Genomic DNA, 69,068 nt, shown 5'->3' on the forward strand with positions numbered 1-69,068 from the left:
TGGATCTGTGTGGTATCCTGAAGGGTTAGGTTGGTTCTCAAACTTCACTTTGAACTTGGGGATCCACTAGTGTCCCAGGGGCTGCTGTAGGTAGTGCAGGGGTGTTCTTGAGTGGCTATGGGGGGGCTCCCTGCAGGACCTCCAGGCAGCCCCGGCAGTTCCTCTTCTGTCTGGTTTATAGGCTGGCTCCAGTAATGTGCTGTCCTTGGAAGAGAGGGTTTGCGTTTGAGAGGGTTTGCTTGACGTTGACCAGAGACGGGTGTCCAGTGTCAGTTTACACACCGCCACGAATGGGGGGTTCACTACTCTGCTCCCAGTGGTTCCGTGATCAAATCATTGTGTCATCAGGAAGGACTTCTGATCAGAATGAGGTTGGACTCTTCCGCCTCCCCTGGAGGCCCGCATCCCACCCCAAAGCCCTCGTGTTCAGTACAGCTCCCCCCCACCTGCTCCCTGCCATGCAGGGACGCCCGCTCCCGGCACACAAGCCCAGCAGGAGTTGGGCTCCTGGCCTCCAAGTGGGAGCCCGGGGTTCCCAGGGCGTGGGGGTGGGGTGGAGGATGGAAGGGTGCTCAGCGTTGAGAGCTGGGGGTGGCAGCAGGCACGCTGGGGTGGGAGGGAGGGAGGGAGGGAGGAAGACAGCCATGATGGAAAAACTCAAAGGAGCTTCATTTCAATAAATAATGCTTTTCTTCTTCCTCAGTGAAAGTTTGCACATTAGAAAAGTGAGTAAGGATGGACTTTGGGCTTTCTGGGAGGAGAGACAAGATGGCTGTTCCACCCTGGACTGCGGCCGTGTCCACCTTCCCAGGGAGAAAGCCTGGGTCGGGGACATCTCGTCTTGAGGAGGCCCCGCTGCTGTGGTTCCTGTCCCTCCTGCCCACCCAGCTCTGGGTACCTGGTCTATTCCACGTGGGCGGTTGTCACCCTAGCAGGGGTGGATAAGAGTGGGGGGCGGGGAGGAACCACAGAGCAGTCACACAGATACCAAAGGGTTCAGTTCACAGCCTTGCTGGCTGCTTCCCTTCCGGGCCCTCTGCACAGTGTTCTCGTGAGAATGAGGTTACCGGCTGGCCCGGGCCACAGGCTCCCAACAGACACAAGAATAATATTGAACAACAAGTCACTAGATAAAACTCCAGCCTTTCCAGGGGTCTCCCGGGTAGGGGAGGCGTCCTCACTGGGGCAGCCCACTCTTCATGCCCAGCTGTTTCTTGAGCTCCGGCAGCTGGGCCAGGCTGATGTTGCTGCCCCCACAAACGATGACCACGAGGGAGGACAGTGGCGTACAGAGCTTCCCCTCTGCTTGCAGCTTCTGAACCACGTTGCTGTAGATGGCAGCCAGGGCTGCCCCGCAGGCGGGCTCCACCAGAATCTTCTCGTCATCTGCCAGAGGAGGGGGATGGTGAGGGTAGAGCCAGAGGTCCGCAGGGTGCAGGGGAACGGGTGGGCCACTGGTAAAGCATGAGCCAATCAGCTCTCAGCCCTGGGCACAGACCCTGGCCCTGGACCAACCCCACTCCGTCATCATTACCCTACATTGAACTTCCAAGGTCTGAGCCAGGGCTGAGTTTCATCATCAGTGCTAACACTGATAAAATGATTGTAATTTCCTGAACGCCATGTTGAGGATTCTGAGGAATCATCTGAGCAAGAGTGCCAGGGTTGATTAGCCAAACTAACCGTGAGTATAGAATTAAGTGGCAGCTTAGGGGTGTGTGTGTGTGTGTGTGTGTGTGTGTGTGTGTGTGTGTGTGTGTGTGTGTGTGTGTGTGTGTGTGTGTGTGTGTTTGTCATCCTTGTCCCAGGATGAACCCAGTAAGAGTCCAACTTAGTTACGGACCCACCTCTGAATCCAACACTGAGGCCCATAGTTTCCTTTTTTACCCTGGCTACCAGGAAACTCAGAACCAACATTTTAAATACTCTGTTATTTTTCCTTGCTGTTATCAGACTGACTTCTTCATTTGTCCCGTTGGTCTTTCTATTTTTACCACTGCATTGCATTAACTTCCATTAATGGGAAATTCCAGGGAGGGACGGGAGACGGAACTGTGAATGGGATCCCTTGGCACGCCAAGTGGACAGCCATTTAGGTCATGAATCAGCAGATTGGGTCTTGAAAGGACTTGGCACATACCCACAAACTTCTCGACAGCGGCCACAGCCTCCTGGTCCGAGACAACTTCAGAGAAAACGGGGTGTTCCTGAAACACCTTCATAGCCTGTGCTGTCACAGTGGTCGCACCCAGGGCTTTGGCAACACTGGGAGAGGCAAGGATGGAGAAGGGGGGAAGAGATAGGAGAGAGGAGGGAGGCAGACCACGTGACTACCTTCTGGCCAATGAGAGGTAAATGGAAGTATCGTGTCTTTAAAGGGAGGGGGCATAGCTTCTTCCCTGACTTCTTCCTGCTACCTGGAGTATGGGTGTGATAGCTGGCACTTAAGCAGCTATTTTGGGCCATAAGCCCACAGGATAAGGATCATGGAGAACAAACTCAAGGATCCTGGGCCCCTGGCTTCATGGAGTTGCCCCTGGACTGCCTACCTCCAGATTATTTTTTATATATGAGAAGAAATAAAGTTCAATTTTGTTTAAGCCATTGTTATTTTGGGCTCCTGTATAATGTGGCCAAACCTAATCCTAATCAAATACCATCTGTCAAAGGTTTGGGGCTGGGATAAGAACTCCTTGGGAGCAGGAGCTGTGTTTATTCACCACTGTCTCCCCAGGATCAGCCAGTGTCTTGCACATATCAGGGGCTCAGTAAATGGTTGGTAAATTAGTGAGGTGTGTAAAACCCTGCCACAGAGGAACCCAACAAATGATTAATATTAGACTTTTCATGCCAGGAAGTGTGATGCTCATGGTACAGAGTCACGCAGACTTGGCTTTGGTCCCAGCCGTACCACTCACTGGCTGTGTGACTCTGGGCAAGTGACCAAAGCCTCAGTTTCTTCACCTATAAAATGGGCCTGGCATCAGGATCTGAGTCACAGCCAGCACCACGGGGGGAGCTCCCCAACGCTCGCGGAACATAGTGGCAGCACCCCTGCCTACTTACCTGGTAATCTGGGGCAGCGTGACAAGCTTGCCGGCCTTGGTGGAAGCGTTGAAGCTGTTGGCGCCGATGGTCTCCATGGTGATGATGGGTACGTCCCCCCAGCCCACCTCCACCAGCCCCTGGGCCACTCCGCACAACAGGCCTCCACCCCCCACCGCCAGCACGATGGCCCCCGGCTTTGTGCTCATCGTCTCCTTCAGCTCCTTCACGATAGAAGAGTGGCCTTCCCTGGAGGAGGTGGCGGGGGCGGGGCAGGTCAGGGCCGGGCTTCCTGGAGACACCAGGCAGCCCTGAAGATGCCACTTACCCTCTGTATTTGCCCTCATCCCAGGCGGCTGATGGGCCTCGGGGCTGGTCACCTCGTCCCCGACTCCGCCCTGATTTCCAGCTGCCAGAATCTGCATCTCTACCTGAGGGCTTTCTCTGGCCACTGGAGCGCTACGACTGTGGCAGCTGGCGGTGCCAGGAGATGAACCCCCCGAGAGCAGCCCTCAACCAACTATGGGGATTAAGAATTACGGGAGTTGATGCACAGACGCCCCAGCATCATCTTCTGCAGGTGTGGTAACTCTGGTTCATGGTCCACACTGGCTTCCGGGGGTCTCCGAGGGATTAAGCTGCAGCTGCCCCACAGGTCACTGGCCCATCAGTGCTCATTATTGGCTTCCCTCCTCACTCCTCTAATGAGTCCCCTCCCTAGTCAACTGCTTTCCCTGAAATCTTTGTCTCGGGGTCTGATTCCGGGGGACCCAATCACACACACCTGTGTATCTGAGCCCAGGTGTTCGCTCACGGTCAAGGAGAACGGGCATGGGTGCACGTGTGTGTGGACACCAGCTGCCAGGCCTGTGTGCGTGCTTCTACAGGCTGATGTGCAAACACGTGTACACTGCTGTGTGTGCGTCACGGCAGGTGGCTACTCAGTGGTGTAGCGGGGTGGTCACCACCCACCCCGGGTGACCCTGGGCTCCACGTACCAGATGAGGGGGTCATCGAAGGGAGGGACGTAGATCCAGCCTGAGTTGTTTTTCGCCAGGGCCTCGGCCACCTTGACAGCCTCATCCAACGTCTGCAAGATCACAGAGGAGGCGGGAGGGGGGAGGGGCTGGGGGACCTGGCCCTGCTACCAGGTGCCCTCCGTGGCCCCTGCCCCTGGTTGGCACTGACCTCACCCACCACCTCGACCATGGCGCCCTCATTCTTGAGCCGCTGGATGGTGAGGGCAGGCGTGGTGCTGGGCACGACGATCGTGGCCGGAATGCCCAGCTTCCTGGCCGCGTAGGCAGCTGCCATGCCCGCGTTGCCTGCTGCCGGGGGTCGGGGGGTGGATAGTGTTAGTGGGGCTCCCTGACCTCCGGGCTCTGAACCCTCCCTGGGTGACCGCTGGCCTCCAGCTGGAATTCTAAACTGGGACTTCTGCAGACGTTTGCAACGGCTCATTGCTGGGGAAACCAGGGCCCAGAGAGGTGGAGCCCCTGGCCCCAGGACACACAGCAGAGGACAGGAGGAGGCATGCAGGCCACTTACCCGAGGAACAGACAAAATGTTCACAGCCTCGCTCAGCCCACTGTAGAGATAAAGAGGGAGGGGATCAGGGCATGCATCTTCCCTCCCCAAAGAGCCTGGCTCAGGGAAGGTGAGGGAGAGGCGGACCACTGATGGCTCTGGGATCAGTCCACAAGGGGACCCTCCGGACTGGCACCCCTTAACCAGAGGAGGCGTTAATGGTGGGTGCTCAGGCATTGCGGGGAGGTTGCAGGGCCCAGCCTGTAGCTCCTAGGATTTCACACGGCACTGGCCCTGGCCTGTCCAGAAAGAGGACCTGCCGCTCTCCCGGATGATGCGGAGCCCATGCTGTACCGTCTTGCAGAAGTGTCCGATGCCCCGCATCTTGAAGGAGCCGGAGGGCTGGGCACTGTCTATCTTGAGATAGACGGTGGTGCCAGCCACTTTGGACAGGGTCATGCTGTCACGGACGGGGGTCTTCACGTGCAGGGGTTCGCCTGACATCATTGCTGGGAGAAAGGAAGGAAACCCAGAGGGTCAGGGGAGCTGGTGGCAGCTGCTGCCATTCAGTAGGCAGTGTGGCTGGGAGGGACCCTGTCCCTAACTTCCCAGGAGGCCAAGGACAAGGCCCAGATTATAGCAACCTGGAGACCTGAGTTCCAATCTCAACTCGGCCACCTACTTGACATGGGACAAGGAATCTCCCTTCAGTCTCAGCTGCCTCATCTGTAAAATGGGCATAAGGGTCATCTACCCCCCCAACCTTGGCCACCCCAAGACACACATACGTTATGCTGGGAAGCTACGAACATCAGAAATAACATCCAGGGACTTCCCTGGCGGTCCAGGGGTAGGTACTCCTCGCTCTCACTGTCGAGGGCCTGGGTTCGATCCCTGGTCAGGGAACTAAGATCCCACAAGCTGCATGGCGTGGCGAAAAAGAAAAAAAATAAAATAACATCCAGACTTTGTAACTTTTGAAGAGCATGAGGTGGAAATAGATTTGCAGGTGCTGATTCAGAATGAGCCACAAGATGGCTAAGTGGCTGAAACAGGGGCGGGATATCAGGTCTAGTCTGTGCAGGGACACACGCACACACACACACTCCACATGCTCCCGTGTACGCAGAACATCTCAGGAAATGCACAAGAAACCAGCCGGGGTGGGGACCTCTGAGGAGAACTGGCACTCGGCATCCCCTTATGAACAATTTGAATGTTTTGCCATGTGCATATGTATTACTTAGTTAAATATGCATTTTTATTTTATTTTATTTTAAAATTTATTTATTTATTTATTTATGGCTGCGTTGGGTCCTCGTTGCTGCACGCGGGCTTTCTCTAGTTGCGGCAAGCCGGGGCTACTCTTCATGGTGGTGCGCGGGGCTTCTCATTGCAGTGGCTTCTCTTGTTGCAGAGCATGGGCTCTAGGGCGCGTGGGCTTCAGTAGTTGTGGCTCGCGGGCTCTAGAGAGCAGGCTCAGTAGTTGTGGCACACGGGCTTAGCTGCTCCGCGACATGTGGGATCTTCCCAGACGAGGGATCGAACCCGTGTCCCCTGCACTGGCAGGTGGATTCTTAACCACTGCGCCACCAGGGAAGTCCAAAATATGCGTTTTTTAAAAACTAAACTTCGGAAAGCCCTGTACCCAGTTAGGGGAAGCTTTTTATTTTTGTTATTTTTTATAATAATTATTATATTATTTAATAATCACTGCTAAAGTGATTACCATGTGCCAGGCACTGTCTTAAGTTTTACAGATATTAACTCACTTAATCCTTTTAACAGTCCTAGGAGGTGTCATTATTCTCCAGTTCTTCTGGTGAGGAAACGGGCTCTGACTCTGTTTTTCAGGTTGACCACATGTACCTCTTATGATGCGACGCTGACGCTTTTCTAGATGGGAGGTGGGGTAGGGTCTATGCTTCCTCTTCTTGAACTGGGTCGGGGGTGGGAGGGGTGCTGTGGCTGCAGTGGAAGTGACACTATGTGACCTCCAAGCAGTGAGGTGCTGGTGAATATTTAACTATGGCCTCTCCAAAGGAAAAGAAAGTCCTGATTTCTAGTGTGTGGCTCTAGCCCAGTGTGGCTCTCAAGGCTGGTCCATGTAAGGTGAGCCAGCTTCCATCTGGCTGGTAAGCTCCCTGTCCTAACCCAGACGCCGTGATGGGCGCACGCCCAGGCCACACGCGGAGGCCACAGGTAGGTGTCCCGCCTGACAGTTCCAGCTGAGATCCCAGCTGATGGCCAGACATAGGGTCTGACTTAGGGATGACTCTAGCCCCGCTTCCGTCATCACACTGCAGCCCCCACGTGAGACCCAAGTGGGAACTGCCTGGCTGAGTCCAGTCAAGCCCCAGAGACGTAGGGAGTAGGGGAGGCAGGATTTTTTCTTTTTTTCTTTCCTTTTTCTTTTCTTTTCTTTTCTTTTTTTTTTTTTTTGCGCGGCACGCGGGCCTCTCACTGCTGTGGCCTCTCCCGTTGCGGAGCACAGGCTCCAGACGCGCAGGTTCCGGACGCGCAGGCTCAGCAACCACGGTTCACGGGCCCAGCCGCTCCGCGGCATGTGGGATCCTTCCGGACTGGGGCACGAACCCGTGTCCTCTGCATCGGCAGGCGGACTCTCAACCACTGTGCCACCAGGGAAGCCCAGGATTTTTATTTTTTATTTTTGGCCATGCCGCGTGGCTTGTGGGATCTTAGTTCCCCAACCAGGGAATGAACCTGTGCCTTTGGCTGTGAAAGCGTGGAATCCTAACCACTGGACTGCCAGAGAATTCCCAAGTGGGGGAGACAGGATTTGAACCAGGCAGTCTAGGCCCAGAGCCAGGCTCTCTCCAGGACACATGGGTGTGGCTCAGGCTCCCCTGTCTGCACGGATTCTGGGTGACTGAGAAACTAAGGTGGCCCAGGTTCTGACCACACCCCCGCATACACATGCAGGCTTTCCATCCTGCTTCTCCTGCTGAGTCACAGGGGAAACTGATTCTCCCCAACTTGATCGGAGCCAGAATTGATCAGCGGGTGGTTGAACAGCCTATCTGCTCCTCCCCTCCCCACCCCCCCACCCCAGAAGGCCAGGCAAGGGTGGCTACCCCCTCCCACCCCCCCACTGCATTTCCAGTGACTCCACTGGTCCAGCCCCTGGACCTGGGTACTCCTGGCCCAGGCATCCCTGCTTCCAGAATGGTCCAGATATGCCTGGCTTGGAAGAAAAGTGGGGGATGGTGTTCCTGACCACCCCAGCAGCCTTAGCACCCCCCAAATATGGGCCTCCCACGTCTGTCTGAATTAACTGACATTCAGGGCCTGGGAGGGGGGGCCCAAACACACACCACCTCTCCCCTTGATCTGCCGAATTAAAAGTCAGAGACAGGAGGCACTGCGAAACAGGGACATCCCCACATCTGTTTGAATTAACTTCTAGCTCCTGGAGGTTATTCCTCAAACAATGGCACTCTTGTTCTGGCTGAATGGACCTTAAGGTCTTATGCAGGTCTTGTGCGGGTAGCCAAGTCCTGGCCTCAGGGAGCCCTCCTGGTTGGGGGGCGGGGAGGCACCCACCCCTTTCAGGTGGATTTGGAACACCCGCCCCCAACCTGTCTCCCATTGTGCCATCGGATGCCCTCAGGTGAGGGGGCAGGGTCCCTCCAGCACAGTGCCCTGTGGAAAGGGGGCATCTGTAAACTGCACTGGGCAGCCATTCCCACCTGCTAAGGAAGGTAAGACTTCAAAAAAGGAGGCTGAGCCAGGCGCGGAGGAGGGAGAGGGCGCAGGAAACTGCAGTCTGCCTACCTGTCACCCGGCAGTCAGAAGTTAGTCTCACGTGACTCACAGTAAGAGCTCAATAAAAATGAACTATTATTATACATGGACTGAACACTTTAAGTGCACTGTCTCATTTCACCCTCACAACAACCTTAAGAGGAAGGTTCTGTTATTATTACCCCCACTTTACAGATGAGGAAACTGAGGCACAGAGCTGGCAGTGAACCCAGACAGTCTGGCTTCAAAGCATGGGTTTTTAAGCTCAACTGACTCTACCTCCCCCTCGTCCCCTGGGAAAACCCAGGCTGGCCGCAGGCCCTCCAGTCGTAGGGATGGAGCTGAGGATGGATGGGGCCGCTTACCGGGCAAAGACGATGAGCTGGCGGCTGCACAAAGCGTGCGAGCAAGGGAGGGATAGATTGGAGATGGTCTAGATGGGTAGACGGCCCCGCGGACAGATGAAGTGCAGAACAGGTAGAGAGTGTCTTCAGCATTGGCCCGGGGCTAACGGGTCTGGGCTTTATACCCCCAGGCGCCTCCGGGCAGCCAATGGGGCCCCAGGAGAGGCCACACCCCCTCCAGGCCCCGCCCACTGGCCCAAGGCCTGGGGGCTTCCAAGAGGGGAACCGGCAGCTAGCTGCAGCCTCTCTGGCAGCTGCTTCTGTCTTTTTCCCAGTCCCGCTAGCCACCTCCCCTTCCCCACCCACAACCTCACTTGCAAATGAGGACAAATACCTACTTCCTTAGGGCTTTTAGGAGGCTGCTGGAGGAGGGTGTGCGATAATGCACTTAAAGTCGCTAGCGCGTGCTTGGCACTTAGTAGGCACCCAAGAAACAAACAGTGGACAAAGTGGATACTATTATTATCCCCGTCTTACAGAAAGGGAAACTGAGGGATGAGCTGGCACTTGAACGCAGCAGTCTGACTCCTGAAACTGCAAGCTAAACACAGTTTTTAAAATTGCCGTCCCCTGTCATCCTTTATGACCCCTTTGTCCTAAAGAGGCAGACAACCTTATGGGTAAGACCCAGGAGGGTCAGGGTTCAAATCCTGTCTCTGCTCTTTACTAGCTGCGTGGCCCTAGGCAAGTCACTTTGCCTCCTGGGGTCTCTGTTTGCTCATCTGTAAAATGGGGATGATAATGGTACCTCCCTCCTAGGATTAGATGACATGATACCGTATGTACGTATGGAATTGAGTGTGAGTGTTCAGTAAGTGCTGGCAGCCATCACCATCATCTTCATCATCACAGAAGTGGAAGGCCTTGCCTCCCTGCCCCACGCCAAGCCTCGGATCTGTCGCTGGCTGTCTGCAGGGGGCTGTATCCCCACAGGGGTGACGCGCGCGCGCACACACACACACACACACACACACACACACACACACACACACACAGAGTCAGCTTTCTCCCTGGCCCTTTCAACAAAGCTTTCTTGTCCAACTGGCCAGGACAAGAATATCGATGAGACAGAGGGCAGAGAGGGCACAAACAGACCACAAAGCCATCCCCCTCCATGCGACAAGCTGTCCCCTCTTGCTGGCCCCCTCTGACTTTCCACAGGCCATCCCGAGCCCCCCCTTCCTAGTGGGACATCCACAGGTGTGTGTTGGGTATCCAGGGTGGCGGAGCTGAAGGCACGTGGGCATCAGGAAGCTCACGCGTAGCCACAGCCTTCCGGTGTGCATCTGAGTGTATACAGCTGGCGCTCACTTTGCCCGAGTATCTGCTTGTGCCTGATTCCGTGTCAAGTGTTTCCTATGTGGGTTTTCACTTAACCCTCAAACAACTAGGTGAGTGGGCATTTTGAATCCCACGTCACAGGTAAGGAAACAGGCTCAGAGATGAAGGAAAACTGCTCAAGGTCACCCAGTAGGCAGGGATGAAATGAGTCGACTGAAATAAAACCGCACAAGGTGAGAGCTGTGAGTTTCAGTTTTGTTTTTATGTGTTTTTTTTGCAGTACGCGGGCCTCTCACCGCTGCGGCCTCTCCCGCTGCGGAGCGCAGGCTCAGCGGCCATGGCTCACGGGCCCAGCCGCTCCGTGGCATGTGGGATCCTCCCAGACCTGGGGGCACAAACCCGTGTCCCCTGCATCGGCAGGCGGACTCCCAACCACTGCGCCACCAGGAAAGCCCGAGTTTCAGTTTTATTTGGGAACTTACTGAGCACAGTAGCCCGGGGCGGTGGGGAGGCGGGGAGACATCCTCCCAGATGGCTCTAAGGAGCTGCTCCAAAGAGGTGGGTTGGGGGGAGGTCAGTACATATAAGATTTGGTGAAGGGGGTACGTGCAATACAGCAAACATCTCGGTACAACGTTGCTGCTAGTCACCAGGAGCAGACATCTCCGTTAATGATTTCAGTGCTTTTCTAGGTATGAGAAGATACAAGAAATTGGGTTCCTAAAAATGTTTCCTGAAAATATCCAACTGTCTGAAGGGGTGTTCTGCCAGTTTTCCCAGAGCACGGAGTGCGTCATTCCCGATCGCAGCCCCGAACTCCTTTTGGGCAGGGTGTTTTGAAGGTCAGAGATGGCAGTGGCTAGCGACTTCATTCTTGTAGAACCAGGTGACCAGTGACATTTTTTAGCTGTCAAATGCAAATTCAGGAATTCTGAGTCCTTCGCGGATACAAGGCTGATGGAGGGGTTGGAGGTGGGGGTCGGGGAGGGCATCTGGCCCAGCCTGGTCACAGTCAGAAGTCCCAGATTTAGGCTTTTGATGCTACCTCCACATGAGGAAGGCAGCTAGTTTAAGTGCTGGATTAAGCTCCATTCCAGTGGAGCCGGCACCCTGACTGGGTGCTGGGAAGCTGCAAGCGGTGGAAACAAGATGATTAACTCTTTCTTTTGACCTCTATGCATCGTTCCATTTATTTCAACAAGAATGAGTCACGGCTGTGATTTGAAAAACACCAAATTAAGAAAATCAATCATATAAGAACCAAAGAGAGAGAAAAAGACAAAATATATATTATTTTTTGATATCCTCTCTGGGCATTAAAAAAAAAGTAACTTCACTGGGACTTCCCGTGCTTCCAGTGCAAGGAGCATGGGTTCCATCCCCGGTCAGAGAACTAAGATTCTGCATACCATACTGCACAGTGCAGCCAAAAAAAAAAAAAAAAAAAAAAGTAACTTTATTGAGATTCACAAGGCATACAATTCACCCATCTACAGAATATCAGCTTTAGAACATTTTCATCATCCCACAAAGAAACCCCCTACCCAATAACAATCACTGCTCCTTTTCCCCCCTCCCTCCAGCCCCTGGCAACCGCCAATCTGCTTTCTGTCTTTATGGATTCTTCTATTCGGGGCATTTCATATAAATGGGATCATATACTATGTGGCCTTTTGTGTCTGGCTTCTTTCACTGAGTATTCTGTCTTCAAGCTTCAACCACATTGTAGCATGTGTCAGTGCTTCATTTTTATTGTTATTTATTATTTATTTACTTATTTATTTTAATTTTTTTTTAAATTCAGGACCCATTTTTCAGCTATGAGATCCACATTCTTTTTTTTTTTTTTTTTTTTTTTGCAGTACGCAGGCCTCTCACTGCTGCGGCCTCTCCCGTTGCGGAGCACAGGCTCCGGACGCGCAGGCTCAGCGGCCATGGCTCACGGGCCCAGCCGCTCCGCGGCATGTGGGATCCTCCCGGACCGGGGCACGAACCCGTGTCCCCTGCATCGGCAGGCGGACTCTCAACCACTGCGCCACCAGGGAAGCCCAAGATCCACGTTCTTAAAGCATTAATTCTTAAACCTCATCTAGATTTCTCCCCTTGGATGGGGGGAGATGACCCAAACACAGCGAAGAAAAGCTCGGGACTGTGGGCTCTGCTCGCCCCGGAAGACCTTGCAGCTTCCCTGACCACCCGGCGGGAGCCAGTATTAGGGCTCCGAGACGAGGGGCACCTGCTGGGCTGCTGCCACCGCCGCCGGCCCCCAACTCCTGTCCTCTTCACTAGGCTGGCTGTCACCTCTAGTTTCCCTGGAGTTTGGGGATTCCAGACGGTCTCCGCTCACATTTCTGTATCACGCCTGCTGCCTCAGCACTGTTGATCCACACCAAGGGGGAAAAGCACACAGAACTGCTTTTCAACACACCAACGTTCCCCACAAAAGTTAAGCCTGCAGGTTCTTTTTCATCAGAGGACATTCGCAAGGCCATGACTTTCCCCGGCTCTCCGCTGCCCTTGCCAGCAGACTGGACGTGCGTGGCCGCCCGTGCTGAGTCGGGCACACGCCCCTGGCTCCCCTCCAGCGCGCTCTCCTGGAGAACTGAGGGCGGTGCCCTGGCCTCATCAGCTCTATCCCGAAGCCAGTCCGAGAGTGACAAGAGCCACACCTGCAGGTCAATTCCACTGACCAGCCACACAGGACCGAGCTGGGCCCACGGACCTTGGTCTGGATTGTGTTGGCTGCTCGTTCTTGCCTAGGTTCACAGGCCAACAGCCGCTGTCATTCCCGTACTTTCCTGCTCATCCCTGCACCAGCGGCTCACCCCTACCTGCTGCCGTCACGCGCCTGGCAACCTCGCGTTCGGGAGCCAGCCGAGAACTGAGACCCCAGCAGGCCCCCGGTTCCCAGCAGGCAAACTCCCCACTAAACTACTGCTGCCTAGCCGTGCTCTCGAGGCTGCAGAGCCGGGAGAGTGCGGAGAGCATAGCGAGCCGCGGCGCCCCCGGACCCGGACCCGCGATGCTCCGCGGAGGCGCCGGATCCTCGCCGCACCCCGCCCCCCCCAACACAAGCGACCTCTGCGCCCGCCTGTGCCGCGGACCCGGGCGCACCTCCGACCACCGTGACCCAGGACGGAGGCGCGCGGCGCGGGGCTTGGCCGGCGGCGGGCGCTGGCGTGGGCGGGGACCTGGGTTCCGGTCCCACCGCCCGGAAAAGCTTCGTTCCTTTTTATGTCTTTATAATATTCCATTGTATGGATAGACCACATTTTTGTTATCCATTCAGCAGCTGATGGACATTTGCAGTCTGGGCATACCTTCATTTTTTAAAAATGTGAAAAAAAATGTACATGTGTGGGTATATGTGTGGTTCTGTGTCCCATCCCATGGATGGAAACCCGAGACCCTAACAGGGCAGGGGGCTCACCCATGGTCACCCTGGAGAGCAAATGGAGCAGAACCAGGGAGAGTGGCGATGTGGTGGGGACATTGTGACCTGTCAGCTGCTGGAGGGTCTTAGAGGGAGGCTGGCCGCTGTCATTGTACAATCCTCAGCGGGATCAGTTCATGCCCATGACTCTAGCATCCAAGGCGTGTCCGTTTCCAAATAGCAAGTGAGTCAGTTTCCTGACAGGACCAAGTTCAAATCCAGCTTTTGCCATGAACTTGCTTTAACTGATAGTAGTATCCACCCCTTAGATTTGTTGTGAGGATTTAATGACTTAATTGATGTAAAGTTGTTAAGGACAGTGCCCAGCATATAGCGGGCTCTTAATAGGTGACGGCTATTTCCTTTTTCTGGTACTCAAGAGGGCATTTTTTCATCCCTGGCTCTATGTAATAGGGAACCAGGGCTTTCCTTTCCCATCTAATCCTCCCTTGAAAGGTCTTGAGAAACAGGGGAGGAAACTGAAAGTCCCCTTCCCCCATTTCACAGATGGGAAAACTGAGGCCTGGATCTATCCAATGTAGGGAGGTGAGGGCAGAGCCGGTAGTCCCAGGAGGAGGGTGGGAGTCTGGCTGTGGAATCTCGGGCAAGTTGCCTCTCTCACCTCTGCCTGCTGGCTCTGTCGCGTCACACCCAGATCAGTGTTTCCTTGGTTGTGGGAAGCGGGGATGATGACGCCTGTCCTCACAACCCCGAAGAGGAACAGGCAGCTCTCGCTTCTGTTTGCTCTCCCTGGTAGGTGCAGCCAAGCCCCAGAATCTCCCGATTAGTTAAGGTCTCTGGCTCCGGAGTCTACAGACCTGGGCTGAAACTGACATCCATCTGTGTGACCTTGGGGTGGTCACCTAACGTCCCTAAGCCTCAGTTTCCTGCCCCAAGAAATGGGAATGATGATACCTCCTGGGTATTGCAAGACAGAGATAGGGGCAGCCCAGTGTCAGGCATGGGGTAAGGGCTGAAAGAATAGTAGCTGCTATTATGATTATCTTTGGTAGTGTTATTGCTGTCCAGGACTTTCCCACCCCTCTGGTCCCCTTTTCCTGAGTCCTCCCTCCAAGCCTGGCTCCTCATTCATGTTTATACCCCATCCAGTCTGGGTTGGAGCCTCTTTGAGGTTCTGCAGCCTGGCAGCCCCTGGAGACTCACCCCAGGGGACCAGGAGCAGCCTGAGGGCAGGTCTGTACTAACTTGTTCCCCGCTGGATTTCCCACTCTCCCCTCCATTCACTCAACATCCTATACTACACGGGACCGCACCCCCCACACCCCGACAGAGAATCATCTGGCCCCAAGTGTCAGGAGTGCTGAGGTTGAAAAATTCTGTGTAAGAGTAATATGGAATGAGACTATATCCTCCCTTGTTCTATCTTCTCTATTGCTATTCATATGACCAAGTGAATTAATTAACCTCATGTAGGTGAAATGTGCTTTATCTAAAAACCTGTTATTCTGGGAATCCCCTGGCAGTCCAGTGGTTTGGACTCTGTGCTTCGCCGGGGGCCCAGGTTCGATCCCTGGTCAGGGAACAAAACTGTGGTTCTATGTCCAAATGCTACTCGGTCAACCCCCAGAGAAGTCAAAAGATTTTTTTTTCTTGGTGCGATTAATACAATCCAATCATGCCTCTCTTGTTTTGGATTTAATGCATTTAACCTCTGTGGCCCTGGCTGTGCTACTGGACAGCTAGCCCTCTTTATTTTCCTTCACCTGGCTTCAATCCATCATTCAATTTGGCCAAGACCTTTTGGAACCCTCCTTGCGCCACTTGACGGTGCTGTCTGTGGTGATGCTGCCTGGCTTTGCTGTCATCTCCAATCGTGGCTAACAGCCTCTTGGTGGGCCCTGTGGCTAAACCTGTCCACAGTGGGGCTTCCCCCTCGGGGCTATCATCTCCCGTCAGTCAACGTGATCAATTTTATCCAAAGTTGACCAGAAAACCAAGATATTCGCAGCGGGTTTCAGTCTCAGAACACAAACCCCATGTGCAACAAATGAAGACTTTTTAATTTTCCTCTAACTCCGCTTAATCTTTATTTCAAGCCGATAAATAATTGGAGGCAATGAGGGGTTTTCCCTCCCCCCTCCCCACTAGGGGTGGCAGTGACATTCCAGGGCTGAGTCAACACAAGATGGGGTGGGGATGCTGCCTGGCCCTCACTGGTCTGACCCCCGCCCCGGCTTGCTGGGGGACCCTTCCTCATTCCCAGCCGCGTGAATCCTTGTCCTGTAGTCTGGGGGCCACGGGCAACCATTCCAGAGAAAGGTTGGAGGCTCAAGGTATCTTCACTCCCCTCCCTGTTTTGGCCACTGCCTTAAACTTGCTCTTATCTCCATTCCCTGAGGCAAAGTGCACGCCCCCTCTTCCAGCAGGAGGAGTGTGGAGTAGATGCCTATCAACTGTCAATCTGCAGGAAAGTTTAAGTCGTTAAACTTTGGTAGCTTGAAACTTATCCGCTGGGGGACTGACTGTTGATAGCATGGAAATCAACAAATGTTACAAATGAGGACTCCTTCCTTCTTTCCTTCCTTCCTTCTTTCTTTTCCTTTCTCTTTCTTTTTCTCTCTCTTTCTCCGTCTCTCTCTGATCTGTCTCTTTGTCTCTCACTGTCTCTCTGTGTTCGTCTCCGTCTCTCTGTTACTCTCTGTCTCTCACTGTCTGTCTCCTCCCCAGGGGAGGGAAGTGAGGGGGAGGGAGTGATAAGTTAATATTCTCAAAATATTATTCCTCCATGATACATGCCTCTGCTGTGCATTTCCCCTGATTATACAGAAAAATAACTATGGCAAAAGGGAAAAACTTGTCACTGCTGATCCCGGACTGGCGCCTGTTCATTGCCCCCTCTTTTATTTAATGGTTGTAGTCAATTTCTTTTCCAGCTTTTTCTGTCATCTGCTAGCTTCTCAACATCTGCATCCAAGGAGTGGGTCTGTTTCTCCCTCCATTTTAAAATAGGAATTTAGTCAGTTAAGCTCGCTTTGAATGAGAATGAAAAAAAAAAAACAAGCACCTCGTTATTTAAGCACCCTGTGAGGAGAATATTTCTGCAAAGCAAAGAACCCTCTTGTAAGAAATATTGTTATTATTTTCCGCTACTTTTGCAGGTTTGGGTATAGGGACTTAAAAAAAAACACTTTTTATTTTAGAATAGTTTTAGATTTACAGAAATGGAAATCCAAAATTATGTAGATAGTACAGAGTGTTCCTATATACCCCACACCCAGTTTCCCCTATTATTAATTTACATTAACACGGTACATTTGTCACAATTATTTTATTTTTTAAAAATTTATTTATTTATTTTTGGCTGTGCTGGGTCTCCGTTGCTGTGCGAGGGCTTTCTCCAGTTGCGGCGAGCGGGGCCCCCTCTTCATCGCGGTGCGCGGGCCTCTCACTATCACGGCCTCTCTTGCTGCGGAGCACAGGCTCCAGACGCGCAGGCTCAGCAGTTGTGGCTCACGGGCCCAGTTGCTCCGCGGCATGTGGGATCTTCCCAGACCAGGGCTCGAACCCGTATCTCCTGCATCGGCAGGCAGATTCTCAACCACTGCGCCACCAGGGAAGCCCTGTCACAATTATTGAACCACTGTCGGTACATTATTATTCACTGAAGTCCATGGTTTACTCAGAGTTCCTTAGTTTCTCCCTGACGTCATTTTTCGGTTCCAGGATCCCATCCAGGACGGCACGTTACATTGAGCCATCCTGTCTCCTTAGGTTCTTCCTGGCTGTGACAGTTTCTCAGACTTCCCTTGTTTTTGATGACCTTGACAGATGTGATCAGAACTGTCGTGGATTTTATGTTTTTTCTCATGAGTGGCAGGACGGGGGTTATAGGATTTGGGGAGGAAGGCCATGGAGGCGACGTCTCATCCCAACCCGTTAAGACCACGCCAGCTACGAACATGACTCATCACAGTGGACGCTGACCTTGATCACCCGGCCCAGGTGCTGGTTGTCAGGTGTCCCCACTGTAACGTTCCTCTTTCTTCCAGGTGTGGAGTTTTTTTGAGTTGCGTCCATCTGTATGGCGCACAGATCCCGTATTTACTCGGGGGACTTCCTGTCCCTGTTTTGTGATTGGCCTTCTGTCTGCAGGTCACTTGGATCTGTCTGTCTCATTGGGGGAATCATTACACAAAGCCGAAGGACTGACGAACACGCTTCCCCCTCCCCTGGTCACAATAATGCCTCTCATGTTGCGTCCACACTGCCTCCTAGACAGATTCTCTAGCGCATGCCGTCCAGTATGGTAGCCCCTGGCCACCTCTGGTTATTTACATTAAAGTAAAATTTTTATTGAAGTACAGTTGATTTACAATATTGTGTTAATTTCTGTTGTACAGCAAAGTGATTCAGTTATACATATATATACATTCTTTTTCATATTCTTTTCCATTATGGTTTATCACAGGATATTGAATATAGTTCCCTGTGCTATACAGTAGGACCTTATTGTTTATCCATCCTAAGGTTATTTACATTTAGATTAAACAAAATTAATAAAAAGTTACAATTCAGTTCCTCAGTTGCACCATCACAATTCAAGAGCTCGGTAGGCACGGGTGTTGAGTGGCTACCATATTGCACAGCGAAGATTACAGACCATTTTCATCGTCATGTTTCCATGATGGCCCCGGCCTCCTTGCCCCACTCCGCCCTCATCCCCACCTCTCCCATTTCCCCAGGACAAACGATGTTATCAGTATTGTTTTCCATGAACCTACAGGTATTGATGCAATCATAGACTGGTGTATCGGGAACTTTTGGTTATTGTTGTCTTTTTAAAAGCAACATTGGGGCTTCCCTGGTGGCGCAGTGGTTGGGAGTCCGCCTGCCGATGCAGGGGACGCGGGTTCGAGCCCTGGTCCGGGAGGATCCCACATGCTGCGGAGCGGCTGGGCCCCTGAGCCATGGCCGCTGAGCCTGTGCGTCCGGAGCCTGTGCTCCGCCACAGGAGAGGCCACAACAGGGAGAGGCCCGTGTACCGCAAAAAAAAAAAAAAAAAAGCAACATTGTTGTTTGTTTTTTAAAAAAGTCATTACACCCCTGTTTGAGGAAAGCATGCTAAGAAGTTGTTTGGAAAATCTGGGATTTTTGAAGAATGCACTAATCGTGCCATCTCTAGACTGCTGTTCTAATCTACGCATCCTGGACTTGAGCTGCAGCGTCTAGATTTCCAGTCTCCAGCTGCCCTTCAGACTGGCCTCCACTGCCAATTCCTTAATATCTACCCTGCTGCTACTGTCGGTCTTGAATTCAGTGCGTTTTATATACTGACCGGCTCCTCGGTCTCAGGTCTGAAGTCACAGGGAGCTTCTATCAGTAACCGAGGACCACTCAGTTCAGTCCTGGGTTTTTCCTCCAATCGCATGGCTTGTCCCTATACCTGTGCTACTAAATGTATAAAAGTATATGGAGTTGTACCACCTCCTCGATTCCCTAATTGTTTAATATATTGTGCAATATTTAATACGCTGCACCCTTAAAGCTGTCTATCCATTTATCTTTATTTCAAAAATCTGAACATAGGGCCAGAACTGTTCCCCTTTTTCCTCTGGGCCCCATTTTCCCCATCCACAATAAGGATGGCTTAGATGGCCCTGACAGATTCTTTCAGCTCAGATATCATGGCTGTGAATTTGTGAGTCTCTTGGGACAAGAACAGCCGTGTTGGATGTGGGATCTCTCAGTGATTGGTCCCGTGGGCTATTTGCTGGGCAAGTGACTTAACCTTTCTGGGCCTCAGCTTCTCCCTTAATAACTGACTCCTTTCCTTTTCAGGGTAAGAGGAGAGAGGGAGAGTTCCTCTGCACAGGGTTTCAAACTCAAAGAACTCCAGGAACCAGGCAGGAGCCTTCTGGGTGTGAGGGCTGCAATAGAGAAAGATGGCGACAGTGGCAAATAGAGCTATCTCCCACGGGATAGTTCTCCAGAGGACAGAGTGAATCAGCTCCAGCCAGCAAAAACGTGGTCCCCTAGTTTGAGACCTTCTCTGCTCTAGAATGATTTATCAGCTTGGCAAGGGTCTGAGATATTAGCTAAGATGTATTGAGTGTTAGAAGATCCAGGGCAGATCCCAGCTGGGCTACTCACTAGCTAGACTGGCTGCTTGACTGCATGAACTCCAGTTCTTTTACCTGTTAATGGAACTGAACCTCTGTGGCTTGGAAAGCGTGTGACGCAGAGTCCAGAGTTAAACCTGCAAATTCAGAGGGCCAATTAACTGTGTCCAAGACTCCAGGGGGCCATCCCTCCCCTTTACGCAGTTCCCTTGCCCTGGGAACAAGAAGGCCAGCTGGGGGTGAAGATGGTGAAATGAAGCTTAATGAATAATCGGGAGACCGGCCAGGGTGTTGGGCAGCCTGAGGTGTCAGGGACAGGGGCTGGTTAACAAATGTGGATCTGGGAGGGAATGGGTCAGTGACTTAGACCCCTCTCCAGCCTCATCTGCTCTCTGATGCAGCCACTCTGGCTTCCCCACTCCATCCTCTTCCAGGCCAGGAGCTCTGGGTCTAAGCCCTGGCTCTGCCCCTGCTGTGTGACCTCAGGAAAATGACTTAGCCTTTCTGAGACAAATCTGATTCCACAATGTGGAGTGCATTACAATACCTACCTCCCCCGGGGTGTTGTAAGCATCCTGTGATAGAACGATGTCATGTTCCCAAACTTCGGACATTCCTGTGCTGCCTTTGCAATTTTTGCCACACTGTTGTATCACATCTTTTATAATACTGATAAAGCAACACCAGCAACAAACACAGAATACTTCCTACTGTTCTAAAGAGTTTACATCTGTTAACTTTTTTTTTTTTTTTGGCCGCACTGTGCAACGTGGGGGATACTTCCCTGACCAGGGATCGAACCCGTGCTCCATGCATGGGGAGCGCAGTCTTAACCACTGCACCGCCAGGGAAGTCCCCATCTGTCACCTCTCTTGATCCTCACATCAACTCCACTAGGGAAGCAGTATTTTTTTTTTCTACCCAACAAATGGAAATTCAGTATTATAATCAAAACTTCCAAGTCTTCCTCTCATACTGCTTTAATGTAAGGAAAAACAGCTTTAAATTGAATTTCATTTTTGGACAGGAAAGTAGTATTTATTGGTGGGCGTGAGTAAGGAGAGGACAGCACCAAGGCTCTCAGGAATGCAGGACCCGCCATTTGTCCAGGGGGCCACGATTAGGGATGTATTCGACCCCACAGCCATCCGGGATGAGCCACTTTTCTGCCACCATGTTTTCAAATTCATCTGCTTAAACTTCGTAAATCCCCACGTCTTGGAGATGTGAATCTTCTGGAGGCCAGGGAACTTGAACTCAGCCTGTGTAGGACCTCAATCACATGCTCTTTGTGCTGCAGCTCGGTGCGGATGAACATTACGACTTGGCCAATGTGGACCCTGGCCACTATGCCCTGGGGCTTTCCAAAGGCACCGTGCATACCTGTCTGGAGCCTAGATTGGGGACTGCACGCCGGACACGAATGTCCACTGGAAAGGGCTGTCTCCAAGGTCCCTTAGGGCAACCCATACAGGCAACAGGCTGCATACACTACTGGGGAAGTAGTATCTTATCCCCATCTTATACTTGAGGAACCAACACACAGAGAGGTTAAGTGACTTACCCAAGCCACAGCCAGTAAGTGCAAAGCTGGTATCTGTACTAGAGGCTGGCTTCAGGGTCTGTGTTCTAATTGTTACCGCCTCTTCATGCCAGAAACTTACTGCTACTATTTAATATTTAAAAAAGAAAAAAACCTCCATTTTTAAACTTTAATACCTGCCTTAGATTCTTCCTAAGCAATAACATCCATAAAATTATGTGTATTATTTTATATGCACACACACACACACACACACACACACAGGATATAAATACCCAACTATTAAAAAACCTTTGGGAATCTCTCATCAACACAAAAGGGCTAGCATACAGTAGGCATGCAATAAATGCAGCCATCATGTTTCTTGTCCAAACCTGAATTGTATGCTAAGGCCCCACTCCTCCAGGAAGCCCTCCCTGATCACACCCCACCCTCAGCTGCCCTATGGGGACCTTCTGCTCTCTGTTCTCCTAGGGGGTGTTAGGGTTGTCGCTGGATTAGTGACTTCCTCTCCCCTCCAGGCTGAGGGCCACCTCAGGGCATGAACTGGGTTTTATCACCTCTGTGTCCCCAGTGCCCAGACCAGAACAGGACACTTGACAAGGACAGTGTTTGTTTAATGTGAAGATCGGGATGAAACTGCTAAAGTCCTCATCAAGGATCATGACCAAGCAGTTCCACTTGACCCCAAGTGGCCAGGAGTTAATCATCAAACCCGGGGAGGTCACACACAGGTCAAGAAGGGCACAGACCATCTGGGCTGCCGGGTGCTTCCTGGACCTCACCTCCCATTTGATATATAGGGAAACTGAGGCCCCCCCAAATTAATGTGACCAGCTCAGATTCACCCAGGGAGATGCTGACAGAGACAAGACATGAATGTGATCACGTCATTCCCCTGCTTAAAGCCTTCCATGGCTCCCTAGCGCCCCTGGGTGAGGTCCAGACTCTGGATTGGCACAGGCACCCTGTGGACCCTGGTCCTTGCCCAGCTCCTCAGCCCCAAACCCACCTGCTGTCTCATCCTTGCCTTTTCCGTTCGAGTCCTCCTGCACATGTCCGTTCCTGGAACACCCCATGTTTTTCAGTTTCAGACCTTTGCTTTCCCTGTTCCTGATTCCTGGCTCCTCTCAGTCTCCTCCTCCAGGAAGCCCTCCCAGCCCTCAAGGGCCAGGTGAGGTACCTGCTCTGGGCGCCCGCAGCCCTGCCCCACCTCTTCTTGCCAACATCTGACAGCATTGATCATAGCTGCTCTTCAGCGGTATCCTGGGTCTTCTTGAGGGCAGAAGACCTGCTGTCTTGTTTGAGGCTAAAGGTCCCAGGACTTGACGCATAGCTGGTGTCCAATAAATATTCTTTGAATGAAATGAATCAGTTGTCAGAGTCATTCATCTGAACAATAAATAATTGTTTGAGTCCCAATGTTGGGTATAAAATATCAGAGATGAGGAGGAGCTTCAGAAGAAAACATGCCGTTCTCACGTGACAGATAATAATTGTTCCTTTATCCTTGTTTTCTTGTCTCAGACCTAAGTTGACCTTGACAGTGGTCCAGGGGAAGTGGCTTGGCATTCGGCACAAGCACTGGACTTGGAAGTGTCTGTGTCACAGCAAAGGTGGTCCAGGGTGAGAGTTAAAGGGCGCCCCTCGCTGGCTGGGTGGCCTTGACTGAGTGAGTCCCCCTCTCTGGGCCTCAGTTTCTTCATCTGTGAAATGGGACCAGGTAATCACATGTCTCGGACAGCAAACCGGGAGGCAATGAAGGCTGATCTTGTCCCCTTTCTCCTCCAGTGGGGAGCTGTCCCTTTAACACATGAGGAGGGGCCAAGGCCACAGGAAGCTGCAGGAAGCTGGCAGAGCCAGTGCCCAGGCAGGCTGGTGGGCAGCAGGCTGGGGCTGAGCTGGTCTGGGGACTGTTGAGAAGGAAGGTAAGGGGGTCAGGGGCCCAAATAGGCCCTAGGACTCTGTGTACATTTGTGAATGTGAGTAGAGGCTAGTCTGGAAAGTTCTGGGGCCAAGTCGCTGCTGAGTGGACAGAAAATGGGAGGGTGAGACTGTCCAAAGTCCTCCCAGGAGCATGGGTTCAGCTTAGGGTGCCTGTGGCCCATCTGCCTTGGAGCAGAAGGCTAGGGGTCTGGGACCCTGAGGATCGGGGAGCACATCCTGATCCCGGGGGGGTGGGGCTGACATTCTGCCAGCCAAGGGGTGGCTGAGGTTTCCCAGCCCTGGCACCAGACATTTGACTGTTGAGCGTCACCCAGGTGGCCTCTGGGGAAAAGCGTGAGGGACAAGGGAGGTGGAAAAGGTAGTCAGTTGGTCTTTACCCCAATTCATAGATGTAGCAGGTGCCCTCCTGGGCGTCTGGGCTTGATAAGGCTGTTGGCAACTTGGGGTTCATTTATTTGACTGATGCCTGCTGTCCTCTTCCGGGCAGTAGGTATAACCAAGAGGGCTGGGGGAGCCTGGGGACTGAGGCAGGAGCATTTAGCTCCTAAGGACAACTGGCAGTTAAGTGCTAAATGCTCACACCTTTAATGATAATAATGATCATATAAAAGAGAAAGTAAAGCACGGTGGGTAAGAACACAGATGCCAAAGTGCACTGCCTGAGTTTGAATCCTGGCCATGACATTTCTAGCTGTGTGACCTTGGAAAAGTTACTTAACCTCTCTGGGCCTCAGTTTCATTGTCTATAAAGTGGAGTTAATAATTGAACCTATCTCAGGGTCGTTGTAACGATTATATGAGATAAAATATAAGGTGGTTAGTATAGTGCCTGGCTCAAAGTAAGTCCCATATAATTATTAGCTATTATTATATGTGAAGCAGAGTTGATGCCTTTACTTTATGGTCTCACGTAATCATCACAATGATCCCGTGATGCACAAGCTCTTCTCCCAGTTTGTTGTGTGGTTAGTTCCTTTTCATTTTTCAGGTCTCAGTTTTAATGGTCACCTCCTCCAAAAGGCCTTTCCTGACCTCCTGACCCAAAGTAGGTCCCCTGTTCTTCTCTTCAAGACTCTGTATATGCCTGTTTCCCTTTTAACAGTTCTCACCACTTCAGATTATTTTGTTTGTCTATACAGTTATTTGTTGAATGTCGATCCCTTTCTGAGATTATAAGTCACCTCCAGGAGTAGATGTCTGTCTGGTTCACCATGGTATCCCCAGTTCCTAGGTCAGGGCCTACACCCTGTAAGCATTCTAGAGTAACAATGAGCCTACCAGCACCGTTAGAAGACCCCAATAAGATAACGCCTCCAAAAGACTCAGTCAATTTCTGGTAATTGGATTCCACAAAGGATAGCTATTATTATTATTACTATTATTATTAATCTGCACCAAAACCTGTGAGTTGGGATGTTATTATTCCCATTTTACAGAAGGGGAGATAGGCCCACAGAGGTTGAGACACTTTTCTGGGTCACACAGCCAAGAAGTCATAGCTAGTTTCTAACTTTGGTCTCTCATTGACCCCAAAGCTCACATTCTTGGGCTCTGGGGCTTGAGGTGAGGTCCAGGGCTGGGTATGCAGGATTTGGGTGACCTGTGGGTTACCCTCCCCCAATGCCATGCCCTGCTTAAGAACTGTCCTGGATGGAACTGCCCAGCTCTTGACTAAGCAAGGGTGGACGAGAAGCTTGGGCTTGTGGTGGGCGGGGGAGGTTGCAGCGCTCCTCCTAGTGGCAAATAGTGGAACTGCAGCCCCACTATTGGGTGGCCCAATGCTTTTCTGCTCCAGAAAAAAAAAGGGGTGGGGGGTGGGGGGTGGGGGGTGGGGAGTGGGAGGGCAGATCGTTTGCTCCTTAAAAAAAAATCCTCCTATTTTTCTCCCTTCTAATTTCCTCCCTCTCTGCTTCTCGCCTTTACACACTGGTTCATTCACTCACTCAGTCATCCGCACTTTGGCTTAAAACTTCCCAGCGGGGCTTCCCTGGTGGCACAGTGGTTGAGAGTCCGCCTGCTGATGCAGGGGACATGGGTTCGTGCCCTGGTCCGGGAAGATCCCACATGCCGCAGAGCGGCTAGGCCGTGGGCCATGGTTGCTGAGCCTGCGTGTCCGGAGCCTGTGCTCCACAACGGGAGAGGCCACAACAGTGAGAGGCCCGCGTACTGCAAAAAAAAAAAAAAAACAAACAACAACAAAAAAACTTCCCAGAGGCTTCCCATTGCAAGTAGAATTAGAATAATATCCCAACTCTTCACCGTGGGCTGGAACGCCCTCCCCAACATCCCTGACCACCTCTCCTTGCCCGCCTCCTACTCTCACCTCCACCAGTTCCTTCTCTCAGCACCAGGAAGTCTCTAAGTTCATTTCCCTCAAGGCGGTGGTTCTACCTGCTGTTCCCTCTGCAGAATGCTTTTCCCTTGCTTCTCTTCTTGTCATTCATCTCAAAGTTCCCCCTTTGAGAACTTGCAGATCAAAAGAAAAGTAAATTACCTCTCAACCAACCAAAAATGCACAGCTCTGATCTGCCTCCCAATTCAAACTGTTAAAAACCATAAACCATCACCAACAGCAAGACGGGCAGTTTATTACATTTAACGAGACGATTGGAAATTTGAACACTTAGCAGATATTTGATGATATTAAGAAATCATTTAAATATTTTTAGACGTGATAATGGCATTGCGATTACATTTAAAAAAATAAACATCAGTGAGGTATAATTTCCATAAAATAAAATTAGCTTACTCAAGGTTAGAATTTGAAGAGTGTGGACAAATGTATACTGTTCTGAAACTGTGGCTACAATGTTTAAAAAGAGTTCTTTGCTTTTAGAGCTACATGCTGAAATGTTTACAGAAGAAATAATATGGGAGGAAATTTATAATAATAATAAAGGAGGAAAAAATAATAATACAGGAAGGAGGATTAGGCGCAGATATGGAGAAAGCAAGGCAGGCCATGTGTAGAGGATTGTTGAAACTAAGGGATGGCTACACGGGAGCTTCGCCAGACAGTTCCTGACACTTTTGCTGTGTTTAAATTTTCCATAATACAAGTTAAAAAAAAAAGTTTCTTTCCCGGGAGACGTCTTTGCTGACCACCCTTGCTAAAATAATACCCTCCCCTCTAGGTCACTCCTGTTTGAAATTCTGTGATTCTGTCTCCCCAACTAGACCGTGAGCTCCGGCAAAGCAGGGGCTGCCTCTGACGTGTCCCCTCCTGGGTCCCAGAACCTGAAACTGCCTGGCACATAGTGGGTGCTCAGTAATGTCTTTTGAATAACTGAATGAATAATGAATGATGAATGAATGAATTCTCCAGCTCTCATTCATTCATCACCACTATTGGCCACGTTCTCCATCCCCAGCGCCGTGAGCAGCCGCAGTTACAGAAGAAGAGGGCCCCTAGTCCAAACCTCCTTGTCCAGCTGGTGAAACTGAGGCCCAGAGAGGCGCAGACACTTCCCTGGAGCCTCACAGCTTGGCAGCCATATGGCACTAAGGGAGCCAAGCGGAGGAGCTTCTCCCTCTCCCCGTCCCCTCTTCTGGTCACAGGGACTCTTGGCTGGAGCTGCCTGAGCTAGGATGTTTGTGCCCTCCTGCAGGCCCTCTAGGTGGTTGCTGGGATGGAGGGCCCTCTGGCGGAGTGTACCAAGGGTGACCACTTCCACATCGTCACGCCTCTGCTGGAGAGCTGGGCACTGTCCCAGGCGGTGGGCATGCCTGTCTTCCTCGAGGATGAGAATGTGCAGCCGACTGGCTCCTTCAGGATCCATGGCACTGGACATTTCTGCCAGGAGGTGAGGGTGTGTGGGCAGGAGGGGAGAGTGAGGTTGTACAGAAGGAAGGGGACAGCTCTGGGCAGGACGAGGGGTGGGGAGTTGGAGTGGGAGGGTCTAACTCCATCCCACACAGGCCTCCATGACACCTGCTTGGGTCAGCCCCCACCCACATACCTTGTCTTCCCAGGTGGCCAAAAACGGATGCAGACACCTGGTATGCTCCTCAGGTGAGCCCACCCCTTCCTACTTCATGAGGGTCCTCAGGGCTGGGTTGGGGGAGGGGGAGCTGGCTGGAGCAGCAGTAGATGTCCAGGGCTTGGCCTCTTTAAAAAAAAAAAAAAAATTTATTTATTTGTTTTATTTTGGCTGCACGTGGGTTTTCTCTAGTTGCGGTGAGCGGGGTCTACTCTTTGTTGTGGTGCGCGGGCTTCTCATTGCGGTGGCTTCTCTTGTCGCAGAGCACGGGCTCTAGGCGCCCGGGCTTCTGTAGTTGTGGCACGTGGGCCTCAGTCGTTGCAGCATGTGGGCTCAGTAGTTGTGGCTCGCGGGCTCTAGAGCACAGTCTCAGTAGTTGTGGTGCACCGGCTTAGCTGCTCCACGGCATGTGGGATCTTCCCGTACCAGGGCTCGAACCCACGTCCCCTGCATTGGCAGGCGGATTCTTAACCACTGCGCCACCAGGGAAGTCCTTGGCCTCTTCTTAAAGGTCCAGTCTCATCAAGGTCATGGTCATACATGCTTTGTATGTCCTCTCCCAGCCCCCTTCCCATCATTCAAGCCTCCTGGTCGTAAGTGATAAAACCCCAATCATACGGGTTTAAGTTACAGGCTCCAAGAATTGAAGAATTCTTGGGATAATTGGCTTTCAGGCACAGCTGGACCCAGGGGCTCTCCTCTGTACCTCTCCTTTTCTTGGCTTGTCTTTCCTCTGTACTAACTTTACTCTCATATAGACCACATGGTAACAATATGGCCGTCAGGAGTTAGGCTTGCCTCCTACCATCCTACCAACCCTGGTGAAAAGGGAGTAGCCCTCCCCAACGGCCTCATCAATCCGTGAGTTGGTCTTTTTGGCCCAGCTTGTCCCATGTACTCATCCCTGAACCAATCATGGTTCAGGTGATTGCGTTCTCTGATTGGCTCCACCTAGATCACGTGTCCACCTCTGGGGCCAATGGTGGGGCATATAAGTGTTGGGAAGGAGTGACTCCCAAAGGGGAAGGGAGGGGCTGGGAGAACAGTGTGTCAACAGGCCAATGCAAATGCCCACAGCACCCTTTCTACTGCCTCCACAGGGGGTAATGCAGGCATCGCTGCTGCCTAGCTGCTCGCTCCGCTCCCCGCTCCCCCCCCCCCCCCCCCCCCCGCGCCTCTCTGCAGGTGGTGAGCAGGCTGCAGGGGGAGGGGGCCGAAGTTCAGCTGACTGGAAAGGTAAGGACCTCAAGAAGGGGAAACCAGCTGAAGGGGGCTGTTCCCCCTTTACTCCCACCTCACCCCCAAGAGATCCTGTTTCCTTTTCCTTTTTGTGAACTGTGCCTGGGACCCAGTCATCGCTGAGGATGGCTGAGCTGAGGGGTGAGTGAGACGCGCTGTATATTGAGGGCTGGGATCTGTCCGCTTGCCTCTCCCCCACCCCGAGAAGACTTTTCCTGTGTGAACCCAAGAGAAGCAGGAAGCTGGTGGTTACCAGGAGTGTATCTGTCTCCCTGCATCTTCACTAACACTTGGTACTATCCACTTTAAATTTTTGCCATTCAACGAGACAAAAAGTATAACGAAAGATGATGACAGCATCATCCCCCATTCTGAGGCCACCCCGAAATGAAAGGATATTCATCTGATAAGGATATCATTGGTTCACTTTGTTACCCAAGAAACAGAGACCCAAACATGTCATCCTTCTCCCCTCCTGGGAAGAAGAAGAAGAAAAAATCCATCCACCCATCCATCCATTCATCCATCCAACAGATATTCACTGAGCACAGACTATGTGCCTGCACTTATGTTAGGCAGTGCTAAGAATACAGAGATAATAAGATGTGGTCTCGTCTCCTACAAAGCTCCAAGTATCGTTGGGGAGACCCGCAGGTAACCAGATGATGCGAATAGAACACGATGGGTCCTGCCTGGATTGTAGAAAGCACGTGGCACGCATGTGTCCACTTGGAAGCCTCTGCCTTTGTCCCAGGAGGCTGCTGGGTCCACACCAGCTCTGGCCTCAGGAGACCCGCGGGGGTCTCCTCAGCCCACTGGCCCCTGGAGCCATCCAGGAGACCTCAGGCTCTGCTCCAACCTCCATAGCCGTCTGACTCCCGTCTTCTGAGGGCCTCGGTTTCTCTTTAGGTCCGGGACGAGGCCAATCTAAGGGCACAAGAGTTGGCCAAGAAGGACAGCTGGGGGGAACATCCACCCGTTCGACCACCCCCTGATATGGTAAGGCTGGTGCCCCTCTCCCCATGGAACTCAGCACTGAGAGACCCTCGTTGAGTCAGGGTCCCCCCGCTGGACAGAGGGGAAACTGAGGCCCAAAGAGGAGAAGAGGCTTGGAAGCCAGGCACGTGGAGGTCCAGAGCCCACCTCTGCCACTTGTGGTTTGTGTGATGCAAAGCATCTCACCACCCATGCCTCAGGTTCCACGTGTGTAAAATGGAAATGCTAATAATAAATCCCCTTGATCGAGTGTGTACTTTGGGACACATTTCATCCGTTTCGTCTTCCCCAAAGCCCTAGAGATGGTTTTTTTTTAATGCCCATTTTACAGGTGAGGAAACTGAGGCACAGAGGGGTCAAGCTACTTGCTGAAGATCACACAGCCAGCAAGTGGCGGAGACCTTGGGTCCCAGGCCCAGGCCTTGAGTTGGGCTGGTTCCAAGTGTTACTCTGGTCTCCTCTTAACCAGACACGAGAACGCTGCCTCTTTCCAGCGTTGTGGAATGGATGAAATGGATTGAGAATGTGCCTGGGAGGTTGATGAAAGGGGGAAAGAATGAGTGAATGAATAAACTGGGTGGATGAAAGCTGGGTGACCTAAGCGTGGCAGGGTCTGCCCTCCACGTGCCGTGGGTGGGGAGGAGGATGGCGACGCGGGGAGTTTGTGTGGATGTGAGCCTGTGGCACTGGGGCCTCCCTCAGCCCTGCTCCCTCATATCCCGCAGGGAAGGCCACGGGAGCCTGGTGCGGGAGCTGGACGCAGTGCTGGGGACCCCACCGGGTGCCCTGGTGCTGGCAGTGGGGGGGCAGGGGCCTCCTGGCCGGGGTGTCGGCCGCTCTGGCAGAGGTGGACAGGCACCGTGTGCCCATAATCGCCATGGAGACCCAAGGGGCACTGTTTCAGTGCGGCCATCAAGGCAGGCAGGCCGGTGACACTGCCGGACATCACCAGGTAGGCATAGGCTGCGGGCATTTGTGGGGCGCTAGGACCTCCCAGTCCCACTTAGTGGAAGTGACGCACTCAAGGGGGTCACCTTTTTGTTTTTAATTTTTAAAAGATTTTTTTTTTTTTTTTTTTTTTTTTTGCCACACCATGGCATGCGGGATCTTAGTTTCCTGACCAGGGATCGAACCCGTGTCCCCTGCAGTGGAAGCACAGAGTCTTAACCACTGGGACCCCAGGGAAGTCCCCTCAAGGGGGTCTCCTTAATCCTGCATGGCTGGCTGATCTATAGGACTTTTCATCCCCTGCTTAAACCCATCAGTGTGTCCCCCAAGCTCTCGGGCCCAAATCAGACTCCTCCCCGTTCCACTTCAGCCACTGGCCTGTCTTCCTGTCCCTTGAATGGGTCACGCTCTTTCCTCCCTCCAGGCCTTTGCACGGGCTGTGTCCCCTGCCCAGAAGTCCTAGGGTTCCCTCTTCTTCTTTTGGCTGTTTTCTCTCCCCTCAGAGAGATTCTCCCCACAACCCAGTCATCGGAGTTTCCCCTCCCAAGTTCTCCCTCATAGTGTCTACCTACAGTGGGTATGTATGTCCTTGTTCTTGTGTTTCCTTACGCACTGCTGTCTCCCCTCCCAGACTTGGTTCTCGATAACAGCAATAATAATAATCACAACCAACACTTCTGGAGAACTCACTATCTGTCAGGCTCTATTCTAAGCACTTGAAATGTTTTAACTCTTTCTCTGCGACAACGTCGTGAGCCAGCTATTGTTATTATTCCAGTTTTTCGGTTGAGGAAACTGAGGCTCAGGGAGGTGAAGTGACTTTTCCAAGGTCACACAGCTAGTTTAGAGCCAAGGTCTGAAACCAGGCAGCCTGGCACCAGAGTCCGTACTCTGGGCCACTTAGGGCTCAGAGCCAGTTCTTATGAGCTCAGCAAAGCCTCTCCCAGGCCTGAAACACTGCCCAGCTCAGGAAAATACCAGTAGGTAGGTGATCCCAAGCACGGAGGTAAAGAGCATGGACTCGAGCCACACTACCTGAATTTGAACCCACATTCTGCTATTGACTAGCTGTGTGTCCTTGAGCAAGTTACCCAACCTCTGTGAACTTCAGTTTCCTGACTTATAAAATGGAACTCATAAATTTCTAACTGCAAGGGAGAGCATAAGGATTAAAACAGAAAATCCAAGGACTTCCCTGGCGATCCAGTGGTTACGACTCTGCACTTCCACTGCAGGGGGCTCAGGTTCGATCCCTGGTCGGGGAGCTAAGATCCCACATGCTGCACGGCGCAGCCAATCTAACAAACAAACAAACAAAACCCCTGTCAGAAAATCCAAGCATCCAGCACCTTGTAAACATTCGATGAATATTAGCTATAGTATAGACATGGTAAATGGTTACTAATGAGTAAAATGATAAAAAGATCATTTTCTAGGCTTGGCTTTCTGGGGTCTGTGCAAGAACAGCACAGTCATGGCTGTAGAGTCAGAGGGGGTGATGTACATTCATCAGCTCTTCATGGGACACACAATTTTGGAGTGTTTCCTCTGAGCCAGGCGCTGCTCGAGACTCTTGAAATGCTGGGCCCCCGGCCCATTGCAGGATGGGAGGGGGGCCCGGGGCTGGGGAGGGCCGGGGCTGGGGAGGGCTGGGGCTGTGCGGGGAGGAGACTTGATTCCCCAGCTCTTCTCCGCACCCCTGCCCTCCCTGCCCCACCTGCCCGCTCCTGCAGTGTAGCCAAGTGCCTGGGTGCCAGGACGGTGGCCGCACAGGCCCTGGCATGTACGAAGGAGTTCAAGGTCTTCTCTGAGGTGGTGGAAGACGTTGAGGCCATGAGCGCTGTGCAGCGGTTCCTGGGTGAGTAAGCACCGCCCCCCACCCGGGCTCAGAAAGTGGCAAAGTCCCTGGATCCCCTGGAGAGAGTGTGCTCTCTCTTGTCTATATCCTCAGTGCCTATTGCGGGGCTGGGTATACAGTAATCATGTAGTAAGTGCACGTTGAGTGGATGGAAAGGGTGGGGGTGAAGAAGGGGTGTGTCCTGCTGTCTCTAGCCCCCGGACTTCTGTACCCACTCTTCTTCCCTCTGGCTGCCCATCCTGGCCCTGCTCCCTGTCGGTTTCATGTAACTAAGGGCTACTCAGCTATCACGGCACCTCCTCCAGGAAGCCTCCTCTGATCTCTCACCCCCACCCCACCTGGGTTGAAGGCTTCCTATGCACCAATCCCAACAGTCTCATAACTGCCAGATTCTTATCCAACTACATCGCTAGACTGTGAACTCTATGAGGCCGGGGGCTGGTGTGTCTTGTTTATTGTTGTGTCCCCAGGGCCTTCCTAGCACTGGGCCTGGCGGGGGAGGGGGCGGTGCTCAATAAATATTTGCTGAGTGAATGGATGAATGTATGAGTGAGTGGAAAGGTGGATAATGAATAGGTGGATGGGTGGGTGGATAGACGGTTGGATTGATGGGTAGTGGATTGACAAATGACATGGATGAAATGGATGGAAGGATGGGTGGACACATTGATTAATGGACACATTGATGGATGGACAGACAGACAGTCAAATGATGGATAGGGGATGAATGGATGGATGGATGAATGGATGGATGGATAAAACAATGATTGATAGATACACTGATAGATGGACAGACAGACAGTCTAATGATGGATAGAGGGAGGGATGGATGGATGGATAGATGAAAGGTGGATGGATGGAGGGATAGATGGTCAGATTGATGGATGGAGAGAGAGTCAGACAAATGATGGATTGTGAGATGGATGCCTGGATGGCTGGCTTCACGGAATTGCAGTGCCCAGAGCCTGCTGGGCACTAACTGATTCTTCCTCCCTTTCCTCCCCTCCACCCCCGTTCCCCTACTCTGGGCAGATGATGAGCGAACGTTGGTGGAGCCTGCCTGCGGGGCAGCCTTAGCTGCCATCTACTCAGGCCTCCTGGGGAGGCTCCAGTCTGAGGGCCGCCTGCACCCTTCCCCGGCCTCAGTCGTGGTCATCGTGCGTGGAGGCAACAACATTTACAGTGGAGAGCTACAGGCTCTGAAAGCCCAGCTGGCCCGGGGCTGAGGGCTCCTGGTTTAGGAGGGCCGGCTGGGCCCCAGTGATCCCCAAGAGGCTCCTGGACACCCCTGGAGGGGGTTGCTGGCTGAGGGTCCTCTGTGCTCATGGATGGCAGTGGCAGCTGCCCTGTGCTGCTACGCTGGCTGCCTCCTGCAGGAAGCCCTCCTGAACTGCTCCCTTTGGCTTCTCTGCAGCTCTGGCCAATAAACCCTTTCTGAGTTGGGCTTGTAACTCCAGCAGGTCCATTTTTTTCCACCTCCATGAACTCAGAGAAGGCACACAGAAACCTGATGCCAGCACTCTGATGAAGCGACTCTCTTCACATCACACAGCTTGTGCAACAAAGCCAAGAACTCAGAACTCCGGTTCCTAAGGGAATCCGGCCATGCTGAGCTCCTAACCGGGCTTCCCTTACCTGGCGGACCTGCTCAGGAAGGGGAGGGGGACATTCTGTCACTTCTCAGGCCTGGGCTGGTAGGACAATATTGCTAATCTTGATCAAGTGCTTGTCATGTGCCAGAAATGCTTCTAAGAACTTTCTATTCAGTGTCCTCTTTAAAGTTCACAAAGGCACTATGAAGTAGAAACCATTATTATCGTCCCTCTTCTACAGAAGGGGACACTGAGGCATGGAAAGGTGACACAGCTCGCTGGAGGTCACACAGGCTGGAAGGTAGCCCGGCCAGTTTCAAACCCTGTGATTTTCGACATGACTCTGTATTTCTTGGACCTCCACCTTCTTTGTGTGGTGGGACATTGGAGGAGGAGGGAGGGCCTCCAGGTCGGTCTGGACACACCTGTGGGTCACAAGGAGGGTGGACACTGGTCCTGAAACTGGACACCTGCAGCCCCTGGGAAGGAGCTCTTCGGAAACGCAGAGAAAATTAGAATCCTTTGTGGCCACCAGGGGGCAGCAAATTGTCTCCCATGGGGAAGCCCGGCTCCAGGCAGGTGAGACCTGCCCCAGGGTCTTCCTTGACTCTACCCAGCCCGGGGGTGCTGAGGTCCCAGAGGCAAATGGGCCCACAGAGTCTGGGCATGGGGGGAGCCCTATCCAACCCCTCCCAGCGCTGCAGGAAACAAGGCTCAGAGAGGGTGGGGGCCACCCTGTGTCACAGCCCATGGCAGAACCCAGCTCCCGGCTCCCGCTGAGGGGCTGCCTCATGAGGGCTGTGTGACCTTGGGCAAGTGCCTTCCCCTCTCTGGGCCTCAGGCTGCCCCTCTGTGCTGGAGGAGGCCCACTTGCTGCTTCCCACCTCCTTTTCTTGGGCCAAACTGTTCCCTCCACCAGGTGTCTCCTCCTTTTCTCCGGCTGAGGATTGGAGAGCCGCAGTGGCCTCCCGCTGCTTCGGTGTTTCATCCTCCCTTTGACCCTAGATACGACCTCCGTTGGCAAGGTTGTCCCTCCAGAAGCCTCCAGGACCCAGCCCTATGTCCTTGTGGGTTCCTAGAATAGACACTGAGCGCTCCAGAGTGGGACACAGCCAGGCTTGAGCCTGAACTTTGTTCCTAGTCACTACCCCAGTGACCTTGAGTAAATGATGCTGTGGTTCAGTACCTCAGTGTTCTAATTAGTAAAATGGGTTGTTTGCAGCTTACTACTAGGACCCGGCATAGGTATCGTCTTTCAATAATTGCTACTTCTCAGCATCTCCTGAGTGTTCCTCCTGCAACAATGAGGGCTGCGGAGGAACTAGCAGTTATTCTTGTGTTGAGCGCCTACTGTGTGTGTGCTTCGGGTCTTAGCAGTCATTTCATTTAATCCTGCAATAACCTATGTGGTAGATACTCTTATAATCTTCATTTTTGCAAACGAGGAAACTGAGGCACAGAGCAGTCAAGCACTTACTCCAAGTCACACAGCTGAACGGGAACGCTGCTGTGTAAACACCTGGGCTTGTGCCTCTAACCACGACTGCGCTCCTACCTCCTTTCCTTGGCTTAAGCCACGCCCCCTGCATGCCACGCCCCCTACGCTTCTAAATCCTACGCGTTCTTCGAAGCCCAGTGTAAGGGCAGCCTCCTCCCGGAAGCCCCTGGGATTGCTTCAGCCAGAGACCATCTCCCCCACCCCGCACCCCTCCAGGTGAGTGGCAGAGCCTGTCTGCACTCCAGGTGCCGTGTCTCCCACTCGGGCTCCTGTCCTTGGCTGCACTCTTGGGAGACTTGTCAGCTGCCGTTTGCTCCTCTCCTGGTCTCAGCAAGCTTGAGATAAGAACCCGAGCGGCCTCTTGACCCTGGTCCAGATAACACATGGCAGTTACCTTGGAGTAGCCCTTCCTGGTTGACGCCCAAGGAATGCCAAGGGCAGGGCGGAGGCCCAGGGAGAGAGCAGGACGTGGATGGTTGAAGCTGAGGTGATGGTTGTTACGACCGGACGTAGCAGGTTGGACACCCTGGAGCTGAGAAACTATTGCCATCCTGCCTTTGCCCTCCTGGACCACTCAGTGGGGGAAACGGGGAGCCTGCGAGGAGGGTTCTGGGAGCAGGGGATTTTCCGTATTGGTCCAGGGCTCTGGGGAGAGCACTGAACACTGGATCGCCAGATGTGTGTACCTGCCTGAGATACACCCAGCTTCCCCCTCCCAGCTGGGGCCCCTCTCCTGGGAGGGGGGCCCTTTGGTTCCCCGGGGGTTCTCTCGGCCGAGGTTCCCTCTGTCTTCTCGTCAGGTGGACTCTAAAACCCCTGCCTCCAGAGGCTGCCTCCGTCTAGGCCTTCACTCCAGCTTTAAGCCAAGGTGATGGTTGAAATCCAGCCTTTGGTTGGCAAAGGGGGTGTTTTTACCCCAGAGCTGGCCCCAGGCATGGCAGGGGCATGGGAAGGCGGACCAGGGCCATGCCGCTGATGCTGCGCTTTCTCCGGCCTGGGCAAGAGCCCCGTACAAAGCAGGTACGTGCTCCAGTACCTTCAGAGAAGGGCCTGACCCTTAGTTGTGGACACGATGGCTCAGACTGGCTTTATACCTCAAGTCATCTGTGCATGGCTGTGTGCTTTTGTACTTGTAGGCACGCATGCGTGTTTGTGTCCATGTGGGGGAGAGTGCGTGCACTCGTGTATTTGTGAGGCAACACTTGCAGTTCATTGAAGGATTTCCCTCAAACTGTGGAGAGCTTCACAGTTTTGCACTTGGGACTTGGAATCCAGTCACTAGCCAGGCATCAGACTTAGATGTATACGATGAAGCAGGTTGGGGGCTAGACATTAGGGAGTGGTGGGGATTGGAGCAAACTGGAAAGCTCATATTCTGCCTAAAGGAGGTGGTCACTGCTCAAGTTTATCCAATAGCAGGTCCAGAATAACAGATCTCCCAGTTTCTTAGTGTTTAGCTCAAATTCAAAGCAATTTAGGAAAAGCCATGTGGTCTATTTGCCTGCATATTTATAAAAAGGCTCTGGACAGGTCCTGCAGGAAAGGAGGAGGAACATGTGACCCCAACCTCAGCCAATCCAAGCACTGTATTCTGCCTGGCCATGGTGACTGGTTCAAGGGCAGGCCCAGGAGCCAAACTGTCCAATCAGAGCAGCTCTCAGGATGTGAGCTGGGAATTGTTTGGCAAATTCTGGAGACATGTTTGATTGCCACAACTGGGTTGGGGGAGCGTGCCCCTGGCACTTAGTGGATGAGGTCCAGAGAAGCTGCCCGACACCCTACAGTGCACAGGATGGCCCCCACGGCAAGGAGTAACTAGACCTTAGAGTAGTAGAGCCGAGGTTGGGAAACCCTGTGTTAGGCAAATCTCGTCTCTACTGGGCCTTTTTCTTGGGAGTGGGGAGGTGTCTCTGGATTATTTCTGTTTGTGTATTCCTGAGAGATGGCATGCTGTTTTAATTGTTATCACTTTATCAAGCAACTACTCAGTGCCTGGGAGGATTCCCTGTCTTACACATGAAGAAAGGGATGCTGAGAGAGAGGTAGAGCCCAGGCCCACTCCAGAGTCAAGGACCCTAATTACCATAACAGCCAGAGTAGCCAGGGGTTCCCCACAGTGGAGGAAAGGAGGCAGGTGGAACCACGGTCCGCCCCCGGTAGGATCTGGTTCGCTCAGCTGTGATGACGGGCAGGTAGTGAACCCAATGAGGCAACGCATCTCACCAAGTCCCTAAACCCATTGGACTGCTTTTTTTAAAAAAATATTTGTTTATTTATTTATTTGGCAAGCCGGGTCTTAGCTGCGGCTTGCCAGCTCCTTAGTTGTGGCAGGCGGGCTCCTTAATTGTGGCATGCGAACTCTTAGTTGCAGCATATGGGATCTACTTCGCTGACCAGGGATTGAACCCGGGCCCCCTGCATTGGGAGCATGGAGTCTTAACCACTGTGCCACCAGGGAAGTCCCTGGACTGCTTTGAAGAAGAAACTTCTGGAAAATTTAAATGATCCCACCAACACCTCACCAGGATAGTGGCTGAATTTACGGAATCCATTTACAGAAGCTCTTTATATGAAGTTGGGGTTATTGATGCTAGTTTATAGCAGAAGAAACAGTTTAGAGAAGCAGCGCCAGGAGCCTCCAGTCACACAGCAGGTTGATCTGTCTCCTAAGTGTCTTAATCTTTTGGTTAGTTGAGATAGGATGGTTAAAGAAAGCTTCTTTGAAAAGGTGACTTTTGAGCTGAGGACTGAAGGAAATGAAGGAGTATGTGGGGATGTATGGGGGAAGGGCAGAGGGAACAGCATGTGCAAAGGTCCTGAGGTGGGAACCTGTGGGGAGGCCACTGTGACTGCAGAGGGAAGGGCAAGGGACAGAAAGTAGATGATGGTGGAAGATGGACAGAGAGGTAAGGAGTGTGCATGGGTGGAGGGAAGGGGCACCAGATCACGAAGAGCCTTGCAGTCTGTGGTCAGTACTTTGGTTTTTACTCCAAGGATGATAAAGAGCCCTAGGAGAGTGGAGCATGAGACCATATGCCTGCCTCCCGTCTCCCTCCGCTCTGTCCCCAGCCTCGATCTTCATCTCCTGTCCCGAGAAACCTTTGCATAAGATTGCTGCTCACCCCACCACTGACTCAAATCCCCTGGATCAGGTGGGTGCAGCCATGCCCCCCAGCTGCTAAGAGTGTTGGCTGCTGATGGCCCACAGCTGCCCCCTTCTCCAGAGAACAGCCAGTGGGAGCCACTGTGTTTAGAGATGTAGCCTCTCCTGCAACCTCAAGGTGGGGGCAGCTCTGTGGTCCCATCCACAGAGCACAGCTCCCCGTGGGATCAGGCTGAGACCGACTCCGCCTGAGCCCTCCCCTCCTCCTGTTCACCTCCCATCCCCTTCTACTCTTGATAAATCACGGGCCAAGAACCCCCATCTCAGGCTCTGCTGGTGGAAAACCCAACCTGAATGGACCCTCTACCCCGTCCCCATCCCACTGGCTTCTCCCTTCCCCAGTGTTTGTGCTTTTAAAACTCCACCAAAAATGTCACGGGCAGGTTTCTTGCCTGGTTTCCAAACTCCCTGATAAATTCCACTGGCTGGGCAACCCCAGGAGAGGTTTTCTGGAGCAAGGAACCCCATAAATCACCCTGCTGCCATTCCGGCATGGGCAATATCTTATGTAAAAAGGTGTTTCCTGGGAGCGCCACGGGCAGGAGAATCCTATTACAAGCCGCCCCATTAATTATAAAGAGTCAAGTCGACCCTTTGCTGTGATTTTTTATCTTAAGTCCGAAAACTGATTGCCTTCACCAATCCTTCCCCTTCCAAAAAAACCCTAAAGAATAAAATAAATGTTTGAAGAATAAATACCAAAGTTTCTCCTTTTAGGGGAGAACCAGCAGAGAGACACAGAGAGAGAAAGGGAGAGAAAAAGTAGTGGGAAAGGGTCTTTTTTCTTCCTTTTAACGTAAAAGTTATGGAGCACTCAGCCTGTGCAGGGCATATTCAATTTTCCGGACCCCTCCACCCCAGGAAGTGGGTGCTGTAATTCGTCCCATGTTACAGATGAGGGAAACTGAGGCTTGCCTGAAGTGACATGCTAGCCCTTTCTCCTGAGGTGGTAAGGTGTGCAGAGAATGGGCCAGGCTGGGTATTTGAAGACCTGGGTTCAAAGCCTACCTCCGCTTCTTACTATGAGCAGATGAATTAACCTCTCTGAGCCTCAAAATTCTTCTCCTGCAAAGTGAGGAATAAAAGCACCCCGGGAAAGCTTCCAGGGAGAAGATGTGCAACAGCAAACACAGAGGGCAGAAGCTGGGCATGTCCCTTGCCCGGGTGACTAGCAGCGTCTCCACTGGCCTTCCTGCCACTAGTTTTGAGGCTGTCCTCACTCCCAATCTATTTCGCACTCAGCAGCCAGAATAGTTTTTGTTTGTTTGGGTTTTTTTCAGCCGCACCATGCAGCATGTGGGATCTTAGTTCCCCGACCAGGGATCGAACATATGCCCCCTGCAGTGGAAGCACAGAGTCCTAACCACTGGACCGCCACCAGAACAGTCTTAAACAAGCCCAAGGCAGAGCGTCACCCCTTCTGCTGAAACCCTCCCGTGCCCCTGGCTGCATTTCAGATAAAGGTCTGACCCCTCACCTAGGCCCACAGGGCCCCGTGTCATCTGGCTTTTGCAGACCTTTGGGGTCTCAGCCCCTCCTTCTTTCCCCCAGCCCCAGACTCCCTGAATTGCAGCCATACCAGCGTTTTTCTCTTCCTAGAACTCACCAAGCTTGATCCTGTCTCAGGGCCATTGTCAGTGCTGTTCTCTTTGCCTGCTACCCTTCCAGAGCTCAGCAAATTGGGCAACTTCTCATTCAGGACTCGGCTCAAGTGTCACCTCCTCCGAGAGGCCCGGACTAGGGTGAAGTGAACAAGGTACTCACTTTGGGAGGAAAATGTAAGGGGTGCCGCAAAACTCGAAATCAATTTAGAAAAAGAAAGAAAAAAGCCTCAGAAATCAAGAAAAAGATTGTAATAAAACAACTTTAAAATGAAAATTAATGCAACAGAAATTCATGGTGAAAAACATAGGGACATTTTACATAAAGATAGGATCTCGGGCTTCCCTGGTGGCGCAGTGGTTGAGAGTCCGCCTGCCGATGCAGGGGACACGGGTTCGTGCCCCGGTCCGGGAAGATCCCACATGCCGCGGAGCGGCTGGGCCCGTGAGCCACGGCCGCTGAGCCTGCGCGTCCGGAGCCTGTGCTCCGCAACGGGAGAGGCCACAACAGTGAGAGGCCCGCGTACCGCAAAAAAAAAAAAAAAAAAAAAAGAAAGAAGGCAGGTAGAGGTCTGGACAACTTGATTTCAGGGTCTTCACTCCACCTCCCATCCCCATTTTTCAGACGAGGAGGCTGAGGTCCAGAGAGGGTGAGTAACCTAATCATAGTCACACAGCACAGCCACGTCGAAGCTGGTCCAAAACCAGCTCTCTCGGAGTGCTCACATTCCTGAAATATCATCCCCAGACCCACCTTGCCACCTAGGGTTGTGGCAGATCCATGCATCATCTTTACTGTTACCTAATTCACACATTTCTGGAAACCTTAAATGCTGTTTAGAAAGAGAACAGTTATCACCACTCTAAATGGAGAAACAGTATCACTTCCCAGAATTAGATACATGTAGCAATATATAAAAGGCTAAACAAAAACGATGCCATTACATGTAGCTAGCTTCTGTCCTGCCAAGACCCCAAGCCTGCCGGCGTAAGCCAGGGTTAGCAAGCTAGCACCAGAGACTCTCCCTAAAACGATCAGAAGGGCTGACAAAGAACTGAAAAGACAGTGACTTGTTCACGAGGCATCAGGCACCTGTGAAAATGCCTGGTTCCTCCAGTGTGGGTCCGTGTCCCACACTGTTGGCTAAATAATAGCGTGGCAGCATCGCACAGTGATACTGATTTTGATCTCAGGGACCTGCAAAGGCATGTGAGGCAAACTCTTCCTCCAGCAACTTCTGCCATTGAGAAGCAACAACAGCCCGAGCGCCTGCAGCAGGTTTGAGCAGAGGTTCCCAAGCTCTCCATGGCTCACGGGCCCAGCCGCTCCGCGGCACGTGGGATCTTCCCGGACAGGGGCACGAACCCGTGTCCCCTGCATCGGCAGGCAGACTCTCAACCACTGCGCCACCAGGGAAGCCCCAGGATTTCTTTTTAAGCAAGGTTTGGATGTCCTGTAGGTCCCTGAATATAGAAAAACTGCATTCCTTTTCCCCCCATATTTTAAAAATGAGCTGAACCATAACATAAAACGAATCCCTTTAAAGTGAACAATACGGGGCTTCCCTGGTGGCGCAGTGGTTGAGAATCCGCCTGCTAATGCAGGGGACACGGGTTCGAGCCTTGGACTGGGAGGATCTCACATGCCGCGGAGCAACTAGGCCCGCGAGCCACAACTACTGAGCCTGCGCGTCTGGAGCCTGCGCTCCGGAGCAAGAGAGGCCGCGATAGTGAGAGGCCTGCGCACCGCGATGAAGAGTGGCCCCCGCTCGCCACAACTAGAGAAAACCCTCGCACAGAAACGAAGACCCAACACAGCAAAAGTAAATAAATTAATTAATAAACTCCTACCCCCGACATCAAAAAATAAATAAATAAAGTGAACAATACGGAGACATTTGTTACTTTCACAGTGTTGTGAAACTACCTCTTCTATCCAGTTCCAAGATATCTTCGTCACCCAAAAGGACACCCTGCACCCATTAAGCCATCACCATACCTCCCTTCCCCCCAACCCCTGGCAACCACCAATCTGCTTCCTGTCTCTATGGATTTATCTGTTCTGGGCATTTCATACAAATGGAATCGTACAATATATGGTCCTTTTGCTACTGGCTTCTTTCACTTAGCATCATGTTTTCAAGGTTCACCCACGTCTTAACCTGTACCAGTACTTCCTTCCTTTTCATGGCTGAATAATAGTCCATGTAGGGACATGCCACGTTTTCTCTTTTCATCCATTGGTGGTGCATTTCTTTTTTTTTTCTTTCTTTTTTTTTTTTTTTGCGGTACGCGGGCCTCTCACTGCTGTGGCCTCTCCCGTTGCGGAGCACAGGCTCGGGACGCGCAGGCTCAGCGGCCATGGCTCACGGGCCCAGCCGCTCCGCGGCATGTGGGATCTTCCCGGACCGGGGCACAAACCTCCGTCCCCTGCATCGGCAGGCGGACTCCCGACCACTGCGCCACCAGGGAATCCCGGTGCATTTCTTTTTAAAGAGATTGCCAGGGAATTCCCTGGCGATCTAGTGGTTAGGACTCCACACTCTCACTGCCGAGGGCCCAGGTTCAAACCCTGGTCGGGGAACTAAGATCCCATATCCCACAAGCCACGCAGTGTGGCCAAGAAATAAAAAGAAACAGATTGCCAGATTATTCTACATTAGACCTTGATCTCTTACTATTCTTATCTTTACAAGCCCTATAATTTTCCATTAGATAACATTGATATCTTGAAGTATGTTGTGGAAAGTAATAAATTGCATCTCTGTCCAAATAGGCTGTGAAGTTAGTCCTGGTTTTAGAATACGTTTTAAGCATTTCTTCAAAGAAGAAAATGGGATAATGATAACGGTAGCTACAGCATCCGACACACAGCCATTGTTATTATTCCTGTATTATTATGATTTCATTCAGCGTTTATTAGTCAATGGCCCGCTCCATGCCAAGCACTGTGTTTAGACCATAACATATGAAGACTTATTTAACCCTTGTGATGACTCTTTTTTTTTTTAAAAAAATATTTTTTTATATGGCTGTGCTGGGTCTTAGTTGCGGCACGTGGGATCTTAGTTGCAGCATGTGAACTCTTAGTTGTGGCATGTGGGATCTAGTTCCCTGACCAGGGATCGAACCCAGGCCCCCTGCATTCGGAGCGTGGAGCTTCAGCCACTGGACCACCCGGGAAGTCCCAACCCTTGGGATGACTCTTGAAGTTAGATCTTATTGTGCCCTTTTTATAGATGGCAAAACTGAGGCTCAGAGAGGTCGAGTGCCCGAAAGCAAGTCACATACATTTCCTGGTCTCAAGTTGCTCACAGCCGGGGGATCAGGACACAGACACAGTGTGGGTTGAGGTGTTACAATGGAAGAAGCAGTGGACACAGTGCTATGGGTGCCTAGGTGGGTGACACTGGTCTGGCCAGCTGCTTCACCTTCACTTGGTATGACCGTGGAAGCGGGCTCCCTGCTGCTTCTGAGCAACGAGAATTTACACCATAAGGTTTTCCTCCAGTGAAAAAGGGATTATTGAGAACCTGCGTGTGTTTCTAAGCTAATGCTTCGAAAGACCGAATGTGCACCCTCATCTCCTGCGGCTTGTGCACCCTTTGGCTCTGAAGTTCTGGGGTGGGGCCTGAGATTCCGCATTTCGCTGCTGTTGATTCATGGACCATACTTTGAATATCAGGGGGCTGGAAGATTTGAATTCAGATCCCAACTTTTGCTGTAAACTTTCTCTGGGAACTTAGGCTAGTCTTTTGCCATCTCTGAGCCTCGGTTTCTTTCCCTGGTCAATGGGGGCATTGGCCTCCATCTGGAACATTCTCTGAGGCATTAAAAAAATGAGTGCTATTAGCACTTTCTGCGTGCTTGCCTGAAAGCATGGACACCTGCTGGGGTGAGAGGTTTCCTCCCAGACCCCCTGGAGCCCATCAGCAGGTGCTGGGCGTGGTCCTGAGCCCCAGCACAAAGTGCAGAAAGAGGAGGCCAGAGGCGGCAAGGCCCCAGAGAAGCAGTGGGAGAGGTTTCCGTTCATCACAGAAATGGTCCATTTGCAATGATCGGTTGCCCAGGTGTTAATAACGCTAATGGCATAGGAAGGGTAAACTCGGTCACTTGGCTGAACAGAAGAAATATGCAGAGAAGTACTCGGGTTTCCATAAATCAGCCGGATGCAGCACTATGAGGGAGACAGGACTTAAAATTCTGGTCAGGAGATGGGTATTCTCATAATCCGAGCTAGAGAGGTAATTTATTCTGTTTATATCTTTTTACTGCACGACAAGGCTTGGGAGCAGGAACCCTCCACAGCCATTCTGCATTTTAAATATTAGTCCTAAGCACAGTGGGTCAGATCTCAGGCTCGGGCTCCGTGGGATGTTCATTTCAGGGCAGGAGGACAGAGATGGGGGCGGGGCAGAGCATGCATGCATGCGGGGGGGGGCTGGAATACATGTGGCTTCGCTGTCCAGTGCTGGCCAGAATTACAGCCTCGGGGCAGCAAGGGAGAGGCGATGTCCCCCCTTTTCCCAGAGCTGGAAGGCGCAGCCAGGGGCTGGCTAATCTCCTCACCTGCACAGCTCACTGTATTTTTTGTCCTCTCGGAGATCTTTTAGTTTTAAATGATAATAAATACAGGCGATGAGGAGATAGAGGAGATGAACAGATACATTAATGTAGGAGGAAAGGGACGAGGACTGGGGAGAGAGAAAGAAACAAGGACAAACGTGGAGAAGCTGGAAGTCCTCTGTCTCTTGACCTTGGCAATTTTCACTGAGCCCTTTGCCCTTCTGGCTGGCTTTGTTTAACCCCGGAAGGGCTTTTAAACAAAATCCAGTGAGGTTGCTTCCAGTAAGAATTAGCATTCATTAGAGTCTTTCTTGAAGTTCTTTTTAGGGCAGCTGGAGCACATTCATTTCATTTCATTCCTTCGTTCATTCATTCATTCATCCATTCGTGTAGTTGTTAGACACGGAATGAGGTCTTACCTGTGCCGGGCAACGTCCTGGGTCCAGGGACAACGTGGGCTCTGGAAGCAGAAGCTCTTGATTCAAAACTACTCCATGTCTGTGTGACCCCAGGCAGCTCATGAGTCTCAGTCTCCTCATCTGTAAAATGGGCAAAACAACGCTCATCCTGAAGGGGCGTTATGAGGATCCTATTAGACTCTGGACAAGACTATTTCAGGCAGAGGCCCTGCAAGTTTGGGAGGCTTCAGAAGCAGTGGGGGAGCTTGACAAATGTGAAGCATCTTGGGCACCACGCCAGAGAGCAATTCCAGCCATGAGCCAGGGGGCCCAGGGATATGTATTTTTAGTAAGCTTCGTCTTCTGATCACACTTTGAGAAAATGGTTGTGGGTGTGTAGGGACAAATGTCCCTTTCCAACTCTCTTCCTTCTCCACCCAGCTTTCCTTAGGAACTGCCTCCCTAATTAAGTGCACCCAAGACCATGACAGTGACACCTGCAGGGTCACTGCTGCAGGGTGGAGTGGGGGGTGGGATTTCTCCTCCCAGAGCCCCTGGGCCCAGCAGGCACTAGGGGGGCTGAAATGAGCTCACAGGAGTGGGGGTGGATTTGAGCTGATTTTGACAAGCGTCCCCTTCTCTCTCCCCTTGTCATCGTCCAAGGAAGCTGGTGTGTGTGTGGGGGTGTGGGTGTGTGTGTAGGGGGGTGCTTGGCAGAGGATGGGGCTGAGGATTGAATCCAAGACCTATATTTCCTAAACCTTGGCCACGGGTTAAATTGCATCTCTCCAATGTGGATGAAATGCCATTGTGAGCCCATTTCATGGTGGGGCAAACTGAGGCCCCAAAAGGTGATGCAGTGACCAGCCAGATAGTCTCCCAGACCCCAGGGCCCTTGTTCCGTTCTTCCCTCAACCCACTCCTAGGTGACCTCTGCTCCCAACCCTCCGAACTAACAAACACTCAGAGGAAGAGCCCCTGGGGAATTAGTCTCAAGTCCAGATCGTGACGCCAGAGATCACATCCCTCCTGGACTCTGGTTTCCGAAGCCACCCTATGAGATCTTGATGGGGCCACCCCAGGGCTATTCAAGGATCCCCTGACACAAGCGTGGGCCTCTCCCATGCCTGGTGCTCTGAGTTGTGAGCATGCCAAGGGCAAGTCTATGCTCTGTGTCTACGTGTGCACGATCTCTAGCCTCAAAAAGAAAAAAAAAAAAAAGACTGGAAGGAAATGCATCCACTATTTTACTTGAGATCCTGGGTGACTGCCTTTTCTTCCTTTTGTTTATCTGAAATTTCTAGATTTTCCACAATGAGCAAGTAGCATTTGTCTGTGCTCTAAGGAACAAAAAGAAAATGCGCTATAAGGAACGAAAAGAAAAAGCCAGGTCACCTCGAATTAATTCTTGTGATGTCCACACAAAAGAAGGACCGATGAGGAGCACTCTTAGCACGTGCCCATTGGCGGTTCACTACCCACCAGCTCCTTGTCCCCCTCCTTTTCCTGCCGCTGCTAAAATGGGCAAGCTCCCCCCACCCTAAGCTTGGGGGGAAAAGGCATCCAAAGGCGGCACCCTCTTCCATCCATTTTTCTCTCCTCATCTGCTTTTCTCATCTTACAGTGTTTGAGCAGAAAGGAAATGAGGCATAGGAAGTACTCCCTCCAGTCCCCACTTTTGAAAGCAGGGAAACTGAGGCAGAGAGAGGGAGGGACTTGTCTTTACGGAGTGGCCTCAGGCCCATTAAATCTCCTGGAGGACTCCCTTCCATCATGCTGGTTTACCGAAGGGCGCAAGCAGGCACTGCGTAAGAACTGCAGGGCAAACAGCCTCGCTCTCCCTGGGGGCACTTTCTGTCCTAATACAGCCTTGCAGAGAACTAGCACTGGGCTTACCAGCCTGTTTTTTTGTTTGTTTGGTTTTGTTTCTGCCACCTGGAATTACATGGGGGCGTAATTAGGAGGGAAGCTGGAATTCTTCTGCGGACAAACAAATCACATCCATTCAGTCATCAAACATTTTGAAGGCCTACTATGTGCCAGGCTGGCTTGTGTTAGATCGGGGTATCATGTAAAGCAGGGGGAGATGCTACTGGTGCATAGTAGCAGTCCAAAAAAAAAAAAAAAAGAGAGAGAAAAGAAAAAAACATGACAGGCACCTTCCTTCCTTACCTGGTAATTGCCAAAAGACACCCCCCCCCGCCACCCCTCTAGATGAGGAGAGGTCTTTGCACCCATCAAGTCTGGTTTATGTCAGAAACAAGAACCAGAACAGTTCCATTCACTCTGAGTGACTGAAGACAGGGGCACAACAAACAAACAAACAAACAAAACAAGGAAAGAAAGAAAGAAAACCACACAGCACGGAGGGAAAAAGAATTTTTTTTATTAATCTTTCTTTTTAAAAAAGTTGATTTTTTTGTGGTTTTTTTTGTGGGTTTTTTGGGGGTTTTTTTTTAGGTAAACCTCTTTTTGCTGCCCTCCCACACGCCGCCCACCCGCCTCTTAAAAATATAAAATGTCCAACCCCAGATAACTAGTGTACAATAAATAAACAGTAAACACAAAAACATACTTTATTTGTTTCTTCTTTATACAAAATAAGGAAACTAGAAGCGTTCAACTTCCAAAAAAGTATAATGTACATCCTGACCACCCAGCCTCCAGGACCCGGGCACGGAGGGCGGTCTGTGGGCCAGAGCCCAAGAAATCTTGGCGCCTTGCCCAGGGGGAGCGCAGGGTGGGCGAGTGTTTGAGTCTGGCCTGGACCCCCGGGGTCAGAATAAATGTCAAAGGAAGGAAGAGGCGGGGGTCTGGCCCTGGGCCGCCCCTTCCTAGAGAAGCTGACCGTGATTCTCAAGATTGGCCACCAGGGGGCGCCAACGCGCAGGTGGCGCGGTCTTCCTGCCAGCGACACCCCCATCCAAGCGGGTTTCTCACTCTGTCTCTCCATCTTTTCTCTCTCTCTGGCTGGCGCTCTCTCCATCTTCTCTCGAACTCATTTTGCTCCCTTTCTTCTCTTCGATCTCTCTTTTTCTTATCTTTTTTTTTTTTTTTAAAGACGGGAAAGCAGAGTGAGAAATAAGATTACAAAATGCCACTCGGATTGCAAGGAGGGGAAAAAAATTGTCTCTGTCCCTCGGCTTCAGCCCTCTCTTGGTCCAACGAGGTGCGGGGTGGTGGTGGTGGGTCGGGGGAAGTCTAGAGCGTGCTTGAAATCTCCTGACCCTCCGGAGTATTCACTTTGGCCCCAAGAAATCGCTCGCGGCTGCCGGGGAGCGCTGGCGGCGGAGGGCAGGGGGTCCCCGGAGAGTCCCAGGGGTGGATGCAGATGCGGGGGTCGGTACCCCTCCGCGCCCAGCCGAGAAGCAGCTGCCGGTGGAGTTCGGACTCGAGAGAGAGCCCCCGAGGGCGCCCCCGCGCCGCGGCCGCGTCGGGCGCTTTGGTTTCGGGAGGCTGCGTCCCGGGCGCGGGGGTGGGGCTGGGGGGGGATGGGGACGGCCGGGCGAGGCCCCAGGGCCGAGCGCGGGGGGTGGGGGGCGGCCCGGCCCGACGGCCTTACCACACGGCGGCCTCGTTGAGCTCGGGGTTGGGGTGCGACAGGGGTCCGCTGTAGGCGCTGGTGCCGCTCATGGGGAAGGGTGGGCTGGGGCCGCCGCTGAACACCTCGCCGGGCATGGGGTGCAGCGCGCCCGGCAGGCCCGGCTCGGGGCTCGGCGTGTCCGGGTGCGAGATCATGTCGGTGAACCTGGGGTTGTCGGCGGCGTGCGGGCCGGCGAGCGGCGGCTCCAGCGCGCCCAGCGGCGTCGAGCCGGGCCCCGAGGCGGCCAGGAAGCTCGAGTCGGCCGGGGACTGCGCCTGCGACGGCGGGCCGTGCGCGAAGAAGTCGTAGTTGCCTCCCGGCGCGTAGTAATCGCCCTGGTAGTCTGCGGAGGGGACGGGGCGGGAGAGGGGAGAGTGAGAGATGCGGGGTCGCCCAGGCGCTCGAGGGACCCGGCGGAAGAGACCCGGGGGAGGGGACCCGGGGAGACGTGGGACGTGGTGGTGGGGGCCACCGGGACGGGACGTTAACGGGGGACCGCGCGACACTGACTCGAGGTTAGAGAAAGACCCGTGGAGAGGCCTGCGGAGACCAAGGGAGGCCGGAGGGGCGGAGGGCCAGCCCCGGAGCTCGTGCTGGCCAGACGGACAACCAGATGTACAGAAAAGCTACACTCGGGGGCCGGGAGAGGCTCAGAGACGACGAGGAACACACGGAGAGGTTCCTTGCCAAAGAGAGACGGAGGGGAGACAGCGGGAGGCGCCAGACAGTGACGAGTCCTGACAGCGTCTTAGAGTTGGTGGGAGACACGCAGAGAGCGGGAGTCACGCGCCGGCCAGATAAGGAGACAGGGAGAGATTCGGGGAGAACGGGGAGCGGAGAGGGGATGCAGCGGGGAGCCCCCAGACTCAGGGTCGGCGTCAAGGCCAGAAAAGAGCCTCAGTCACCGAACCCACGGCTGAGACGGAGACCCGGCTTTCTTCGAGCAGGGCAGAGACAGTCTAGAGGACGCAAAGAGAAAGATGAGACGGCCGTGTGGTTAGAGACACGGGAGAAACGCGGCAAGAGACCCCCGGCACGAGACGGAAGGTCGGGAGAGACAGAGGCGCCCAGAGACGCGCGAGATGAGTCAAGACAGACAGACGGCCAGAGACGCTGGGGCTGGGAGGCCGGCGAGGGGAGTAGGGCAGGCGATGCAGGGGCGCCGGACCGAGACCAGAAGGCGAAGTGCCCGAGATCGGCCCGAGACCCCGCCGGGGAGAAGCGCGGCCGGAGCGCCGAGGGGCTGGCGAGTTGGGCCCCGGCCGCGGAACCCCGGCCTCGGAGCGCGCAAGGCGGCCCCCGCGCCCTCTCCTTCGCCCCCTGCGCCCCGCGTCCTTCCCGCTGAACGTGGGACTGCGACCGTCTGTCTGTGCCGGCCTCATCTGGCCTGGAACGGAGAAAGTTGAGGCCCAGAGACTCGGGAGATGGGGAGGAGGATGAGAACACTCGCCGGGCCACGTCTAGAGTTCCGTGTGCCTGGGGTGTCTCCGGGCTGACCCCGGGCCGGTTTGCCACGACCCCGAGGTTTGGGAGTATTTGCGGACATTGAGCTCTTTTGATAAACTGATGACACCTATGGGCTCTCGCTCCGGAAAAAATGCACAAATGCGAATTTTGCCCACAAATTCAGGGAGCACGGGGTGTCCAGATGACACGCTCGCCCATTCTCAACAGTGTCTCTGCCTCAGCCGTGTGACCTCCTCCTAGAGCCCCCTTTCCTAAAGTCCTTCCCCTCGCCCCGCGTCGGCCCCAAGGAGTGGGGTGTGGGAAGCCAGGAAAGGAGCACCGTATGGCCCGCACTCGTGACAATAACCCGCTTTGTACGGCGGGAAAACCGGCGCGCCCGGAAGCCGGGGTCTCCTCTGCAAACCCACGCCTCCTGCTTAGTGTTGGGGGTCTGTCACCCGGGCGAGCTCTGGACGCCCCCTGCCGCCCCCTTCCCTCTCCAACCGCCCCCCCCCCCCCCCCCGCCGACATCAGTCCAAATGGGGAGTGTCTGGAGGCGGGCTTGGAGACGGTTTAGGCGACAGCTCAAACGGTCGCCAATTACTTTTTAAAAACCACTCATTCCATTCTCCCCGTAAGTGAAGAGAAAGGTTGGAAGCGGCGAATTTGGGGCCCCTAAGGGACGGGGAAGGGGGACGGCCACGGCGCGTAGCGAGCCGGCTAGCCAGGGAGGGCCTCGGCCCCCGCGCGGAGCGCGCCGCCTCCGCCCATATGGCGGCCGGGCCGGAGGTAATTGGAACAAACGCCGTCTGAAAAGGGCACAAAAGCCGCAGCTGGGGCTTTGTCCGCGCTCCCACGGGGAGCCGCCGGCCCCGCCGCCCGGCCCCTTTCTCGCCCGCTGCCGGCCGCCGACGCCGGGATCTCCCAGCACGGATTAGGCGGGGCTGCCTCCCTGGGATTGGGGGGTCCGCCCCCGCCCCATTCCGGGGAAACAGGGGCCCGCATGTCCAGGCCGCCACCCCACCCGGCAGCCACGCGGGTAGAGGAGGCGGTGGGATTGGTGAGAGGCACACGCGGGGAAAAATTCCGGACTGGTACCGCCCCGCCAGCCTCCCTGCGCCCGGCGCCGGGCGGAGATTTTGCGCTCAAGGAGCCAAAGATCGGTGAAGAGAGTTGGTGAGTAGAGGCCCCAGGACAAGTCCACCATCCCGGCTGCCTCTGGTGTCTGTAGCCCCCCAACCTGGGCCCTGCCATCTCAGTCTCTGCCGAAAAAGCACATCACCACATTTCATCCACAATTTCTGGGGCCCCTGGCCAGGCCAGAAGATCTAACCTCCCAGGCCTGCGGATGCACCGAGGCTAGTTATAGGGGTGCTCTTATTTTCCCTTCTGGGTCTGCCTGGGCACCTGGCTCCTGGGCCTCCACATTGCCAGCTCTCCCCAAGCTGGGCTACTAGCCTCTGCCCCTCCTCCCCCAGGCTGGGCGGCACCGAGCACAGATGCCCCTCAGGCAGAGGCATTCCTGTGGGCTCCCCAAATCCAGAGGCTCGGGAATAGAAGGGGAAGGTGCCTCCCTGGAGTCCACAAGTCTGAAATGCGTAGGACGGTGACTCAGCGCCCCCAAAACAACTGGGTCTCAAAAAAACCAAAACCCACAAAACCAACAACAACAAAAACAAAAATGAAAAACGGAAAAACGGAGGTGAGGGAGTCAGAAGAGGTCATCCAGGAAGGAGAGTGAAGTAAGTTAACATAGTGGGGTGAAGGGAGGAGAGAGGAAGGAAGGAGGAAGGGAAGGGGTGACCAAGAGGAGAGTTCACCCAGGCCTGAGCTTGGTTAACACCAACCATGAACTTCCTCTGTACAAAGTGGGCTCCTCGCCCTCTGCAGCCCCAAAGACAGAGAGTGCATAACTGGGTTGGCTCAATCCTTGCCCAGCCCAGCCCCGATGAACCCTGGTGTGCTTGAAGCTGGAGGGTGGGTGGGAGTCCTAGTCCAGAGCAGCTGCCAGCATCTGGGCTAACCGGGCCAGATGCTGTGTACACAGTCCCCGTAGCCCAACGGGAGATGCAGACTTGGGAGATAGCAAGGGGGCGACCCCAGATGAATCCTGGCCCCTCCATCCCTTCTGCTGGTGTTGCCCTCCAGTGCTTCCGGCTGGTGCCAAATAACACCAGGCCGTGGGCCAGGGCAGCAAAGGCTGTGTGTCAGCTTGGGATGGGGTGCATGAAGAAGTGCCTGACTTGGTATGATGCGTGAGAGCGCCAGTGTATCTACGGGGTGGGGTACACCTGTGTTGGTTGCGGGTGATCATGTGTCTAGATGCGTGTCCCCGAGGTCTCTGAACCCATGTGGTCCTGCCTGGGTGTGTCACTGCTTTTCTCATGTGTTTGTCTGGTAGTACCACTGTATGGTTGAGTGAACCCATGTGTCTGATTTTCTGTCCAGGAAGTATCTGTGGGTGAGTTGTACCCGTGTTGATGCGCGACTCTTAAGGTGTGCTCATGAGTTTGTACGTCCTGCATGGGTAGAAGGGAGGGAGGGGTCCCGGCGCAGCCTGAGATCACGGCTATCCGGCCCTGCACCCTCAACCAGCATTGACCTAGGCGTGGGGCACCGCGTCCAAGGAGGTTGCTTACCTCCGTAGTAGGTGTACGGAGTGGACCCCAACATATCAGACTCGTCCAAGCGGCCGCCCAACGGGCGCATGCGCCTCGGACTCCGGAAGAAGGCGTGTCTCCGGGCGCCCAGGGCGCTCAGCTGTTTCATCCGGCGTTCTTTGGACCGTCGGTTCTGGAACCACACCTGGGACAGAGGAAGGGGTTGTGAACTGTGTTCCGGGTCCCCTTCTCTCCCTGCCCCGGGGCCACCCCCGCTGGGTCCTAGCGCCTCCTCCGCACCAAGAATGCCCTGAGCCGGGGGCCGGGCCGGATTAGACCAAAGGGGTGGAGAGGGGCCTCGGCGAACCAGCCAAGGATGAAGGATTTCGCGGACCCGTGGGGCGACTCATAAAGACTTGGGCTTCCTGGTCCTCGGCCCATCCGCGGCGTGACGGCTTTATAAAGGCCTGCCGCGCGGCACGGCTCTGGTCTCGGGCCCCGCGACTCCCCAGCCGGGCTCTGGCCGTTTGTCTGTCTGCCCGCGCGTCGGGCGCAGGGAAGGAGCACGTGAAGAAAGAACATCGCCTCTTTCTCTGCTCAGAGGATGGGAGGACAGGAAAGGTCCTGTCCTCCAGCGAGGCTTAAATCCTCCCCCGAAAGGGGCGGCGGTGGGATTCAGAGATGTGAAGTGACCCGCCCAGGATGACACCGCCGGAGGACAGCAGGGCTAGGCTGAATCTTTTGGCCAGGAGTCTGACCAGCTGGCCCCCATCTCGGGCGCACCGTCCGCCCCTAGACCGGCCTCGGCGCGCTCTTAGCCAAGGAGGCTGAGCGGGAGGCTCCTCCGAGCTTCAGAGCTCGGGGACGCAGCGGGGCTGGGGAGGGGTGACCCGGCCAGACCCGACCCGGGCCGCACCTGGATGACGCGCATGTTGAGGCCGGTCTCCTGCGCCAGCTGCTCGCGGATGTGGCGCGTGGGCTTGGGTGTGGCGGCGAAGGCGGCCTTGAGCGTCTCCAGCTGCTTGGCTTTGATGGTGGTGCGCGGGCCGCGCCGCTTCGTGCCCGAGCTCTGCTCCTCGTTCTCGTTGTTGGCCGTCTCCTTGTCCGACGACGTCGAGTTGTCCGTCTCCTTGGGATCGTCCTGGAGTGGGTCCTGGAGGTCCGGGGACAAACTGCGGTCCGTACAGGACGACACTGCGAGAGGACGGAGCGGGAAGGGGACGGGGCGTCAGCGGCGGCCCGAGACCTCTCCAGTCGGGTAGCCGGTTCCTGCAGGCTCAGGCCACCACCAGCGCCGGCGGGTTCCCTCCCAAACCCGGCGACAGCCCCTCCCCCAGGGGCCCGGCGCCCGCCCACTCCCTCCAGGCGGGGCTGGGCCTTTGGAAGCGCCCTTCTCAAAGCCCTCTCAGCACTTTTCAGCCGGTGCTTGGGAAAGGGGGAGTCGCGCTCTCTGGAGAGCCCTGCCTTCTAGGAGAGGGGACGGGAGGAGGGTACAGATGCCCTCCGGGGCCTGGGATCTTCCTCTCCCTTCTCTCCTTCCTCGAAACCCCAATTAGTGTCCTCCCAGTGCGGCTAGAAAAATACCAGGAGCTGAAAAGACTCGGAAGGGGGAAATTGTGCGGTTCCAAACTCGGGGAGGAGGGCAGCTTGGAAGAGGCTCCTGAATTGGAGGAGGGCGGGGAAGAGCTGGCCCTGTAGGCATCCTGGAAGGCTGGCTCCAAACGAGGACTCTCTTTCCCAGCCCCCGCACCTCCCTGCGCCTTGACCTGCCCGGTGCGAGTGGAGAGCTCTGAGCCGTGCACTGCAGCCGCGCAGGGGGCAAAGGAGGGAGCGCAGGCAGGCCTTGGCAGGAGGGCGCTGGGGCCTGGCCTGGGGAGGGGCACGGGGCCTCCTACCTGAGTTGAGGCTACCCTCCTTGAGGCTGGACGAGCTCAGGTAGTCGTCCTTGCAAACGAACTTGTTCTCGTCGATGACGTAGAGCTCCTCGCCCGTGGACAGCTGCTTGTTGCAGACCATGCAGGTGAAGCAGTTCAGGTGGAAGACTTTGCTGCGGGCCTTGCGCACCAGGTCACTGGGCGAGATGCCTTGCGCGCAGCCCGCACACTTAGTGCCGAAGCGCCTGCAGACACAGCACGGCCTGTCACCCAGGGCCAGCTCAGTGTCCCAACCTCCTGAAGCCCTGACCTCTTCCCACCCTTCCCTAGCTTCTGGAAAACCTCCGTTTCCACATCTGTCAAATGAGATCCCAAGCCTGTCCTCCCTGGCCAGAACGCAAGACGTGAGACAAATATCCAGGTCTGTTCTTGGGACTGGGGCTGTCATGCCTCGGTCGGGTTTATCTGGGCTCTGCTGGGCTTCCAGCAATGGGCGCAGCCTTCAGCCCAGCAGAAGGCCCAGAGCACCTCAAGTCGCGCCCCTGCCCCACCCCACATCCCTACCGGATCGGCCTGGACTGCGCCTGACAAACTCTGCTCTGGAGGTCGTGAAGCATTTTAAGCCAGGCGGGCTGGGTCTGGACCATTTCTCGGCTCTGCCTCCTGGATCCTTAACAGTCTGCTGGGGTCCAGGTAGGGCCAGTGAGCCTGGCTGTCGGGTCCTAGCAGCGGAGCTGGGGGGGGGGTCCTCTTCTGAGCTGAACCTTAGCGGGAAGGAGGGAACCTCCTGCTGACCCTCAGCACCACCAGCACTGGAGGCTCTCCAGTCCCTGCTCTGGGCCCCGCTTGAGCGAGTCAGGGGCCTGTGGACTCTGAAGGGCAGGGACTGAATCTCCAGGTCCCCAAATCTCAGGCCCTGGCAGGCAGTGGGAAAATGTGACCAGAAGGCAATGCAAAACGTGCATGGCCAGAACATGGACTCTCTCCCATGCCACCTTTTCTGTGTTCCTGGTCTAAGTCCTTTTCTTTCTTCCTTGAGCGCTGGGAGAAGGCTGGCCTCCCCCGAAATGGATGGTGCAGACCTGCGCTGGGAGGGGTGAGGTGCCGGTGGTGGGGGAGGGCGAGGGCCCAGGACTCGGGGGCCCCACGTCTACTCGTACCCACGTCTCCAAACAGGGCGAATTTGGGTGACGTTGATGTAGTGAGGGCATTAGAAGCCATAAGTCACTTTTGGCCTTATCCGGCAGCATAATTGGCCATATGCACCTTATCAAAAATCATTAGGTGCTTTGCAAGCGCCACCACATTAGGGGCCTTGGGCCTCTGGGGCCGAGGAGTTTACACGTGTAAAGGCGCATCTGACCTTTTCTCCTATTCAAGTTCCCTAGTGCCAGGTACTGGCGCCGGCGAGCAGCCTTTCTCCAGGGCGTTAATCACGCCCCCCCTTCCCTCCACGCAGGTGGCACCCACAAAGCCGGGGGAAGCAGGCAGGGCTGAGCTGCCAAAACCCCCACAGCCTTCCAGGCCGACCTTCGGCGTTTCTCAGCCGGGAAAGTGAGGTTCAGAGAAGTGATCTGCTGTGACCTGCCTGAGAGCGCCCGTAGGCAGCAAGGCTGGACCCTGGAGGTCCCGATTCCAGCTTCCATTTCATTTGCGCTTGCAACAGAAGAGAAAATGTTTAAGGAGTTGATGGGGGGAGTGAGGAGGGAAGATTCCCTGCCCCATCACCAGGGGAGGCCTTTCTGGCTGAGCCCCTCAGGGGCTGGGAAGTTTCTGTTTGTCCGGAAGCACTCTGGGGGTCCCACCTGCCTGGAGCCCAGCTTCTGGACTCCGCACTCTGCCTGCCCCTAACTTGGCAAAAATCCTTAGTCTCTCCGAGCCTGGCTGCTGGAAGCTTCCGCCCTTGGGGTGGCCTCAGCCAGCAAGAGGCAGAGCCGGATGGGCAGCAAGTTTGTCAGGCTTCCTCCCCCTGGCCCACCACCGATCCAAGCCGGCCTGGAAAAGCCAGCTACAAGCAGCCAAGCAGCGTTCTTCTCACTCTGCCTGGGTTCAGGCCCTTGTTGGACCGAGGACAGGAGGAGAGTGGTGGCCTCCCCGGCTCCCCAAGGAATCCGGTGGGCCTGGGAGGCTGGGATGGGTTTCGTGGTGTCCCCTTCCCCGGCGCCCCAGCGGAGCGCCTGCAGGGCGGGCGGGCGCTCGGGCAGCAGGGTGGCGCGGCTTCTTACCTGAAGAAGTCATTTTTGCAGTAGAGCTTGCCCTCGCGCGAGAAGCACTTCTCCGAGAGGTTGGTCTTGCACTCGCAGCACTGAACGCATTTGATGTGCCACGCGCGGTCCAGCACGTTCAGCAGAAAGCGGTCGAGGATGGGCCGCTCGCAACCAGCACAGTGCACCATCATAGCCCCGCGCCCCGGCGGCTCGGGCCGCCTTGCCCTCCCTGTGGGCCCCCGGCCCTCGGGCCCCCCGGCCCCGCCGCCGCTGCTCTCCGCCTCTCCTCTTGGCCGCCGCCGGGCGAGTCCGGTCCGAACCAAGACTCAGCCGGTCAAGTCCTCGGGAGATGGCTGGCCTGGCGCTGGGCTGCCCTGGGCGGGGTGGGGAGCGGTGGCGTTCACAGCCCCATGCCCCGGGCCGCGCGCCCCAGTGTATCTTGGGTGGCCGCTGGCTTCGCCTCTGCCGAGCGGCTTTCCCCGGTGGCGGAGGCGCCGGCACTTTCCCCCACTTTCAAGCGGTCCCGATCCTCATCTTTGTCTGGCCGCCGCCTAATTCGCGCATCCTTATTCAGATTTGGTGACGTGGCAGGGCACGTAGGGGGCCCGGCGGCCAATGGGTACGCGGTGGCCATGGCAACCTCTTAAATTTATAGCATATCTAAATTGGCTACAGCGTTGCGGTCCGGACAGAGCAAAAAAAACAAGGCATCAGTATTGTTGAGTATTAGCTTGTACCTGGTTCGGAGGCTAAGTAAGTACTTACCTTCCAGTTTGGGGCTGGGGGCTGGGGGCCGCGCGATCTGAAAACTGCGTCTCTCTTCTCTCTCTTCACACGTATTTGGGGGGCTGGGGTTCGAAGGGCTAGTGGGAGGGGGACCTCTGCCCCCTTCACAACCCACGGAACTTGTAGAAGTTGCCCGAGGCCGGGATCGCGCTCTACGTCTGCCTCTTCTTCCCCAGCCCAGCCTGTCGTTTTGGACTTCCCCCCATCCGCGCACCCCTGGGGTCAGCGCCCTGGAGCTGCGGCGGCGAGGTTCTCGGGACTCCCGGAGGCGGCACCGGCTTCCTTTGTCATATGCGGGGGCTGGAGCCCAGCCCGGCCTTTCTCAGGGAGAGGGAGAGGGAGAGGGGGGGAGGCGGGAGGGAGAGGCCGAGCAAGCCCAGACCCAGGTTGGCGGGGGATGTCCTCTGGCCCGGTCTCCGACCGCAGAGTTGTTCCCAGCCAGAGCGCGCTGGCCACGGGGCTCGGGGGAGATGTGGGGAGGGGGAGATCCAGGATGCACCGGTCTTCCCGAAGCCAGCTCTGAAGTGATGTTCGCCGCGTCTCCGCTTTCCTCGCTGCAACTTCCAGATCCCGGGTCAGCCAGTCGGGGCGCCGCGGTGAGTGGGTAGCGCGGCCGAGGAGGGTACGCTGGAGATTGCGCGGGGCGCTGTTTGCACACGCCGGGCGTCCGGACGGAGTGTGCAAGTTCGATCCATCATCGGAGGCAGGAAGTGCCATTCCACGGGGCTCGGAGGGTGTGGGGGGCGTTCGCAGGTGTGTGTGGAGGGGGAATGTGGCTGTGGTGGGGGGAGGGAGAGGGCCATGCCTCCTTTCCCAAGGTGCCAACCCAGCGACTGACCGGGGTGCTCTAAGTTAGGGAGGCCAGGCAGACAACGTGGAGATTTCCCCCTCCCCGTTCCAGGAAAGAGGGCTAACGGGGTCTGTAGGGCCTGGGCCCACAGCCTAGGAGCCAGAGGAGTATCTGTGCGCTAAGGCTTGGCTGTGGATGTGGGTTTGGGTGCATTTGCTGAGTTCGTTAGTATGCATTTGCTGTTTGAGAATCTTGTTTTTGCCTCTCTTTAGAGTTACTCATGAATCAATCATGTGAATACATTTTGGCACGTGTATTTTTTTGTGTGTTTATATCTGTGCGTAGTCCTGCTAAAATTTGTGTGTATTAGTCTGTGTGCTTCTGTTTTTGTTGGTCAGTGTGTGTATATATATACGTGTGCATACGTACCTGCAGTCACATGAATGTGATGGGGTTTGCCTGGGTGGGTGTGCATCTGTGTGAGATTATTTGTATAGGCGTGTGGTAACATTGATGTGAAAGTGGACTTTGAAACATCTGAATCGCGTGCAGGTGAGTGTGTGTGTATGTGACCGACTGAGACGGGCTGGCCTGGCTGTGTTTGTGAGTGCAGAATTTTTTGGATCTGTGTTTGTGGGCCAGTCATCATGTGTGTGTGTCTGCGTGTACGTATTTCTGCAGAGAGCAGTATTTTTGTTATGTGACTCCTGTAGTGTTTATTTTGGGGGGGGAGGTGTATGTTTCTGTGTGCACTTCTAGTGTGCTTGCCTTTGTGGATTTCAATGGGAGCAGGACTTGTGAATGCCCGTATTGGGGCAGTTGGTGGAGGCACAGAGATGTTCACTCTCCCCCCCGGTTCCCGTCCAGACCTCCAGCTTCCCCCCACAGGCCGCAGTTTCTCTGTGAAGTGATCTGGCTTCCGACAGGGAATTGACAGGTGCTGGTCACTGGGTGAGGCATTGACCCAGAAGCTGGGCTTCTGAAAAGGAGCCCCCAAACTGGGCAGCTTCCGCTGTTCATCCTCCAGCTTGCCGAGCAAGGGACAGGTGTGGGACGGAGCTCGGCTCAGCCAGGAACAAGCAGGCTGGATCTTGCCTGGTCTCCCAGGCCTGGCTGGGAGAGCTCCAGGAGCCCCCAATGAAAGGGCAGTTTCTGGCAGTGCCTGGCCCTGCCCTCCTGGGGTATGAAGGGTCCTTGAGCTCAGACAGGGCAGGGACAGAGAAGCAAGAACCCGAGAGGGGAGAGGCAGCCAGGCTCCAAGTGGAGGCGAATTGCGCTGCCTACTTGGTCTTTGTCTCACTGGGATTTCTCCATCTCTCCTGAGTTCTCTTCACTTCATTTCCTTTCTGTCTCTCTTTCTTATGTTCAGCCTCTGGTCTTTTTCTGTTTCCCTTTCCCTCTGTTGCCCCATCACTTTCTTTTTCGGTTTCTCTGTTTTTATTTCTCTGCCTCTGCCTCTCTGCTGGGCATCCAAATCCAGCGTCTTGGCTCAAAGGCTGCGATGAAGGATTCTCATTGTGTTCCCTGTGGATTTGGGGGTGTGCGGGGGGGGAACTACTCTACAGTCATTAAAAGCCACCATCTAGATGGGAGCCTTCTCCCTTGCCCTGGACCAGGTGCACTGACCCTAGCCGCCACCTCCACCCCCAAGTGGGTACCTGAAGAGCCGGGTCTGCTGTGTCTTTCCAGCCCCAGGTCTGCACACCACGCTGGCTGCTGGGTGCCTGTGTGCCAGGCTCCGTCTAGGACAAATCCACCCACCGTCACCTCCTGGATGTGCTTAAGTGCCAGTGCAGAGCCTGGCCCCAGCAGCTGCGGTGCCAGGCTGGGGAGGTACGAGGAATGTGGCCAGTCTCAGGGAGCAGCTCTGGCACCTCCAACCCCCCCGGAGCTTGGATGCAGACGAGTCACCCGGGGCTGGATGCCCGGTGGCAGGAGATCAGGGCTCTGCTTCCAGAAGCCCCAGCCTGGCCTTCTCCCTCCAGTAGCTGAGCTTACCCATCCTGTCCAGGTCACGGCCCCCTTGGAATCGCCCTGGGAGCCTCAGCACAGCCCACCCTCAGTCCGGAACTCCCTCGCTCCAGCCCAGTCGCAGGGGATCCTGCTTGGCCCTTGTCAGCCCTCCACCTTCCAGGGCGCACAGCCTCCGAAAAAACGCCAGCAGACCAACTATTAAACGAATTATCCCGCCCTAACAGCGCTAACAGATGGCGAGCAGGCAGCGAAATGCCCTCCTATATGTAACTAATAAACCGCTTGTGTCTTAACAGGGTAATGCATGGAGACGCAATGTCACTTATACAGGATGTTGATGGAATTTACTATATAAAAATCTTCCTCCTAGAGTAAAGAGTATCAACATTACAACTCGACAGACGGCAGCGGGATAAGTAAAACAGACAAAAGACAAACAAGATAATAATCTGTTTCCAATCACTTAAGCCCTGTAGAGTTAGTAATATGCGGTTTGCATATTCCCCCTTGAGTTCGGTAATTAATTACCGGCGCGGAGGCACACAGCCGCTCGGGGTGGGAGTTTCGAGGCGCGCTGAGCTGGGGATTGGGGCGGGGTGCGCCTTTCCCGACTTCTGCGGCCTGGGACACGGGGCAGCGGCCCGAATGGCGACTCTTCTGGGCGTTTGGAGCTGACCTTCCCGCGGGTCGTAGACCAAACACCTCCGTGCTCCTCACCGGACGCTCTCCAGCCTGGGGAGATTCTGCAGCCGAGCAGAAACGGGGGCTTTTCTGGCGGCTGGAATATCTCCCTTCGCCCCATCTGAAGACAGCCCCTCCCTTGGAATGGACTGGAGTGGCCTGCTTTCTCGGGGAGCGCGCGCGTTGGGGGACCCGGGAAGCGCGCCCCTCGTCCTCGTCTCCCCGTGGTCTCTTGGGCGACTCAGCCCGTCCTCTCTGGAGACTTCCATCATTACCGCCCCCCACCCAACACGCACACTCCTCCCTCCCCCCACCCCACCCCCGCCCGCCCGCCGCCGCCGCCGCCGCCGCCGCCGCCCTTGCCGGAGCCAGCGCGGCTTTAACATTAAACAAACGCAGCGAGCGCCTCGGAGCTGCGCTCTCGGCCGGGTCTGCGCGGCGGCGGCGTTACAAATTGTAAATTTAAATTGCTCGCCGGATTCATTACCTCCCCTCTTTGATTTCAGCCAGCCGTGAAAAATTATACTGGTGTACCACTGAGAAACTGTTTTGCCGCAAAGAGCCCGCGCCTAATCACTGGCTTTCTCCCTCCGACAAAAGTGTAATTATTTTGTTTGGGGTGTAAATATAGGCCGCGCTGCGCACACATACTCAGCGCCCCGCCGCGCCGCCGCGAGGAATCGGCCCCCGAGTAGGAGCGGGCGTGGAGGCTGGGCCCTACCGCCCGGAGGCCGGAGAAGAGCGGCTGGCTTGGCGCTCCGGAGAGACGCGGAGAGCCGAGCCGGCAGGTGCAGTCCACGCTCCCTGCCCTCGGGAGTTCGGGTTTGCCCGATGATCCCCGGACCGTGTGCGCCCAGGCTGGCCTGGGTGGACGACGTCCACCGGGTGCGTTGCGTGGATCGGGGCGAGGCCTTAGGCCTGGGCATCCGGGCAGGGATGCAGAAGGGGTTGGTGGGGGAATGGGAGTGAGGTGGCAGTGGATGAGCTTTCTGGAATACCCGCGGGGGCGGCCAGCTGGGGGCAGCCCGGAGTCCAGGCTGGGAGAGCGTGCGGGCCTGGGCGTCCCCAAGAGGGCAGGACATAGGCTGAACCCTGGCAGGCAGGGGCGACGAGGCCAGTGTGTCCCCTCGCACTCTGCTGTGGACTGCTTGGTTTCCAGAACATCTCTGCGGGGCGCAGGGCCTTCCTGTCAGTTGAATCGTGCGCGGCTTAATTAACGGTCTCGTTAACTGGGCTGGCCCGACCTGGAACGTTTAATCAAAAAGGCAGGGAATCCCTCCCCCCCTCCCTCCCTCCCTCCCTCTCTCCCTCCCTTCCTCCCTCTTCTTTCCTTCATCTATTTATTCATCCATCAACAATAGCAAAGCTTCTCCCCTCCTTAAACACCCCCTCCCAGCTCTGGAGAGCGAGGCTCTGAGTCCCCAGTCCAATATCTGGGGCGGGACTTTAAGGGACCTGAGGGACGTGAGCGGTGGCAGGAGTTGGGCAGGACTGTTGTGTTCAGTGGCTTTGGGACAGCCACTGGGGCCGGAAGGCCGTGGTCAGCTTTATGGGGCAGGCTGGTGAAGTCTGCCGAGGAGCTCTCCAAGCCACGAGGGGCAGGCGCGGCCAGTATTGCTGGGTGAGAGCAGGTTGGAGGCCAGCGGCTGCTCGCACTTGGCCATTGGGTGTGGGGGGAGATCCAGCTCCAGAGTGAATGGGTGTGTGTGTGAGCGCTGGCCAGCTTAGAGACCTGGCTGGTTGGGGCCAGGGTAGGGTGGAGCACGGTGTCCCCTCTCTCCTTCCAGCAGGACACCCCCTCCTGGAATGCATCTCTCAGAGGCCCCACCCATCAGGCTGCCCTGTCAGCTCCCCGCAGGCTACCTCACTCTCTTTGGCGCTGCAACCCAGGGCCCAACTTAGGCAGCAGCCGCAGAGAGGGTGCAGACTGGAGCTGATCCCTGGGGGCCCGAGGGGGGCCTGGGGGAGGACAGAAGGAAAGGTGCGAGCCAGTCCTCCAACTTGTGGGGCGCAGCGCTGACTCTGCTCAGACAGGGAAAACGCCGTACTTTGTGCAGAGCTGGAGGCTGCCCGGACAACTGCCCGGTGAGGCTCAAATCCTAGGTGGCCAGACTAGCCGAGGGTTTGAGCTGAGAGCCGCTGGCACCTTCCGCATTCTCAGCGTGGCGGTTTAGCCTGGAGGGCCGCCCCAGCCCATCGATGTCCGAGAGCAGGCAGCGCTGGGGCGCGTGGGGTTGTGGCCATGGCCTCTCTGGCCCCATTGAGGTGGCCGACGGTGGAGGCCATCACCGGAGCTCCGGGAGCTGTTTTTAAGAAGATGCTTGCAACTCTGCTCCGTCTCTGGAGCCCAGATGGGGAGCGCTAACCTCCAAATTCAGCATCCCGCAGACTCTCTAATTATCCTCCCTCGGCTAGCTAGCTAGTCTGAGTTTGAGTCTGTATCTTGCTTCCCCTTTCTTTTATCTTGGTCCTTTTCGTGGTCTCGAGAGCATCTCTCTCTCTCTCTCTCTCTCCCTCTCCCTTTCCAGTGCTGGCTCTCTACCTCCTTCTCCTCCTCCTACTTTCCTCATTCTCTCCCACCTCTTCTCCCCGCCCCTCCATATCCCACCTCCTTTTTGTTAGCCTAATATGGGTACCTTTAGAAATCGCCCAACTTTGGCAGTCCGTGCGCGCTGTGTTTGTGCATGTGTGTGTGTGTGTGTGTGTGCGCGCGTGTGTATTTCTCGGCTGCTAATGATTGTGTGTTGATAGAGCAACGCAGTGGCCTCATTAGCCTTTGTTTAGAAGGTGTTAAAAGGGAAATCTGCATCGGAAAGCCGCGGTTTACACCGCAGCCTGGCTGAACGGCGCGCTGGAGCTGGCTGGGGGGGTGGAGGCATTGCCCACCTCCCTTGGACCCCGGGAGGGGGGAGGGGCCCAGGGAAGGCGACCCCCAGCACCTTCCTCCCAAGACAAGTATGTTTACCCTGCTGCGCGCCCCTCTATTCCTCTGGCGCCACAGCGGGGATCGCGCTTTCTCTAAAACTCCTTTGAGCTGCCCAACAGGGCGCGGTGGCCTCTCTCCTCCGTTTCTTGGGGAAAGAGGAGGGGTAGGGCCGAATGCTGTTCCGAAAAAAAAAAAATTCCAGGGATTTTTTGAGGCGGGGGGCGGTGAGAGGTCTTATTTTGGAGATGAATAGCAATCAGGCCGCGGCGGCTGGAGCTGGGCTCCGGGTCTTTGGCTGCTTGGTTTGTGGCAATATCCCTGCGGCCTGGACGCAGGTGCGGAGGCCCTAGGCGTTCGAGAGTCTGCAAGAGTTCTCTTTCTTTCCTCCCGACAAATTGGCAAACGGACCGAAGGAGAGTCTTTCTCTCGTGGTTAGACTCGTTCCGAAACTTCCCCTGTGTGTACCCCTACCCTAGGGCTCCTTTAGGGAACCAATTCCGTGAGAGTGCATCGTAGCTTGGCTGGCCGACTTCTCTGAAGGTTGGCGGGAGCGTATAACTTTATCGACCGTGGGCTGGAGTGTGTGTGTGTGTGTGTGTACGTGTGTTTATGTATGTGGTTGTAGGATTTGGAGAATGACCCTCACACGCGCGGCTTTTCCCACTCCCTCGGGGAAGCGAGGTTTCAGGCAGAGGAGAACGTGGGAAGAAATTCTTTTTATTCTGGATTCTACGAAGGGGCCCAGAAAACAAAACAAAACATTTTGAGCCGCCTCTGTGGGTGAAGCTTGTTGAACTCGGAGAAAGACGCCTTTCCTGGCAAAAGGGAGAAAAAACTGCGGAATTCCAGCGGCGGGATGTACGGTCTCCGATCAGAGCACAATTCATTCCTTTTTGCTGGGCCTCGGTTGCATCGGATGGAAACAACCCTTTCTCATCTTTCTGACTTCCCTCTCTGAGTTTCGCTTTTCCCTCCCTTGGATTTGATGCTGCGGGTCTTGGGGTCTGGGTGGTCTTGCGTTTTTCACAGCCCTGTGTACCCACGGCAAAGCGTTAGACATCGCTTTTTTCCCCCGCTTTGGTCGAAGGCTAGGCTAGGCGTTGTCTGGGGACAGATTGTGGGCGGCTAGGGCCTGGGGCAGTGACCGTGAAACGAATTCCAAACCTAATCTGAACTCGCCACGTGACATTCCCTGGCCCCCAACGCTGTGTAGACAGAAGCAAGGTTCCGCGTGAAACCAAGTTAAAATCGACCGCCGTTCATGCAGTGGGACGGGATCAGGGCCGAGTTCGGACGATGCGGGGAGAGGATGAGAAAACCTCTACCTGTCCGCTCTGGTCTGTCTCTCTTTTTTCCCCCGAAGCAGGTTTGGCGGAGGAGGCAGCGGGCGCTCCCCGGGCCGCAGCCTGGCTACGCGCGGGCGCGGGAGTTTGGACCAAGACAAAGACGGGAGCTGTCCGCGGTGCTGAACCTGACGCGCCGCCGCGAGGGCAAGCGGGCTCCTGTAACCTGCCCTCTCCTCCTTTACGCCCTCCTTCTAGCTCTCCTTCACTCTGTGATTCTTGCCCGCTCCTGCGTTTATTTCCCCCTTTTGTCTTTCCTTAGAACTCGCGTCCTGTACGCAGGTGTGTGTGTGTGTGTGTGTGTGATCAAAGAACAAAACAATTGATTAAAAACGGTGTCTCCTCCTTTCTTCCCAAATAAATGATGAAAGAAAGGTTTATTGAAAATGTACTCTAAAACAGATACAAACGGCTATCCTGACCCCCGAAGAAGTGGAAATTCATGCTTAAAACAATAGAACTAAGCATATAGAAATATCATGAATCTGTCCTTTGATTTATTCTGAAGAAGAGGTAAGGGGTTTGGAATATTTAATTCCAGGAATATCATATCCTTGGCATCTTAACTGCTTGAGTGGAAAAATATAAGATCTGGGAGGACTGGTGGTCAAATATGAAGGTGAACAAGCTAAGGAACTTGTCTGTGAGTCAATAGGTGGCTTATGGGGGTGAAAGCAATGGCCATTAAGTTGCCTTAACCCTTTGAGGAAAAGATGAGATCTGTAAGGATAACAATCTTCTGGGTTATTAACAGGGAAACGATTCCCTTTGAAAGTGTGAGTACAAAAGTGTTAACCTGGTCCTTCATTTTCTAAATGTGCACGGTGTTATCGAGACTTCTGGCATGGTGTATAACCGAGCATTGATTCCTCCGCTCAAATTTGTATGCAGCACTTGTCTAAAGAAGTTTGTGCAGGGGAGAAAAAAATTACATACTCCCTCGAGGGGGGCACACCCCTTTTAGCGCACACAGAAGTATACACGATCCCTCTGGCATCTCATAGATACACTGCCTCCCAGAGAGCCCAGATGCCCTGGGGCCACATCTTCATTTGGGCTTCTCAGCACCCTCCACGTCTCCCCACCAGCTAAGCCCAGTTGTCAGCTAAGCATCACCAATACCTATGGAGAGGGGTCCTTGAGAATTCAATGGAATAGATTCATTCCGTTCCCCACCTGGACATTCTAGAGATAATTTGCCCATAAAGGCAGAGGAACCTGAATTCTCAAACGAGAGTGATTTGTAATAAGAGGTTGCATTTTGGGGTTGAGGTAATGGCACCCCAGTTCCTCCACACCCTGACTGTTATCTTCTCACCAAAACACTCAGATCTTTTATCAAGGCCGAAGCAGTCATCCCTTTGGATCATATACTTTTCACCCTCTTGGAATGCAGAACCTCAAAAGAAACCCTGCCCTTGGGTGGGTGAAGGAGAAATGAAAAAAAAAAAAAAGCCACTTACCGAATGACCATTATGTATATCTGATTCCATGATTTTCATAGCAACTCTGAAAAGTGATAGATATTTATCATGGCTTCATTTTACAGGTGATGAAATAGAGGCTCAGAGATGTTCATTAAGTTGCTTAAGGTTACACAGTGAAGACCTGTGATTTTAACCCAGGTCTCATTGGTTACGGGGCCTGTGCTTGCTCTAGGGGGCCACACGGGCAGTTATACAGGGGATAGTCCAGTGGTTACTCTGCTAAATTTCTTTAGTACAATCCCTTTGGATTTCCAGGCCATTATGGCCCATGGTCTGGATATGGAAGTTGGTTTAAACCCTAAATGTGAACGCCAAGAAATTAGAATGAAGAGGAAACAGGACACTTCCTTCATGTGGGTTGGGTGGGTGTTTCACAAAATAAGAATGGTTTTCCATGAAAAGCATCCTGGACCATCTCCTAAACCCACACCTAAGAGCCATTCTTGATTCCCACTTTCTCTCCTGCCTCGTATCCAATCCAACAGCAAGTTCAGTTAACTCCGCCTCCAAATATATTCCAACCCACCCACTTCTCATCTTCTTGCCTATTATCACCCTAGTCTAAGGCGCCGCCCTCTCATCTGTTTTATAGCAGTAGCCTCCTGATTGGCCTCCCTGTTTCTTCTATCCTTGCCCTCCTCTGCAACCCATTCTCTACTCTATCACTAAAGTTATATTTTAAAATCATAAATCAGATCTTGTCATCCTCCCGCTTTTAACTCTCCAACGACTCCCCAGTGCACTTAGTATAAAATCCATATTCCTCAAAAAAAAAAAAAATCCATATTCCTCACCGTGATCTGCAGGGGCCTTGGTGGTTGACTCCTGCCCACCTTTTGTAACCCCCCCCCTTCAGTGCCCCACCTTGTGTAGCCTCACACACACCTAGTTTTTCTCGCCTAAAGACCTTTGCACTTGGTTTGTCCTTTTGCCTTCAGATCCTTACAAGATTGGCCCCTTCTTGTCACTGAGGTCTCAGCTCCAATGTCAACTTCTCAAAGAACTCTTTCCTGAACCATTTTATCTAAAAGCATCCCATCCCCAGCTGACTCTCTAGTCCACCTCTCTGTGTGTTTTCTTTGTAGCCCTCATCGATACCCAGAATTATCCTATTTATATGTTTAGGTGCATATTGTCTATCTTCCTTAATAAAATATCAGTTCCATGAGGGCAGAGACTGTGTTTGTCTTGTTCACTGTTGAATCCCCAGCGCCCAGCTCAGTAACTGGAACATAGCTGTTCAATACGTATCTGTTGACTGAATGAATAATGAAGGCGTACACAGACGACGAGAGAGCTGCAGAAATGAATGGAGATGGATGGGCAAAGCTGAGAAGGGACTGAACTTTATTTGCCTATCTTCCGGGCTCTGCAAATGGAACTGCTGGCTGGGTGGGTTCCCAGTTTGGAAAAAGGAAGTAAGAAAAGTTTGCCCAAGGACCCCAAGGGGGTGTAGTCTTTGCAGACTAGATATCAAGTCAGGATGGAGAAATGGATCTTTGACCTTGGAGAGTGATTTTTATTTGTTCTTGTTGGGTCTGAAACCTTCACTTGGTTACAAACAAAAGGGTGATAATGGAAAAACACAGCAAACCAGGAATTTGTCTAAGTTACAAAATCTTTTTCTTTCTTTCTTTCTATTTTTTTAAAAAAATCTAACCAGTCCTACTTGCAGGGAAAGTAATACAGTGTTGTGTTATCAGTTCAGACTCTGGAGCCCAATTCCCCTTAGAATCTGGCTCCACCGCTTATGGGCTGTGTGATATAGGACAAGGCATTTAGCCTCTCTGTTCCTCGGTTTCCTCACCTGTGGAATAAGGATAAAAGAGTATACCTGTCTCAGAGAGTGGCCATGTGGGATTGTTTTAGTCTGGTTTACTTGTGTCAGAGCTTGGTATAGGAGAGGAAAAGGGGAGCAGAGCATGTTTGGAGATGTGGGTTTGGGGAGGTGATGGGGCAAAGAGACTGAGTTACAAAGGGAAAAAAAATGAGACTCACCTTCAAAAATCTCATTTTCTTCTTCCAGAGCTCTTCTTTTGTCTGTGAAGGTAGAAGAGGGTCTGAAATTAGAGGGCTTGGCTGAGTCCTAACTCCAGTGCTGACCAGCTCAGTCGTGGCAGGTAGGAACTCTCAGCTTCTTTGAGCCCCGGTCTGCTCATCTGTAAAGTGGGGCAATAATTGTGCCTGCCTCATAGGGTTTCCTGGAGCATTGGGGGAGACGTTTGGGAAACTGGAAAGCAGTAGACGGCTGCTATTACTGGGCCTTCTTCAGTGTGGGGGGAGATCTAATTTCTTTATTCTTTACAAAGCGTCTTCTTGAGCTAGTAAAAGTGAGTGAATCCATTTTGCTGGGCCCTGGAACAGATAAAGTAGGAGGTGAGGGTTATCTTCTTGGAGAAAGGGGTAAATAATTATGTGCTTGGAGTCATTAAAGGGCCTTCCAATATCCAATCCCAGGGCTGGAGCTGGCCCTGCTGCAGACAGAGCTGGTTCCCAGAGGCATTATC

At 53.9% G+C, this 69,068-nt stretch overlaps 3 protein-coding genes and 1 non-coding gene across 4 annotated transcripts; 1 reads left to right on the forward strand and 3 right to left on the reverse strand.

Moving 5' to 3' along the window:
• Positions 1-703: 703 nt before the first annotated feature.
• On the reverse strand, positions 704-8,810 carry SDS (serine dehydratase). The gene is made up of 8 exons (XM_059039721.2): positions 8,703-8,810; positions 4,927-5,081; positions 4,594-4,633; positions 4,234-4,373; positions 4,044-4,135; positions 3,067-3,294; positions 2,141-2,265; positions 704-1,386 (listed from the first exon to the last, which is right to left on the reverse strand). The coding sequence occupies exons 2-8, from the start codon at positions 5,077-5,079 to the stop codon at positions 1,178-1,180; spliced, it is 987 nt and encodes a 328-aa protein (XP_058895704.1). The 5' UTR covers positions 5,080-5,081; positions 8,703-8,810; the 3' UTR covers positions 704-1,177.
• Positions 8,811-20,973: 12,163 nt separating this feature from the next.
• Positions 20,974-21,105, reverse strand: LOC131743006 (small nucleolar RNA SNORA70). The gene has a single exon (XR_009331665.1). It is a non-coding gene; the product is annotated as a small nucleolar RNA SNORA70 (small nucleolar RNA).
• A 1,857-nt stretch (positions 21,106-22,962) lies between these two features.
• Positions 22,963-33,497, forward strand: SDSL (serine dehydratase like). The gene is given in 12 exon segments (XM_059039722.2): positions 22,963-23,006; positions 26,634-26,828; positions 26,998-27,037; positions 28,106-28,162; positions 28,165-28,241; positions 29,154-29,207; positions 29,209-29,243; positions 29,966-30,041; positions 30,043-30,131; positions 30,133-30,192; positions 31,922-32,046; positions 33,079-33,497. Coding segments are annotated over 11 exon segments (981 nt in total). The 5' UTR covers positions 22,963-23,006; positions 26,634-26,654; the 3' UTR covers positions 33,273-33,497.
• A 14,925-nt stretch (positions 33,498-48,422) lies between these two features.
• LHX5 (LIM homeobox 5) lies at positions 48,423-56,765 on the reverse strand. Its single transcript, XM_059039719.2, has 5 exons — positions 56,593-56,765; positions 54,389-54,612; positions 53,410-53,687; positions 52,533-52,698; positions 48,423-48,790 (listed from the first exon to the last, which is right to left on the reverse strand). The coding sequence occupies exons 1-5, from the start codon at positions 56,763-56,765 to the stop codon at positions 48,423-48,425; spliced, it is 1,209 nt and encodes a 402-aa protein (XP_058895702.1).
• Between the last annotated feature and the right edge of the window lie 12,303 nt (positions 56,766-69,068).

This window comes from Kogia breviceps, chromosome 15 (assembly GCF_026419965.1).
Source record: "Kogia breviceps isolate mKogBre1 chromosome 15, mKogBre1 haplotype 1, whole genome shotgun sequence".
NCBI classification, from domain to species: Eukaryota; Metazoa; Chordata; class Mammalia; order Artiodactyla; family Physeteridae; genus Kogia; species Kogia breviceps.

Excerpts from the sequence above, each read along its gene's own strand:
- SDS (XM_059039721.2), bottom strand. The coding sequence starts at position 5,079 with ATGATGTCAGGCGAACCCCTGCACGTGAAGACCCCCGTCCGTGACAGC. Across the intron at positions 3,295-4,043 it reads TTCGATGACCCCCTCATCTG|GGAAGGCCACTCTTCTATCG; the intron begins GTACGTGGAGCC and ends CACCTCCTCCAG. Across the intron at positions 1,387-2,140 it reads CGCTGTCGAGAAGTTTGTGG|ATGACGAGAAGATTCTGGTG; the intron begins GTATGTGCCAAG and ends CTCCTCTGGCAG.
- LHX5 (XM_059039719.2), bottom strand. The coding sequence starts at position 56,765 with ATGATGGTGCACTGTGCTGGTTGCGAGCGGCCCATCCTCGACCGCTTT. Across the intron at positions 54,613-56,592 it reads TGCAAAAATGACTTCTTCAG|GCGCTTCGGCACTAAGTGTG; the intron begins GTAAGAAGCCGC and ends CTGTGTCTGCAG. Across the intron at positions 53,688-54,388 it reads GGAGGGTAGCCTCAACTCAG|TGTCGTCCTGTACGGACCGC; the intron begins GTAGGAGGCCCC and ends GTCCTCTCGCAG.